The sequence below is a fragment of the Arctopsyche grandis genome, chromosome 1 (assembly GCF_051622035.1).
Source record: "Arctopsyche grandis isolate Sample6627 chromosome 1, ASM5162203v2, whole genome shotgun sequence".
NCBI classification, from domain to species: Eukaryota; Metazoa; Arthropoda; class Insecta; order Trichoptera; family Hydropsychidae; genus Arctopsyche; species Arctopsyche grandis.
The window spans coordinates 9,761,620-9,833,708 of NC_135355.1; the positions used below are offsets into that span (position 1 = coordinate 9,761,620).

The window sequence follows — 72,089 nt, forward strand, 5'->3', positions numbered from 1 at the left end:
GAATGTATGTATGTATGTATATCCTACAGTGAAACTATTATGAAGCAAGTATATCCTTCTTGTATTGACGATTCCAAAATGGAAGAAACTCTTTTAGATTCGGATGAAGATGAAACTATTGTGTTGCGACGATGAATGCTATATAAAAAATATATTAAATTGAAAAAAAAATGTTTTTTTAACATGTGTCCCGGGATCCGGGGAACGATCCCGGGCTCCATCCCGTGTCCCGGGAATTGAAAAAGTCCGGGAATACAGAAACCCTAATGTATATAGACGATTTTCAAATCTATAGTTTTCGATTTAGAGCCATCACTTTTATAGTATCATGATGCTATTTTTAAATTTTACAAAATTTTATGAAAAAGTTGAATTTTGTAAGTAATTTTTCTTTCACCCACCCAAGCAACGCTGGACAATTCGGCTAGTTTATATTAAAAATAAATTATATGTAGTTAAAAGGGTTTCAAGCCATTAACATCCAACTATAAATTATCCTATCGTATATAATAATTGTATAATGCGTACGTGCGTGCGTATATACGAAGTACTCGAACTACACCATGCTCCGTCTCTCTTTCTACCCATGGAATCGTATATCGTGCAAAGAGACGGACCATGGTGAGTGTTTACAAAGTACCCACTCACCATGCTCCGTCTCTCTTTCACCCCTTGGAATCGTATATTGTGGAAAAGGACCCGGAATATCACTTCGTTCACATAATCGGCCGACAAAAACAATATATATATATATATATATATATATATATATATATATATATATATATATATATATATATATATATATATATATATATATATATATATATATATATTTTTTTTTTACTATTCCGTTGATCCAAATTGCGACATTTTACCGAATGCACAATTATGTGCACACAGGCCACTAGTTTTAAATAATAGACTTACATGTGTATGTAAATATACAATACGTGCATTTTCAATGTTGCTTTTATATTAACCTTTATGTGCTTGATAATTAATATTAATATGGTAAATGAATAACTTGGTTCAACAACGATTTACACATTAGAAATACGTCAAACAGGATAGAACTAATGATCAATTATTATTCTAGTCAAATGAGCGGCTCTGTTTCACGATGGCTAGGAATAAATTAACCAGACAAATGGAAACGAAAATAATACGAAGCCATTGTGTTATAGTCACTTATTTTGCAAATTCAACGCAATCTTGCATTTAATTATTATTAGATGATTTTAATCGCGGTGTTACAGGGACCAATTGACTGTATATAATATGACGAGTGGCATAGAAAATGCGAATAATGTCACGATATTGGCGTCAGTCTATTCAGATATGCATAATGCGAATTGACGATTTGAATTTTCTGAATTGCAATATTTTAAATGTCAAAGTCTGTGTGGAATGCCGTTGAAATGCATTTTCTTAATAGTTTACTATTCAATATCACAAATTTTATATACATATGTATCTAATGATATAATAAAATATTATGAAATCACTACAATTGACCGCACGTCATATCATAAAACCTTATACGATCAAGTGAAGGGGAAAAACTTTTTAGATCATTAACTAACTCACCTGTTTTTCATATAAAATTACATTATCTTAAGCTTTTACAAAATTGTATTCGATCTCGATAGAAAATCTTTTATCTTAAATAGATGTGTATATTTCACTTGCTTCAACTGTTGAGATTAGTATAATATATACATATATATGTAAACTTGACAATAAGTACATAAGTGTACGAAGTATAATACCTATACATTTTGAGGACAATTAATTTAAGCCTAGGTTTATCCTACTTAAGTGAGCATACAGTTATTCAAAGAAAACAATTGATACTTACATACTTAACAATGGAGTATTAGTATCCCGAAATATAATGTTTGTTTGTTATTTTTTTTATTAACAACAAAAATAACTCACCGGTGGTCCCGAGATTGCAAGACAACTATATTTGTCTTAAAGAAAGGAGCTCAAATGTCTCTTTTGACAGTTACAGGTAGTGTGTGGGTATATCGCAAAAAATATATACATATCTTCACTAACATCGTCGGCTGATTTCGATTTTGATATTTAGGTATGTCTATAAATTGGATCCGTTCGAAATTATAACTGTTATATTTATCTAGATGGTGTGATCAATTCTGAACAATTAAATTCCTCGTTCAATGTAGCGAGCGCGAAGGCTACTGAATTCAAAAACGACCGACATTTTTTCCACGTAAAAAATAAATAGGTACCATAGCAGCCACGGTGAATCTGATATACTCACACATGCTTATATGTGTAAGTAAGTATATATTTTATAGGCAAAACATGTCACTTATCAAACATTCGTCACTATGAGACACCGCTCCTTTTGTATGACTGACAGTCCCTGCCTGCCTTACCCATGAATAAATTTACTTCCCACAATGGAAACATAGTATATATGATATGTATAGTATGCACATATGTATAAGTATTTATATAATATGTATAAGAGAAGAAAAAGTTTTACACACCAAATACATTCTCAGCAGGTTGAATATGGAATTTGTAATCGAGACGTGCTTATAGCAGCTTCTCAAATTTTTTTATTATTTTTTCTACTGTATATTTATAGAACGAAGGCGTTTACATAAATACAGTAAACTATCGATTATCTAGTTATCCACGGTTTAATAAATTAAAATATTAATAAATTTAATTTTTTTCTTATATGATTATGAGACGCACCGATTGATTGCGACTGCAAAAACGCGTGTTATTTGAAACAAATTATGTTTTTCGTTCCCTTTTCAAATGTGTTTTACTATTGCGTTAATTCTTTCAGTCGCTTTTGATCAGCGAATAAGTAATAAGTGCGTGTATTCAGAGCAGATCTTTTCGTAACATACGTATGTTTTATTATTTTCAATTTATGATAAATTCTGCATCGAATTTCGAGAATATTTGCAAAGAGAAAATTTGCAACCCGATCAAACCTATAATTTAGATGTAACAGGTCTGTACTGGAAGTGCTTGCCGACAAAAACGCTGGCTTCAATGAGAGAAAAGTCCGTTCCTGGACATAAATCGTCCAAATAAAGGATAACTGTCATGTGTTGCGGAAACGTATCAGGAACCCATGGAAGGTGACAACCTGATCAATTTCTGGAAAAAATGACGATACTGGATGCTATACACGAAATAACACAATCTTGGTCAAAAGTAAAGCCAGTAACACTTGTTCGATCATGGAGAAAGATTCTTCCTAGATTTAGTGGATTCTGAAGAGAATGAAGCAAATGATATATCTGAAATATGTGGATTATTGGAAAATTTTATATGTTTTGAAAACGTGGATGAGGAAAACATCGAGAAGTGGCTCAATCATGGATAATGCAGATATCGTTTCATTTGTTTCTCAAGAGGAAGAAAATGTCATTAAACGGTACAACACTAGTACTAACTACTAACGGCCACTTATCTGCTTAGCTGTGAGCGTTTTTCTTAGCTTTTTCTTATCTGCTTAACTGTGCTTAATTGTGAGCATACATAATGAGTATTAAAATTATGAAACAAAATTTTGTATTGTAAATATGCTATTATATTCGACCCATTCAAATTTGATGATTCGGATTATCCGTGCTTTTCAATTATCCGTGCCCTTCCTCCCCAGCATTAGCCCGGATAATCGAGAGTGTACTGTATATAATTTAACTTGAGAACTTTTAAATACGTAATTCAAATTACGTAAAAAAAATATGAATTTGAGAGAGAAATTTTTTACAAGCTTTTGTTTAGCTTCACGTATGTAAAAAACAATTCTTCCTATATTTTTACTTTATCTATGTACGTAGTAACAATAGATGAAGTTTTGTGATCATGCGAAAATTCGAACTCGAGATTTTGACTGATTCGAACTCAGAATCGATCACTGATCACGTTTTCACGTTCTAGAAAAAAATGTGTGTGTGTGTGTGTATTTTGGGGATATTTTTAATACCGTTAGTCCTATCGAACTGAAACTAGTATCGGTTAATGAAATTCTTATCGACACGTTGTAATTTTTTTTCAAATTTTTAAGTTGACCGCAAATGGTACCTCCCCTTATAGGTGTCCTCTTTTTTTTAAGTTTTTGAATTCAATTATCTCCCAAACCACTAACTGAATCAGACTGAAATTTTTTTAAATATGATAGAAATAATAATTTTTATAACCTTATATTTTTTAAATATTTCTATCTGAACCGGAAGTAGTACTTTTACTCTAGAGAATCGAGGTTTTTTATGTTTTTCTCAGAAACCTTTTGTTTTATTGAACTGAAATTTCATATCTAAAAGTTTAAGCTTAATACCAAGTTATAAATAAAATTTAGTTAAGTATCTGTCAACCGGAAGTAGCAGTTTACTCTTGTTCGATTTTTCTTCCACTATTTTTTTCGACCCCTTAAACATGTGTGTTCGTCACAAAAAAATTCAAGTATAATTCTTGTAGCAATGTGATTAAAATAAAAAAAACTATTTAATTTTATAAACCGGAAGTGGGATTTTTTTCACTTAGAAAGGTTGAAAATGTTGTGCCCACTACTCTGTCCACACCCCTGAACGGATTAAGCTGAAAATTTATATTTCTATTTTTTATGTACTAACTTAGAGCTGGTAGGGTTTTGGTCAGAATTCGTAAACCGGAAGTAGTATTTTTTTTAAAAACAATATTTCATTATTTTATTTTGACCTTTTAAATTGTTTTAAGCTTCTTGATATTTATTGTGTATCGTAAAAAAAGTGATTTTAAGTAAAAATAACAAAAAAAATTACTTAATTTAATGAACCGGAAGTGGGATTTTTTTCCTCGTAGAAAGGTCAAAAATGTTGTGCCCACTACTCTGTCCACACCCCTGAACGTATTAAGCTGAAAATTTATATTTCTATCCTTTATGTACTAACTTAGAGCTGGTAGGGTTTTGGTCAGAATTTGTAAACCGGAAGTAGTATTTTTTTTTAAAACAATATTTCATTATTTTATTTTGACCTTTAAAATTATTTTTATTTTCTTGATATTTAATGAGTATAATACTGATAGTGATTTTTAGTAATAAAAAAAATTTTAACAAAATCTGACAACCGGAAGTAGAACTTTTGTTTTGTGCAAGTTTCCATACATTTGCGCTCAATTTGTATCGCTATCATAGTCATCAGTTCAATATCGAATTTTGTTTTGTAACCTTCTTATATTCCTCAAATACATAGATAAAGTCATGGGTTGGTCACACCCGAATTTTTTTTATTAGCCATAGTAATAACTAGTCACCGGAGCCTGAGGGGGCCGTGTATTGTTCAAAGGTTGTAAATGCATTGTTAAAGGTTTGCCGAACAATGGTTAGCACTGTGACTATCCTACCTCTAGTAATAACTTGGAGCAATTCTGTAATGTAATTATGGCAAAATTGTAAATAAATAGATGTTTCGGAATAAATTTACCGTGTTGAATGCATTTTTTAGAAATGGCGACTTATTGAATTTTGGCTAAAGACGGTACAAAGTCTAGACAAGTCACTGGGCAAAACACTAGAATACGATTGAAAAACAATAAACTGGAGTGCAATCACGAAGAACTGTCACTTTTATATTCAATCTCACTAATTTATTGCATTGACACATGTCCTAATTAATCGACACATTGCCATTGCATTGTTTAAAGACTTCGAAGTATAGAGTAATCCACTGAACAAAATATCCATCATGGCTAAGCCAAACAAGCAGATACAACCAACCAAAACAAATTGTTGTACGTATTTGGCCAGACGAAACACCAATGTATCGAGTAGGGTAAAAAGTACGAGTAGGGTCGAAGGTGAAAATTCGCATCGGGATTTTTTTCCTATTCTAGGGTTTGATTTGTCGTTGACCCCTTGCACCCCGCCGTGCATTTTGATGGACTATCACCACAGTCTGAGATAATACCGTTTAGAAGCACCGACAATCGCATGCATCTTACTCAAGTGGTAGTCTTCGACTCCCCGCTGGCGAGCCGAATCAAACACAGCACCCATCAAGTGCTCGCCGCGTCACCATGACAGCTCGGCTACCTGTCAACCTGTAACCGGCCACATCCCAAAATATACCACACACGCACATAACTATGTGTGTAAGTACGTATACAGTGTATTAATTAAATTTGTGATTATATTTTAATCACGAGAGTGGACGTAATGCTTATTGCGCTGCAATACGACGGTGATTTTCAACCTCAAGTATTTCCGTGCCGTGGCTATACTCGACTTTTAACTGATGAAATACTCCGACATATACTGCCTGGTTCGCGTATAATTTCGAACGGTTGGACAGCTTACGGAAATATTCCGAATTCCAAAAAAAGTGGTTATAATTTCGTGGATCCAAATGATAGTGAAATACGCAAAATGTGGATGCGTGTGAAAAGAAAGATGAGGCGTCAATTTGGCACAACGCGTGCCCGTTTTGATTCATATTTAGATGAATTTGTATTGAACAACAAACGAATGCGTGTATATTCCATTTGCAATATGTGGAATATTTATTGTTATGTGTTATATTATATAATAGGTATTTTAAATAAAATGATATTATAATAATAATATTATAGTTTTCAACATTTATTTAATGCTAATTTTATATTTCTTAGTTTAAAATAAAACGTTCAATGTATTTTAAGTAGATTATTTTGTACTTTATACATATAAGTATATACCCAAATCTCTTAATAGATTTTTAACTATTAATTTTATTGATAAAAATATATAAATAAAAAAATGATTAAAAGAAATTCATATACACTATAATACACCCCCCCCCCCCTAGAAACTAATTTCTTGAAATGACGCCCCTGCTAACTAGTAAGTGTGTACATTAGCATTAGTTTATAACTCAAGGTTACGACGCTAGATTCTGCAGATACTCTTACTAGACAAAGTATAAACTAACGCACAAATTCATGCACTAGTGAATAGAATGTAATTTGAGTGGTTTGACAACTGACTTAAGTTTAACGTTGCTCTTCCAATGGTTTTTATGCTCGAGAATACAACTGGCTGTGTATCGTTGAATTGATACGAAGTTTAATCCACTGTAGAAGTTTTACAATTACATCAGTGGCGTAACTACCGCGCCCGCAGACCCCGCAATGCGGGGGGGCGCCGAGGCTCGGGGGGCGCCGCAAAGCGGCGTGCCTTTTTTGCAAATTTTTTAATTTGTTCTGTAATTTCTTTGCAATAATTTTTTTAAAAAACCTCTATTATTTTTTAACCTATTTGCATCTCGTTGTATTGTATTTACATATAGCTGACAATTCTCTCTTATTCTTGTATAAATTTTTTTCAAAACAACGTGTTAAAACAATAAAATAAAATTATATGAGGCGTAAAAACGTAAAAATGTATAAATTTTTAGCTGTCAACATTAACAGGTGGGAAGTTTTTAAAGAAAATTCATCATCAGTTACTTTAAACAGATTATACACTGCTTGTTGGTCGTCCAGATTAGACTATATTAATGCACTTCGATATATATGTAGGTACATATATGTACAGATGTTTTATAATTTCTTACAGAAATAATTTTAAAAAGTAAAAGAAATGATGAACAATCAAAAGAAAAGTGACTAAAAAAGAAAATGGAAAGTTTCGAATTTATTCTCCTACTCGTGCTTGAAAAATTCTTCGGTTTCTCAACTTTGTTTCAAAGTTCCTTCGATCAAAAAACGCTGATGATATCAGTGCTCAGTCTATGATTAGACTGAGCACTGATGCATATTGCGAGATCAGTAATTTTAGAAATAAATTTGATGGATTCGTAACAATTTCAACAATATTAGGGTTGAAGCCAAAATTGAATCTAAAAGCATTTTGATGAACTTGGTCATGATATACGATTCCAGGATCCATTAAAAGAAATTTTGAATAATTTTTAATGCGACACTAAACGTAACCTAAGTGCAAATGAAGGTTCGTATCACGTTATTTAAACATTGTTTCAAAGTTCGCTTTCCTGCAAAACAATTATCAGATGACGATTTACATATATGTATGTACATATGTATATCATGAAGCTATGTCTCTAGCCAACTAATATGTCAATGATTTTGACAAATCATTGCCTGATCAGATACTTGATTTCCGTTCGTGCTTAAAAGAAAATAAACCTTGTAAAAATAAAGAAGATCAACGTGTTCATAATTTGGCAAAGCTCTTCATTTGTAATTTTTATAATTTAAATTCGTCATTTAAATCATCTTGTTCCTCACGCTTCCGGTAACTGTAGCCACTACAGAGCGCTCGTTCACAAGTTGAAACTTATTAAAAATTACTTAAGATCAACTATGTTACAACATCGTCTTAAAGTATTAGCAATGATTAGTATTAAATTTTAACAAAATAGTCGTGTTTGCCAAAGAGTCCTGAAAAAAATTTTTCTACGTAAAAGAGGTATGAATTATTAATTTGGAAAGTTATTTTGCTGTAAGGAAATAATATGAATATATGGGAGGGGGGGGGGCGCCTTAAAATATTTTGCGGGGGGGGGGAGGCCTGGAATTCACGCTACGCCACTGAATTACATACATCCGTATTACTAACGATTTTAGGTTAGGTTAGGTTAAATTAGGTTTCATTTTTTTTTGTTCATTAATAATATGTTCTTCGATATAATGTCGCATGCTTTCAGTTTTTAGTTTAATCCGTCATAGGCCGACTATGTACATACATATATGTAAATATGTATGTACTTGTTAAGAATGTCAACTTGTTATTTCTTTCGTGAATATTTACTACGTACGGATAGCTGGTGTATGAATTTACTAGTATACGTGTTCATTCATTCTCCCGTGTATACTGTTACCGGACGGTTTTGATGATGCATACACTTACTAGTCATTGCATACTGATTCTAGCTTTACGCTCTTACTGTAACATTTACATCAAATTCGTGGAATTGCACATTTCATGAAAATGTCAAAATAAAAATTCAGTTAATGAACATTACAAGTCAGTTGCTTTGTTCATGAATATGTTAATGTATATTACTCTTATAAAAAAACCATTAGTTGTCGTTACAAGGTTTTTATTTTAATATTTGAATGTCAAATTAAGCTTGGATCGTACAGTAAATTATTCAATTTTTTGTTCATAGTGAACGTCGTCGTAACAACGCACGTTGAAATTAGCATCACTATGGTTTAAAGACAGATTGTTTTATATAGTAAAAAAGTGTCACGACGAATCGTCCTCGAACATAACGGCGAACGACACAACGTCCCCAACAAAATGAATATGTGACATAATGTCTACGGGCAAAATTATATTTGGTTTAGTTTAAAAAAAATCACAAGCTTTTCTCAATTCAAGCACTATGCAATGAATTCCTGTGTAATTTATGAAATCGACAGATACTTTCGTGAAAAAAGCAGCAGATTTGCAATATTCGTGAACTGAGCATGATTGGATGCACAATGTCACGAATTAATTGTAACATAATATATTTATATACAAGATGTTTGATTTTTATTTTTCCATTGCACGTTAGTACAATTCCTTTGAAGTTAGACATTTTTTACTTTATTTTAAAGAGTTGTCTATGCGACATTATGGATATTAAAAAAAAATAAGTAATACGATATAAATTATTTGCAATCGATCAAACGGGACCTTTCAAAATGGGGACACAGACAGGAAGCGTGCACTGACAAATATGGAATTTTAAAGGAAATTCGGCATAAACAGACTGTCGAAAATTTTGTGTCGTCGGATGAGCCTTGTATCCAGACATTCAGATTTGCGAAGACAAAAAGAACTCAAAACTAATATGCAGTGAACAGAATTTGATGCAGTATCACCTGCATCAAATTCTACAGGTGATAGGGCGCGTGTTCGTCATAGCAAATTTGAGCTGAAAATATAATGTCACAAAAGCTATTACAAAACTGATCAGCTATTCTAACATTTAAGAAATGTACCTATTTTTATCAAATATAAACTTGGGTACATTATAATAAAAGTCAAAGAGAGGTCATGTATCATAATATGTAGGTACACATGTTTTTCTAGTCAACATATGCTAATTACATACTTTGGTATATTAAACTGTTTAAATTTCATCTAGCACGCCCATGAATTTTATATTCTACGTAATATGGTTTCGAAAGTACATATGTATATGTATGTAGTAACTACAATATGTATGCATAAAATTTCTTCGTTCTTTAAGAGATGTACATACATATATAACAAACATAAATAAATCAAAGTACATATGTATTTATTTATTTCAATTGTTCCACAAATACCATCAATTTAGGATCTAAATATATTTTTTAAACTTTCACTTTTTTTTTTTGCAAACTAAGTACATGCGCCCCCCTCACTCTTCTTCAAAACACAAGAACTACGATAAAAGTCATTCGAGAGCTTTGTAGTAATTATACTTTATTCTTCAAACGTTGTTTATGATCACTAAAATAATTGCCAATAAAAAAATATCCATTCAACCTAGGCCTCCCAAAATTAAATCCTGAATACGTCAATCTGTATGTAAATACATATGTACATATGTGCATAAACTGTTAATTTAATTGGATTGAACTTTTATTTAATTGTTTAATAGTTAATAATTCGAATGCGACTTGAATTTAAAAAGTATTTTTTATTGCAAATACATATATTTGGATTAAAATGTTTTCAAATATAATAAATGAAAAAGTTATTGCACGTCCGCGATTTGTTGGTTTATCTTCACTTCGTTGTAATCTACGCTGGGTCATAAAGTAAATTGGCGTGTAAGTATGCCGGGCATGGTTATAATTAATTATGTATATATTTATTTTTATACATATGAAGTTTTTTATACATTGATAAGAATATATGTAGTTGTGATTCTAAATAGCCAGTAACTCGTTCTCAACATATGCACATACAGAAGTAAACGTAACTATGAAAATGGTTGGTAATTGTGTCCCGATTTAACCGAAATTGGTTATTAAATTTTAAATTTACTTCCATGGAGGAAAAGTGTTTTTTCAATAACTATAATAATACAGTTTTATTATTTTATCGAATGTTTACAGATAATAATAGTGTTGACATTGGTCTCTTTATTGAGGTAAATATGAATTTTTTTTTGAGATCGATATATTTTTAGTTCAATTGTTTTTATTCAATTCTTTGATCATATATCGTTGAAGTTCCGTCAATTCAGATGGAGATGTCAACTCGGAAAGAAAAAAACAACAAAATGCTCCAGAAATGACGGGATTAAAAGTTGACAACAGTGGTAAAGAAAAGTTCAAACAAGAACAATCGGAGATTAATAAACGATCAGCGGATGAACCTAAGCAATCGGGTCTATCCAAAATTTTGAACGTTATTACAGAGCCAATCAAAGGTACGGTGCGATTTTTTAAAAATCTTTTACCTTCAGGTAGCGGTTCTGACACTCGAATTGTTGGTGGAACATCGGCAATGAATTATAAACCAGTCTATAGTAAATTCCGAATGTGGGGACCGGGCTAAGATGTACGTATTGATCTAGTTTTAAATGCATACAAACGCAATGTAATTTTGTTCCTTATTTAATAGACATTTTTCATTCAGTTATTGAGCCACAATAAATGTTATATAAATGATATAAATAATTTTATTTTCAAAATAACAAAGGTAGTGTAATACATACATATATTTACAAGTAAACGGACTACTTGTCATACATATGTGAACCAGTCACAGGACAACCGGTCGCTCTAGATCGGTCACACGTGATCACTCGTCACACTAAAACTGGTCACACCCTAAAACTGGTCACGATAAAACTGGTCACACCCTAAAATCGGTCACGAGAAAACTGATTGACCGATTTTAGGGTGTGACCAGTTTTAGTGTGACGGGTGATCACGTGTGACCGATCTAGAGCGACCAGTTGTCCTGTGACTGGTTCACATTTGACTAGTAATCACCGAACCATATTTACGTATATAGTGATGCACTCAAAAATAAAAACAAAAAAAACACTACAGAAAACAAATGATGACATAAACAACACTAGAAATAAAATTAAACAAAAAATAAAAACGGTAAAATTCAACAGATTTATAAAAACTAAAAGTAAATTTTCATTACCAATTTTATTAAATTTGCAATAAAAAAGTTAATCCATCCCCCCCCCCTGCATCTACTGAGTGCGCCACTGGGGTTTCTTGGGCCCACCTTACAGCATAAACTGAGTTGATGAGAAGCATGGCAAGGATATAGTAGAGAGGATGAATATATTGAAATGGCAATGGGTGATCGCGAAGCTAGAAGAATGGAAAAAAGTTGCACAACAGAAGTGCTAGAATGATACCAGAGACATAGTAAATAATGTGAAAGAAAGGCCACAGGGAAGATGGATAGACGAAATTAGAAAAAAAAAAGTGTGCGGATTGATGACAGTTGCTTAAATCTAATACGAATGGATGCATATTGGAGAGACCTGCACCCAGTAGTGGATGGTGAATGGCTGTAAATGATGATGACGATGATGAGTTGCATTATAACTGATAGCCCTTACGACATAAACTCCATCGAGAGTTAACCACGTGAACTATCATACTAACGAGAACTTGAGTGCCAGATATTCAGTATTCGCGATTTTTGTGACAACGATTGTCGTGTGCGCCATCGCAAAGTGCAAAATAATCCGTTTAGCCTAGAACAAAGCATCGCAACGTGAGTGCCCCGGCCCATTTTATACCGTGGGCACCACTTTAATCTAACGCATGCGAGTGAGATCGCGTACGTTAGATGTGTGTGAGAGAGAAAACCTATGCTAGTTAACATTTTGTCACCTATGTATGTAGGGACTAGCTAGCGACTGCCGATGAAGTACATATGTATGTACGTAGCTCTACGAGTCGTAAACAATGTGTGCCGCGAATATCAACACACATTGATCAAAAATCTTTTTTCTGGCAAAGTAGCGTTTTTGATTAAAAAAACCGCGTTCAATCGCCCAAATATACTTCTTATTTCATCTTAATTTCCAAATATACATCTTAATTTCATACGATTCTTTATTTACTACCAGACATATCTATTATTAGGGTCTACCTCACGGACCGGAATGTGAAAATACCGAAAACGCAAATATCGGAAGGCAAAGATCGAAAATCGAAAGATCTTAAGTCGAAAGATAAAAGAAAGGGTGCATGGTAAACGGTACATACTCACCATAGGCGGATCCAAGGGGGGTGCCATGGGTGCCATAGCCCCCCCTTGGGATGAATTTAATTTCATATATATTGTAAATTTTTCATATTTAAATTTGTTAAATTTCATATTTAAATTTTGTGACGGATTTACATTTTTATAAATATTAAGTTCCATTCATTGTAAACCTACACAAGTTTTCTACCTACATGCAAGGGTCCGAAGATGAAAGTGACCGTCCGTGCTGTTATAGCAGAAAATCCCCAAATGGCCCCCTCCATGACCATTGTTTGGATCCGTCTATGATCCTCACGTACGTACTCACTTAATTTGCGTGAGTAGAATACAACAGGAACAAGAGGAACAGGCTTTTCCTCCCGTATTCTGCGCGCGCACATTAATACGGGAGAAAAAGCCTGTTCCTCTTGTTCCTGTTGTATCCTGCTCGCGCAAATTAAGTGAGTATGTACCGTTTACCATGCACCCTTTTTTTATCTTTCGACTTAAGATCTTTCGATTTTCAATCTTTGCCTTCCGATATTTGCGTTTTCGGTAATTTCACATTCCGGCCCGTCACGGAGAAAACCGGGCTCTACAAACGAGAAAACACCGAATACACCCATATACATATGTACATATATATGTACATACACCCAAAACATATACATATACATAACACATACCTGACACGAGTACCTTTAAAGTACATACAAATGAATACAAACACAAAAATGCAACGTTGTCATTGTGAAAAATGAACGAATTCATACAAACGCAAACAAATATCTATTTTCATATTACACACATATCTGAAAAATTGGCTGTAACTCTTCGGTTCGATTCGATTACCATTTCTATGCTTTTTATTCATCAAAAAGTAATATAATCAAAAGAATTAGCAGAAGAAAATTAAACGTGTAGCCCGAAGTTGAAAAGATTCTCCGGGGTGAGAAGGAAATAGGATAATATAGGCACATTTCAGTGATCTTCATGATGAAATATATTGAAAATTTATTTCTTGATGATCCTGTATGTGCACAAAATATAAATATATTTTATGCGTTTTCACATTTACGATTTATTTTTCAATGGCACAGTTTATTTTCGCAATACCAAAAATTTTATTTGTTACACCAAAGACAAATTGAATGTTTAACGATAACTATGAAGGTAGAATGATTAATTTGTCATCACAAACATCCACAATTTCACAGTTCACATCGTAAGATGGTCGTTGTTGAGACTGTTGAGAGCGTTAACTCGGCTTTTGGCAGTTGTGGTTGGCGAAACGAAAACGATCAGCTGTCAAGTGAAAAATATTCGTCAGCCAGCGGCTGGCAATTGTGACGTTCTTCTTCCTCATGGCTGATGGCTTACTGGCGTCTGATGCTGGAGGGTCTGGTGGTGATTGCTCTCCTATTCTTTGCAATTCCTGTAAAAGTACCACCACCACAAACAAAACAACAACCCACACAGCAATTCCATTCGTATATGAAACAATTCAACAAATCGTATCAAACAGACACGTCAGAGTATGACAAAAGATTCCAAGCATTCCAGGTTTGTGTATTATATACCCAAGTATTGATAATCTCGTGTGTGGCACACAAGATTATCCATATCAGTAATAATAATTGGTCCATACATTCCTTCTTCTCTATACTTCTATATTTACAAACACTGAATTACAAAATGTGTCTAAAGTATTATAGTTTCAACCAATGGAGCTATAGTGAGTTTTTTTGGTTTACATAAGAATCTTTTTTTAATTCTCTCTATAAGTATACTTAAAGTGACCATACGTCCCGTTTTGAACGGGACCGTCCCGTTTTTAGAACAGGACCGTCCCGTCAAAGAACTAATGCACCCGTAGAAAGAGTCTTTTCGCAGATGAACAAGTTGTGGACGACCGAAAAAACGCAATTCCAAGTCTCAGTTCTTAAAGCGATGTTGATAATTAAAATCAATTTTAAGAAATCCTGCCAAGAATTTCATTCTTATATAAAAGCTAACCCAGTAATACTTAAGAAAATTTGTTCATCAGAAAAATATAAAACAACATAAATTTTTTAAATTTATATTATTCATTCCTGTTCTTTTCTTTTCTTCTTCAACATTCCTGTTCTCTCCTCCGACTCCGACCCTTTCCAACAACTATGAGATAGTATTTAGTGGTTTTATATAGTAGACGTTTATATTTATATATAATATTGTATTTTTTTATAGGATGCTCTTTCGTCCATTGAACTGTATAACTCACTGAGAAAACACAATGACACGGCAATCTACGGTCTTACTCAGTTCTCAGATCTCACCAAAGATGAGTTCCTATCAAATCATTTAACGAAATCAAAGCAAATCCGTCACAAAATACCTAATCACAATGATAACTCTGAAGAAAATGATGATTTCAAGCGAAATCCCTCAAAAGAACAAAGAATCAAAAGACAAATATTAGGCAATGGCCTTCCCCCAAAGGTGGATTGGTAGGATTTAAATCATTCTTATTTATAGCGTGTTTCAAATGTGTTTTTAAATAAAATATTAAAATTTAGGCGACTGAAGGGTATTATAAGCGATGTCAAAAGTCAGGGCTTGTGTGGAGCTTGCTGGGCTTTTAGTACAGTTCAAACCATTGAAGCAATGTATGCCAAAACCCACAATTTGACGTTGTTGAGCGTACAGGTGGGTTATTTTGCTATAAATTTTTAGCATTTCATAAGTAAAATTTAATTTTTCTTTACATACGACATAACACATATTTTATTTATACAAAATTTTAATTTAAAGTATATTTATTTTGGGTTATAGCAAATGATTGATTGTGCTGAAAATGGAAATTTGGGTTGTATGGGTGGAGATATATGCGGATTGCTGAGTTGGCTATTTAAAAACAACATCACCATACAATCAGAAAAAGAATATCCTTTTACTTCCAAAACTGAGAAATGTCACATGAAAGCATCTTTGCCGAAAAAGAACATTCACATAAAAAAATATTCATGCTTCAGGTTTTTTTACATTTTATTTTCATAAGTATTTTAATAAAAATTCATTCTACATACATGTTTTTTTATTATTTTTTCAGTTTGGTAGGAACGGAAGACGAATTATTAAAATGGTTAGCAAACAATGGACCTGTAGCCGTAGCCATAAATGCCTTATCATGGCAAAACTATCTTGGCGGAGTCATCCAACATCACTGTAGTGGTTTGCCGGGATCGCTAAATCACGCTGTTCAAATTGTAGGATATGATTTGACTGCTGAAATACCTTATTACATAGTAAAAAATTCTTGGGGTACAACATTTGGCAATAAAGGCTATGTAAATCTTGCTATAGGTGAAAACATATGTGGTCTTGCTAATGAAGTATCCATGATTGATGTAGTCTAATTATTTTTAAATTGGAAAATTAAAAGATCAATTGATTTCATATGTAGCTAAAATATGTATTTTTTTTAATGTCTCAATTAAATGCAATTTGCTCTACTTATTGTTAAAAATTAAATTCAAACTGATAACAGATTGAAGTTTAATTTATAGGATATAATAAATGCATAATTACATGTTATATTGTAAAATTATTTTCCGATTCATTTATTAGAAATTTTGAGGTATTTTTAAATATATCGTACAAAAAAACCTTCTAAAATCTGATTAGTACTCTAATTTGTAACATATAAGACTGTATCGGTGATATTTTTGTGCCAGATTTAAATAACTTTAGTTTGAACAAATGTGATTACACTGTAAATTTTCAAAAATCTGCAAAATTAAATAATTTGACAGTCGTCAAATTTTATAAGTATTTAGAATGAGTATTCTAAAAATATATCCAATGCACTTTACTACTATCTATGTATGTACATATGTATATAAAACCTACTCAACTATATAGTAATATGAAACTTAATTTATATATATGTAGGTAAAGTTTTATCTTGAATAATATTATTCATTTGCTATTTTCTCTGCCGTTTTAATATCCATTTATTTATATTTCATTTTTATTTTACCATTTTGGCGCAATACAGTGTATTTCCACAATTTTCCAAAATAAATAAATAATTGAGTTTCTTACCAATATAATAATAAATGATGTACATACATATGTATGTACCTCATCACAATTTTATTTTGAATTGAATTTCAGAAACAATAAGACATTTTGAAATGTGATTATTTTTATAGAACAAATATGTATATATGTATGTATATACCTTATGTAATATAATGTATTATTTATATAAATTTAGTGTATATACATTCATAGATACTTAAAAATACTGTGTGATTCTATTATTCACTTTAATCAATACTTCGGTAGTAATAAAATTTAAATTTAACTTAAGAAAATATTTTTATACTGCTCAATTATTTTTTAATTTATTACAAAATAAATTGTTTTTACTTGAATCAATTAAACAAACCATTTTTTTTAAGATTTCATCACTGTTTTATATTAAATAATACAATGCATAATTCCACAACAAGAAAATTTCTTCAACCAAAAAAATTGTTACATACGATACGTTCATATAGGCATGAATAAAATGATTTGTTTTGATTGTCTCGATTCATACTGACTTATCACCATATTACTCACCACTTATAATTTTATACAAATGTACATACATATGTACATTTGTATAAGAAAAAAATCCTACTAGTTAATATTATATATTATATCAGAAAAATTCCAGTTTATGATTTAGTACTATAACTTTTCGACGAACAATGCAGTGATTGCTTACTTGATTCACTTGAAACATTGTGGAATATTGTATTAATGCTTGGATACTGATGAAGCTTAAGAAATTAATGAAGACTGAAATATGTTTTAATCATTGACCTAGAACCTTTTTTTATATGAATTCTTGCACCTTAACCCTTTGCCCGCAGCAACTTCCGCGGCACTTTTTGTAGTGAATTTGTTAATCGAGTTTTCGACCTCAAATATATATATATTATAAGATTTATTCAAGTGACCAAATACATACATATGTCAATTGTCACCTGAAATATTTTTTAAAATAGTGAATCACGCCCCAAGTATTTTGTTTACACAGTGAGTCCTGGCATTTTATACGTGACGTCTATGGCAGTCATCCGCGGGCAAAGGGTTGAGATAATGACTGTGTACAAGATGTATGTATATGTGCATTTATAAAAACATATTGTGGATTCTTTTTTTATTTATTTGTATGTACATATTTTAATATGGGGATGATTGTTCTTATCTGATCAGAATTATAAAACAAAATATTTCGTTTTAGTTTTTCATTTTCGTAAGTCGATTCATTATATTTATGTTAATAATTAGTAAAAATATTAAGCCCGATACGACATATAAAATCTTCAAATTGAAGAAATAGTAAAAGTTTTATTTCGTTTTCATTCTACCAAAAATATTGGTTTATTTCATGTTATTGTCCGTTTTTATCATGCATGATAAAATCGAATATCAAAATCTTTTACCCTTTATTATTTACCTTTTTATTTATATATAAAATTCATCAAATAAATATTTTTTCATACTTGTTTTATAAGTAATATTTAATATCATGTATTAGAACCTACCTGAAATCGTAAATTTTAATTGAACACAATTTTTCTTTAAATTTAAGATTGCGTGTTTAACTTTTATTGAGATTAAAAAGTTCAAAAATACTTCTATAGATGATCACTAGGATTTTTCTGCCTTCTCATCGTGACCGTTCAATCCATTATTACCATTTCGGGCACGAGACATATCTCCCCATGACAAATTTAGACAACTTCTCATACAGCTATCAAGAGGCGGAATCATGTTCCTGGGTATTAAAAATGTTGATAAATTAAACAGATCGATGAAAACCTTATAGCGATCACTGAAATAAGACAACGATTATCAAAAATTATTACTTCATAACCACATATGTACCTTATAAAACTTATTGGGATACCTTAATGTGGATCTCAAATATTGATATCCAGACGATCCGCCTGTACCTAATTGCTGTGACCCAATCATCCGTTGCACCATTATGACATGATTATCTAGAATTTTAAATTATATATTAATATTACTACAATATTTTTGTTGTTAACTACTATTTTTTACAGTAATTTACATCTCCATTTTGTAATCAATGAGTCAATGTCCATCAAAAGTGTAAGCACTTGATGCGGCTGCGAAAAACGAGGTTCATCTCTATAAAATGTGATCATTATAGCACCTTGTAAAGCTCGGTGTGTAAATCTGCAAAAAAAATAAACTTATGAACTTTTGAATTCGGAATTACGTGCAATATACATATTTCAATCATAAATTCTTTTTGTATTGATACTTGAAGTAATTGAATTTATTAAATATAATTTAGTATTGATTGAAACGACAGATTTCACCTTCTTTCTCCTCGTGAAACTAATGCTTCATGAACCGTGGGATCAAATATGGATCGATATACTTCTTTTCTCTTTTCTATATCCATAATTCGAAAGGATCGAACATCTTCATTTGTCTCAGTCTGTAAATGACAATCATAAAATCATTACCTATTTTATTTAATATTACGGTATATTTTGATTTTGTATTAAAATGACAAAAACCGATCGGAAGAATGTAAGAAATATTGTCAGACCGATAGGCGGAGTGAAGCTAAGAAGAGCCTTGTAAAAATTCAATTGCTTTTAAAATAATAGAGTGCTTATACACCTCAGTTGCCTTAATTTGTTCATCCAACATCTTTTCAACGGCATCCTTGAACTTTCCCCAAAAATTAAAACCTTCATCTTCAAGCCCGGGTGTTCTTTCAAGCCAACCTTGAAGTAGATCCAACAGAGCTGGCTCACTCTCAGACTTCTCTACAGCACTCATTGCTTCGGGATCCCGCCCAAAGACTGTTGAATACTTCTGATTATACTTCACCCTATTCTCATGTTTAACTCCGAGCTGAAATGTTATAATTTTGAAATACATATATTTTTGTAAAATTTCTGAACTACATAATGAATACATAATCTCATTTACTTTGTTTTCCATTAAACGAAATTGCAAACTTTGAAATCCTGACGCTGGACACAAATACTCTCTGAAGTCCATAAAATCTAATGGAGTCATTGTTTCTAATATCATAACTTGATCCACCAACAACTGTAAAGAATATACACAGTTCAGCTGCAATTAATAACAGTAAGCAACAAAAAAAATATACTGGAGCAGAGACTAATCAATCTTTACCAAGTTTGACCCACTGAATTCGAATATGATTTTTGTTTTTTGCTCTCAATTAACCCTTTGAATGCTGACCAACGTCGATCGGCGTCCATGGGCCTGAAAACGCCGATAGGCGTTGAATTTGGAGCATGTATCAAGTAAACAAGAATACTACCCGCCAAGCCTTTCTAGGTAGCATTGAAAAAAAATCCATTGAACATGGGTCGTGTAATCTGTGTCATTCATTTGTCAACGCTTATAAAGACTGGTTTACACCGGAATTCCTGAATTTATAACCATAGCAGAATTTTCTGATGAAAATCCCTAACTGCTGAGTATTTTAGATTGTGTCTTGTCATTTAGATTGTGAACATTACATTTTAACAAAAATGAAGAAGATGGAACTAGTTTTGGAAAAACTCATTCATTAATTGAATTTTTTTGTTTATTTTATATTGTTGCAAGATACATACATATATTAGAGAGTCTAAACGCACCCAAAGGGTTGAGAGATATGAGCGTTTAAAAAATTTGGCAACTTTTACATATTTTTGACTTGAATTAAAAATCTAGTGTTGCTGTGTCAAGACTAAGTATTGGAATCAATAGTCAGATGCTTTTTATGTTGATTGTCATTTTTTATTGCTTTAAATTAATAAATTATCTAGCGAATTTTAAAAGTCAAAAATATAGTTGTAAGCTAATTTCGCTAGTTTTTCACTTTACCACGTTTATTTACGTTATGTGATGATTGATCTGCTTATTAAGCTCCATTGAACTAAAATTATTGACTTTCAATATACAAATAATAGTTGTTGGTTTAACTTCTCATTCATTTCACTACCGACACAGTTATAAGACTTCACCATACGCAACTTTTCTTTAATCCACGCTCTACATATAAATGTATTATAGTGTAAAATCTGACACTAAATAAGGAAATTTTTCACCAATTACCCGAAAATATCCGGTCAACCTTCGATAGCGGTAAGTTAGCCATTGAACCCAATTTCATCAAAATTGGATTATTGTCATGGCAACCTTGGAATTTAATTTTAATTGTAGCATTTGTGTACATATGTATGTACATATAATATACCCGAGTATCGAAACTTAATTTTATGAAATCTACCTTACTTCCCTCCTAGATTTATTCTATAAAATTAATATAAAATACTTGGTTTGATATAAGAAATGCATATATATTTTACATGAAACTAGTGGTTTTACCCGGCTTCACTTGGTATAATTTGTAATATAAACAGTTTAAACATGACAAAACAATCCAATAGTAAACATTGATTTTTTTTTTATTAAATTTATTTGAATCGAAAAAAAATAATATTCAACGATATTGATATCGTCGTCATAGAAACTTGATTTTTTTTCGATGTTCCCAACAAACCTTACATACAAAATCTCTTTCGAAATTACATATACATATATAAGATAGTACAATACGTGATCATTTTTACAGTGTACAATATGGATATTATACTTTGAATCAGGGACCCGAACTGTTATTTTTTTCGTTCCGGTTCGGTAAAAAAAATATATCGGTTCAGTTCCGGTTTTCGGTTCTCTTATATTTTAATGCTAGCTAGCAAGTTGATTTAAATAAAACCACACCGTCTATAACTCTCTTTATACGGCTTTTCGCTATAACTTATTGTGATCATATACATTGTTAAAATGTCAAAGGAGAATATTTCCTAGCGTTAAAACATACATAACATAAAATAATACAATGAAATCAATAATTATTAATTATGTTAAACTAAATCGTGAAATATCCTCCAGATATGAATTTTAGGCCTGAAAATGAACCGAACCAAAACGAAAAAAATACCGGCTCAGTTTCGGTTTTCGTTCCGGAAAAATAACGGTTTTTTCGATTCGGTTCCGGTTCAGATCCCTGCTTTAAATTCTTTAATAAGAAACATGATATTTCTCAGATATCTTACATACATATATTTCTGTATTGAAATGTTGTTATTATATTTTTCGTATCATATTTATAATAACAATGATTAATCTTAAATAGGTCAAGCGAGGTCATTATCGAGGTGTGTACATACATATGTGGATAAGCTACATGTATATGCCAAACAACATTAGATATATTATCTATATTAATAATATTATTAGTTTTATATGACGTAACTTATTACTGTGTGAAATTAAAAAGTATATTAAATATAGGTAATTTTCATCTCCTTTGTACATATGTACATACATATGAATGTGTGCATATTATGCATAAACCGATAAATTCAGTAATTTGATCAGCAACTTTTTCTTTTGCACTAACGACCGCATACTCTGCCATTCCAACGAAGTATTGAATATCTCAGGTTTGATTGACTTTATAGTTCAGACGTAAACCATAATAATTTTTTTCTCAACATACTTCAATACACAATAATAAAGTAAATTTACGTGAATGAAAGTGGTGAATTTATACTAGTTTTACTATACTATACTATATTTTATTACTATAATTTGTTATACATATTTGAAAATTTTGGAAATTAGTACTTGAAAAATGTTTCAATAAATAGTAAAACTATATACATAAATCATATTTAAAATTTTTATGGCATATCTACTAGCCGGCGTTACTCGGTCAAGTCCAGCATTTCCAAGCTTCGTTTGGATAAAATAATTTTCATAGGGCTCCAATCCGTTCTAAAACATGTACATCCACAGTCTAAATTAGCACGAGTAATAGTATTCCGTGAGGTAGTCAAATAACTATAAAATTGTACGGTCAACGCATTTGGTCAGACATCTTTATATGGGAGACTTTTAATACCAGGATCCACACCTTTCCAAAACCCGTCTAAGGCTTAAGTTAGGTACCATGAAGTAGTATGTATACCTTTTATTAATGTATGTATAGGTTTTTGTACTCATATTGGGTTCTTGTGGACTATGTATTATATATAGCTGATGTTGCCCAACTGGTAAAAGTTTTTTCAAAAAATTTTGTATAATGGCCCCTTAATTCCAGACTCCGACCCCTACCGAAGCAGTTTTAATTACGAGTCATATAAGATGAAAACTGTGAAATAATGAAATTGCATGCCGAAAAATCACCCTTGCCCGGAAATTTTCGTATGGGAACCCTTCAATCCCCGGCAAGCCCATTTGTTGGTCCCGAATTTAAAGCTTCATATAGTTTTGCATAGCTGACAGATATATGTGTGTACATTTGAATATGGGTAAATAAATAGATTAGAAATTGGTTTGACCAACTTTCTTTTTTTTTCTTTCACAATAAGAGACCAAGATGAAATACAGAATATTAAATTTCGAATTGTATACACATAGTCTGACTTGGTGGATTTAGCCTGAAGGTCAATCCACCTTAATGTGACCATACTTTCTCGCCATCCGCAGACCTCAACATTTAGTATTGAACGTTTGGTGTCTGATATCTAACGGTATCTAATGTCGGAAGCCCCGCACGTTGAGAGCCTCGCCTTAGTAATGTGATACCTTCGGTTTTCAAATGAAGAAATTGACAACTTACTAGTTACTACACCCTCAGTTCAAATTAATTTTACTTTTAAACTAAGATCGGACAACTTGACGTATACTGAACTTTTATTGATTTTTATTGCTAACTTAAATTATCCTGCTCCCTCTCCTTTTCTAAGTATTAAAATATAAAGAAAAAAATTAACACACACACACACCGAATGGTTTTTTTATATACCTATACATATAAGGGAACCGGAACTGAAAAAATAATCCTGATCCCGAACTGCGTGGAATCAGGATACGGAACTGAAAAAAAAATCGGGATCCGGAACTGAAAAAGAAATCCAGAACCGGAACTGACAAGGAATTCCGGAACCGGAAATGGAAAAGGTATCGGGATCCGGAACTGAAACATGAATCGGAATCTAAATCTGAACAGAAAATAATTGAAATCGATATCGATATCGTCGTCATAGAAAATTATTTTATTTTTTCGATCACGTCACAAATTCTACCAACCAAATCTTACATACATACGTAATTACATACATTAAACCTTACAAAATCTCTTTCAAAATTACATATATATTAGATTTATGTACATACAATTGTTAGTCACTTTTACAGTTCTAATGCACACTTTTTTGTTCACTATACATTTAAAATCTGTCCAATAGAATTTTTAAAATATGCCTTTGTGAAATGAAAATATGGTGCTTATTAGTACAGTATAAAATAAAAAAAATATTGACTGACTGATTAGAGAAGTAAATCGTATAAAAAGCCTTTAAATACTGTCAAGTCAACAGTGTTGCCTATCGCTTTCCCAGCCAAAATTACAATTCGAATTTCACACCAAGAAAGGGCTTAAGCGAATTATCGTCAACAATGAAATATATAGAAATATATACCTTCAAGATGAGAGCTATCCTATTAAGCCTTTTGAGGATTTCCATCGTGTGACTTTCGTCTAGGGCCGCCACATCGAACAGACATCGTATAGAATCCAACTCGAAAATTATCTGCTTGAACCAAAGCTCGTACGCTGCATATTTGATCAACATTGTATTATAATTGTACATGTGTACAGAGAAATGTAATAATAATAGAAGGGCCTTTACGAATAAATAATTGCTGTCAATATTGCGCGGTACGTCTCTATAAATACGCTAAAACGCACGGAATACAATCGGATCAATTTATGTTCTTATAAAAATGTATCCCATGTTGTTTATTGTGTGTTTTTGAATGCATTGTGCAATTTTTACCGATGCTTGCCCATCTTGCGAGTAATATAAACAAACAGAGAAACAGTTTTTATCGCACATACGTCGAGCACCAAGCATCAAATACCACTGATACAAAAATAATTTAGGATTGTCTGTGGACAATCGTCACTTGACAACAATAAAGCCACTTCTATTAATATAACATTTCTCTGTATGTGTATGTCAACGATATTTTCGAAATTGAATTATTCGTACCTTGATGGGTAATGATGAAAAGGTGTTCATCGTGAACAGGTCTCTGCGAGCGCTCTGACAGCATTCTTTGTGCGCTGAGGATTCTGTCCAGCTGAAGATATTCGCCGTACAGCATCCCTCCTCTACAAGCTTCGTCAGCTTGCTCCGCTTCTGATTTACCACTTCAAATAATAACATAATAATTACATTTATTTTTTCAAATATCGTTAGATATATAGAATGTTTCAATAAGACGCTTAGGATTTATTTTTTGATTAAAATTAAACAATCAAGATAATTAAGACGAGAGAAATTAGCGTAAAAAAAGAAGAGACAAAGAGATTGTGTGGAATATGTGGAATGTGTGGAATCATCCGATATAATATCGCTATTGTGTGTGACTGTCTGTTTGTGTATCTGAGATAACGCTTGCCGTACTATAATAGTCGTTTCGATTCGATATATGTATATATTTACTTCACAGATAAACCACTGCTAACAAAACTTACGAATATAATCAAAAAAGAAAAAAACTTAAATAATACTGAAAAAAAAACTTATACATATATACTGTTTGCTACCAATTTTTCCTCTAGGCAAATAGACGGCGCTCTGAGAATTTACCGCCATCTTTTGAAAATTCATTTAATTAATTAATTTTTCTATTGGTGTTTTATATTGTTTACATGTAGGTAGGTTGGTAGTTTATACCATTTTTTTTCATACATAACAATTAAATATAAATATTAAATTAAATATATTTAAAAGGTATTTGAAAAAAAATTCGACCGCATGCGGATCGAACACAGAACCGACAAATTTATTTTGTTTAATAACTTAAGATGCCAACACCCATGCGATGATATTTCATCGGGTACAACACTAGTTCTTATAGAACAGTCATCAGTCACCTTTTCTCGAGATATTGACCACGTTTTCGCAAATGCTCGGCTTTACGATGTTGGCTTTGATAGCCTAAAACTGGTTTATTGACATGGACTTTTCTTTTAACGTGACTCCAAATATAATATTCTTATCACGTCAGATTACATCCATTTTCTATTGCCTATCAAAAATAGCGAGTTTTGGAATTTGGAAACACCGCAGTCAACATAATTCGAAAATAACAGTCCACAAAAAATAAATATATACACTGACGTGAAAAACGTTATTTCTACCGATTTCCGTTTTATTTATTTTATTTTTTTACTTTATCATATTAAATGGGGTAATTTTACATTGAAATAACTCACATGGCATTTCTTCACATTGTTAAAGTATGAAAAAAAAACTGAAACTTTGTCGCGCGTACTTTAAACACGAGTAAACAGTGAATAAAATAAATAAATAAAACTCTTTTTTTGTATTAAAAAATACCTTCAAAAATACCTCTTAAAACTATCACGATTGTAATAGGCTGTAGTATTATTTTTCATGAATTCTCGATGGATGGAATTTTCGGGTGACAGATGTTCTGTGATCGTGATTTTAGTGACGTATGCGAGATCGCTTTGTGCGGAATAATGACAGAACCGTACGCACATTGTATATACATATGCAGTGGCGGACTGGCCATACAAGCGAACATGCCCGATGGCATGTGGGCCCCACTATCTGTTAGAAAATATGGGCCCTCAGTAAAATTAAATAACTTTTTAACTATTTCACGTGTGTAAAAATTTATAGGATATTGCACTTTGGGACCTAAAGTTTGGGTATTTCAACAAAACAAATTTCTTACGATATACACAAACAACTAATACCTGCTTTAACAGCCCAAGGATTGGTTAACTTTTTTTATTAGGCTCGAAATGTAAGTTTCAACATTTGCGTGGGCCCTTTTGCTGGGCCCATTTCTAACCTCAATATTATGTATATACCAATACCTATGTAACAACTACCTACTGAAATAAAAATGGGAATAAACAAATTTCCGTGAATAATATAAACTGAATTGCTTAAAACAATTTTGATAGGATGATTCATCATCAACCAGCGATTTAAATTTACTTCATACTTTCAAAATAACATTTCATTATACTTCGACGATATAGTAAGATTTAAATACACAATTTTAAACAGTTTCCGAATTTAAAATCTATTCGTAATCTAGAAACATCCATGTATATAGAAATATAGGATAGGGGCCCCCTCCCCAAAATCCTGATTTTCGCATGTTCACAAAACTTTATCTATAGTTATTACGTACATATGTATGTATGTATGTACATAGATAAAGTGAAAAGACAGTCGGTAGAAATTAAGTTAATTGATAGTGTTTTAGTGACTCAGTTTGATGGTCGATTTTTGTTGAGCATGTGAAGATTTTTAGAAAAAAATGATAATTATTCTATCAAAAATAAGATTATTTTTTTCATATTTTATAACTCAATACGGTGTATGCAAAGAATATTTTCCATTTTAATTCCGATATAAAAAAGATTTTTTGAAAAAAAATTCAATTTGAGCAATCTTTGCCTGCGCCCCCCAAGAAAAAGCTGAAATGACGTCCCTGATTGTTTTCTATCGAAAGTAAAAGCCGCTTTTATGCCGCATTCTTTTATGATGCATTCTATTTACCTAGGACAAGGGTTAAAAAGAAATATACAATGTAATTTATGGATCTATTTTGCTTTTGCCATTTTTCTTGTACTTAAATTTGTTTATTCCCATTTTTGAAAAATTTTTTTTTACCCTTGATTTTTAGCGTGATGGAAAGAAGAAAGTTTTGTTATATGGGGGGGGGGGACGACAAATTTTTTAAACCCTGGGTGGGCCCCCTTTGACTCCTGGCATGCACTAATTTCAGTCCCAGTCCGCCACTGTACATATGTATATATGTTTGAATATACGACATATGCATGTATGTATTTGTGTATCTGGATATTTTCTTACGTATTGTATAGGGAAAAACACATTTGACATTTTAAATTGGAGTCGGGGTTGTAATCGTTCTATGGGAAAATGTCTGATTCAGAGGCACATTTTTAAGCGACTCCGCATCCCTGGTAAATAGTAGGGCTTCCAAGCCGGCTTAAACCGAAACCAAAAAACCGGCTTTTTGACCTGTTAGCTGGTTTTTTTGGTTCAAATCAACCGGATTTTTAAGGTTTTCTTTAATTAATGTTTTTTTTTTCCTCACAACTAACAATTATGAATTTTAAAATCCTATGAAAGATGTGTATATCTAAACTCTCTTTGGTAATAAGCGTATATTTCTTTGAAAAACAAAAACAAGATACAGCACTTAGTAAAATACATGGGAATTTCCAATAAAATAAAAGGAATTGAAAGTCCTTTTTTTTTGAGAAGTTTTAAAATGTTTGTGATATGCCGTTTCTAATGAATTCGTTTCCGAAGTTGCCAACGGATTTGGATTTTTAATGTAAAGCTTTTGGATTTTTAAGCTAAAACAGATGTGTAAAAATAACTTTGAAAAATGGAAATATTTCATAGTTCATTACGTTTTCGGACACAACGTTAATCCCACCAAATTCATCTCAGCATTGTTCTTAATTATAGTTTTTTTACGAGGTAATACATATTTTTTTTAATAATATATTTTTGATAGTAGCTTATTTAAATCATTTAATTATTTGTGCTTATTTAGTATCTGCCATTTTATGATATATAATAAAAATTGTTGTATTTGTAATATTTGTAATAATAATATATAATAATGATCTTATGAAAGTTCATAATGTTTATAACTGCATTTAATTTATAAAAAACTATTTTTTTTCAACCGGCTTTTTATTTGTAAAAAAACCGTAAACCGGCTTTTTCTTTCGGGCGGTTTTTTGGAACCCCAAAGTAGACACACTAACAGAAATAAATTATCGTCAAATATTCTCGCACGATCTTCATATAATGAAATAAAATGGTAATTGGATTACTCTGCACATCGCGATCGCCCAAAAGACAATTTTTGCCATGAAAATCGTGAATACGGAATATTTGGCACTCGAATTCTCGTTAGTACGATGGACTTTTCGGCTGCCAGATGTTCCGTTATAGAGAATTTAGTGACTTTTAGGCAAGCGCTTTGTGACCAATAATCATCGAACCAAATAAAATATATGTAGCCCATCAATTGAAATATTTTTAAGCGGCGAAAAATATTCAAATAGGTTTATTATATAAACCAACCTATGTATACTCGTAAATACACATACTTATACATATTGAACTGAAGAATTCCGGTTATTATTTTACAATTCAAGATAAATTTACGATAAAAATTATTGAAGGATTCAAATTTACATTTTTTGCCAAGTAAATATGCAAATCAGAAAGTATTATATATAATATACATACGTATATACACAATTTAATGTTTTTGTTGTATAATTTTATGATTCTTTCATGCATGTTTCTATATACCTACATATATTTTTGTATATAATGCTAGCAGTGTTACGTAAAAAGCGAACTAAGAAGAGGCTAGTAAAAAAGCGGTTTACAACCAACATTGTAATGCTAATTTCACTGACGCCTTAATTATATAATACAAATAACCACTTACGAATTTAATTTGCAAGCTATGGAAATTCACACAAGTAGAAAAAACCTACCATTTAATTAAAGCATTCTAGACAAAATTAATTTAATTAGTATATATTTCATGCATCTATTGTGACATACATACTTATTTATTTATTTATTTTTATTTTACATATATACCAGGAAGGCCTTACAGGTAAATCCCAATGCGCCTTCCTGGCCAATTACAAATACAAATGCAGCATTTTTTTATTATAAGTCGTTGAATTGCGAGACACTGAAAAAACTCGCAAATTAACGAGACATCTATGAATTGTACATAAATTTTTATTGTACATCCATCAAATTTCAAATAGTGGTGACATAGTAGGTAGGAAGGATTTTTAGCCAATTTTTTTTTCCAGGAACCGTTTCAACAATGAAATCAGAGAAAATTGGCAAACTCTGATAGGAAACGATCAACCTGGAGTCACAAATCCAGGTCTGACCAACAGCATACTCTGAAAAATTCATTTTCATTCAGGGATAGAACCCGGCACCTTCTTGACGGTAAGCAGAAGCTTAACGTCCGAGCTATGCTGCTGGCTATATGTATGTGTAGGAAAAAAAACATAGTCAAACATACATACTAACACATAATTTTTTTTCTAAGCCATGAAAACGTGATCACTGATCGATTCTAAGTTCAAAACAATCAAAATCTCGAGATTGAATTTTCGCATAATCAACAATTTTTCATCTATTGTACTATGTATGTACTACGTACATACCTACACATAGCCATAGCTAGGGGTGACTATGGAGGCATTCATTCGGAAGCGAACCCGCATACACTCACGCGAACACAAACATCCTCTTATAGGTATCAGAACTCAGGTGAGTTCAGAGAGTTAGCGACAAAGCCAACGTCGAATTTTCTACTGGCCACTTTTTTTTAAACATTAATTGAAATTTTTTCCTTCTCGCCATATAAAAATACGTAATAATAATTTTATTTGGCGAGGTTTTAAACCATTTTTTTTGTTTTCATATTAAACAATTAAGAGGGCTGGATACCCGAAACCTTAATTTTGTTATATATATATACATATATTGAGTGAATGCCACAGTTGCGCCTCGACCAGATAATACCTATTTTAAATCGACAAAATCGAATTTCCCCAGTTTTCTCCTCCGAAAATGAACCAATTTAAAAAATAAGTTCATCATGGGTATGAGATAGATATTTTCTGTTTCTAGTTGTATTTTTTTTTAATAAATCGTTTAACTAGCACGCTGGACTCTTTTCGTGGGTGTAAAAATGAGGCGATTTTATAGATGTTTGGTGGGTCCTAGCTCCTATAAAAAATAACTAATCAAAAAAATAAAATAAAAAATAGAAACATGCCTATGGTGGATATCCATAGCAAATTATAAAAATTATTTTCTAGTGCCATAATTGAGGAAGGGAGAAGTCTAATGCGTTTGTATGGATAAGGCGCTGGTGTCCAGCTCTCTTAAATATATATATTTTTAATTAAGATTAAATATATTTTAACGATATTTTAAAAATAAAATTAATTCGAAGTTGCGGGGTCTGAACCTAATCCGCACTACTTGCCAGTGTGGTACGCAGGCCAATAGACTACTGTCCCCAATGGAGGAATCACTCTAAATAACACATAATTTAATTGCGATCTACATATATATGTAATTTATAATATTCAAGGTTACGAGTTCAATGACCGGGGTTTGTTTTTACATAAATATGGGTATTAAGTTTTGTAAATTAAACATACTCTATATTTTTGCTTACGTCACGCGATGTAAAAATACGTACTTTACATATTATCCGAATCCCGATTCCGATTTCGACTTCAATGTTGACTTCATGTTTTATAATTTTATTATTATTTTTATTGCATAATTTAATTGGCATAGCCGATTTCCGATTTCTGTTTCAGTTCCGATTCCGATTAATTATTACTATTCATATTGTAACTTTATTTTAAATCATGTATCAATTCGAAAGCACCCGTTGAAATTTCAACATATGTATGTACATACATAGCACTAGTATATTATAATTATGAAAATTACATCACGATTAAGGCTTCCAATCCCCGGGATCCCGGTGTTTTCTGGCACCGTGAATCTCGGTGCTGAAACTAGTTTGAAAACCGGGATTACGGTGCTGGCAGAAATTTCTTTAAAAATATTATTTTTACAAAAATAATATGGAAAAAACATAAAACAACATTATATAATGAACCATAGATACACATTTATTCGGATGGTGAAATCCGAATTTTTTACATAAAGTAAATGTAATTGGAGATTTTTTTTTATATTGGGTGGATTATTTCAACTATTTGTAAAAAACAAATCAATGAATCAAAGCGATGTTTTTTTCTTTATTTAATTACATTTTCGGATGTGTTTTATTTAATCTTAGAAATTTATGGATGCGAACTGAAAATTTAAAGAATGTAGCAAAACTCTCAAAATTAGTACGCCAATATGGGAGTATTTTTTGCGTGAAACATCGGGAGAGTTTGCAAAATGCAATTGAACTTTTTTTTCTTATACATTTGAAATCCCGGTGCTAGCACCGGGATCCCGGGATCGGAAATTCCCAGCACCGCAATCCCGGTGCTGAAGTAACCTTCCGGGATTGGAAGTACTAATCACGATATATCACACGATCTTGAACGAATTCTTTGCGCCTTGAATTTCACACATATTTTATTTAATAAACAAGAGAGCTGAAGACTTTTTCGTAAATAGATTTGATAATTTAGTCCGAAAAAGTCATAAAAATAACGAAAAATGGATTATTCAATTGAATTCAATATTCTATGTACATAGTCGTATATATTTCTTGGATATACATATATTACTTTTAAATGTGAAAATAAATATACACTATCCCTAAATAAAAAAGGTGATATAAATTTTCGATTAAAAATAACGCCTTAAAGTGGAGGGGGAAGGAGGTGCACCTGTGCAACCCCCCCCCTTCCCTAAAAAAAATCCTGGCTGTGCCCGAGTATATACGTAAATATATTAATAAATAAAATTTACGGAATAGGCACATATTAGATATATATTAATTTTAGTCACATAATGAACGATGATAAAAAATATACCATCCTATTCTCATTCAAATTTTACAAGTAAATAATATAATTACTAAATTGCCATCTATCCTAAAATTTTATAAAAACTTAAAAATTTCGACTTACCCTATAGGACATGCCATTGCTTCTACTACTTAAATAGTCAACCGTTTGAAATCAATATAATATATTTGATTTATTGACTTTAAATAATATTTCTAGATGTGCAAGTCTTTGATTAGGAATATATTTATGTATATATTTATTCCTTCCAAATAATTTCAAGTCAGTTTTGCAGACAACCTTCGTTGACGAGAGTGTGAACTCAACTGATCCAGAACTTGAAACGTACATTTGCATATACATATGTATATGTAAATATATATGTATGTATGTACATCTAACATTATACTACAGCACCCAAACACACACAAATACCATTTTTCTCGTATTTTACTATGAATAATAATATGAAATTAAATAGAAATAAAATATTTTTCTTTAGTTTCCTAGCTTCACTACCCGTTGAAATGAGCAAGTCCACCTTTTTCATTGTTAATTAATACGTGAAAAGCACAGATGATACGCGCAGTTAATAAAGTACATGTACATAATCGAGAATATGTACATGTACTGTATTAACCCAATTTCAGAATTATATTTAAATGTGTAAACAAGTGAGGCGTATTTATGATACATCAGATTATAGTAATTACATAATTATTACTTATTACAAGCCTTTTATTATTTTATTTCTAAAAGTACATCGCATCTGAAAACTGTATAACTGTTTGTACAAATGTTCAATTCAAACCAACTGCTAGTATAACGGAAGTAATATTTTCAAACCTTTAAGATGACGCAACTTAAAATCATACATAATTATTTGCGTAAATCCAGTTTATACCGGTCTAGCGTGGATCAAATTCAATGGCGTGTTATTTTTTAAATAATTGTGTTTTTAAAATTCATAATTATCTCATTATTAACCCCTAAATCTGACCCAACAAACGCATTATAATGACATGACGTATTGTTTTGCAATACTTGATATATGGATAATAGTAAATGTTATCAATTAAGTACTATAACATTTTTCCGGTCTATCGAATTTTACGCTCTGCTTTTATCACTTTTTTGAATAAAAAAACCAACCGAATTGTCTGGCATTACATTAATGCGGGTGAAAAGTAAGAAATTGAATTTTTAATAAGATTGAATATTATGAGATATTTTAGGGTAATTCTTAATTAATAGGTCTGGAAGCATTTTTAAGTGATCGCGAAATATGTATTTTCATCAAAAACCAACATGTTTGAGATAAGATAAAACGCGTTCTAATTCACATAGAACTAAAAAGCGTTCGAATCACATAGATCTATACCAGGCCTGGGCAAACTTATTGGATGAAGGGCTACATTAGAAATTAAAAATGAGCGGCGGGCCGCAAGTAAAATACTATTTTAGATATACATTATTTATGATCGTGAAGGGAATTAAAATATTTTTTCTTAAAATTTCATACAAAAAAATAATTTAATTTGACGAATGAAACTGTTTTGCATCTTTACCAGCTTTTTAATTTCAGGAGAAAATTTTGTAGTTGAAATTCTTAAAAATGCTTGTAAATTTTCATCTTTGATGCTTGATTGTAAAGAATTTTTATTGATATTCATGATTGAAAATGCTTGTTTACATATGTATGTAGGTTGATCAAAAAGCCACCATCATTTTTTAAGCAAAATCTAAGTTTGTCGCATTTCTCCGTATTAAGGGCGTTGTAAAATTTTTCAAATTTCTTCATAACGGTGTATTTCCCTTAAATCAGCATCCCACTGTAAATATATAATCGCTATACGCTATCAATATATGTATATTGCAATTGATCTCGTATAATTGCCTAGCTTATCTCAAAAGTCGCCAAATCTTTATGGAAACTCACCACTTAAATTGTTGATAATTTCACCATATTCTACAAATTTATTTTCTGTTATCTTCAGCAATTTCATGGTTGAAAAGTGGTCTACCCGTTTAATAAATAAATGGTGATGAAACAGTCGATAGTTTTAATTTAAATCCATTCAAACTTTTCACCATATCATGGACATATAAATTTTCCCCTTGGAACACTGTGTTGAAAGTATTTAAATGTGTCCCGATGTCCAAAGTAAATTCAAAATCACACAGCCAGTCATTATCAGTTAATTCGGAAAAGTCGATAATTTTTTTTTCATTTTTAAAAATAGAACGATTTCTTCTTTTGTATCCCATACTCGCCGAAGTATCTTTCCTAGTCTAAGCCATCGAATATGATTATGATAAATAATATCTGTGAACTCAGATTTAATATCTTGAAGAAAAGCAATGAATTGTCTGTGTTTCAAGCCACTCGATCGTATTAAATTTACACGTTTAATAATATAAGATGTCACATGTTCAACTTTTAACACATTTTTGTACAATACTTGTTGATGTATAATACAATGAATTATAATTAAAATGTAATCAAGACAATTTTCGCAAATTTTATCCTGGATTTTCTTTAATGGTCAAACCTTGTGCTCCGTCAGTTGTTATGCTTACCAATTTGTTCCATTGTAAATTATATTTTTTTAAGCAATTAACAATTTTTTTCAAAAATATCAGCTCCTGTTGTTTGATCTTTAAGTGATTCCAATGACAAAAGCTCTTCAATAATTTCAAATTTAGAGTTACATCCGCGTATGAAAATTAATAAGTGTGCGGTATCTTTTCGATCATTACTTTCGTCGAGAGCTATCAAGTACCATGTGATCGATTCTAATATTGATGATAATTGCTCATTACAGTTCTATGTAGTTTGGCCCAAATTCGAATTGTATCTTATGTCAGAAATAATAAAACATTTAACAAATCGACAAATTTTCAGATCAGAAAAAAGTAAACAATTTTTGAATTTCGCTCGCGGGCCGCAGTTTGCCCAGGCCTGATCTATACAATAATTATACGTCTCACGATCGTAGCCAGGATTTCTTTTTGAGGAGGGTTCAAACACGGGCACACCCCAACCCTCCCCTCCTGAAAGTATTTTATTTTAAAAGAAAAATTTTAGAAGCTTTTTTCATTCATATTAGCAATATAAATATTAGGTACATATCCTTTGACACATTTAAAAGAAATATTTATCCAGATAATCCACCAGAACTGCGACTGGAATATCAAGTTGAATAGAATTATCGATTTTTCGTTATTTTTATGAGTTTTTCGGACCAAATTATGAAATAAATTTTGTTATTTTTTCGAAGAAAAATTTATTCTGTGGCAATTTACGCACAAATGCGATTTTCTTGTTTATTCAATGAAGTAAATAAAATATGTGTGTAGCAAATAATTCATTCATGATCGCGTGATATATCTTGATATAATTCCTATAATTATTTATATTTTTTTAATTTACGTAATATTACAAATAACATTAATATACATAATCATAATAGAATTGAGCTTAAACCTTGAATATTTATTATACAATTGGCCAGCTTTTTATTTACGTCTTCATTTTTATTGAGATATACATACGTATTATAATAATATACGTTATATAAACACATAATAGATAATATGTATGCTAAATTTTAAGGATAAGTCTAAAATGAAATAAATGTCCATATGTAAAACACAAACAGCCGATAAATAAATTAAAACAAACCATTGCGCTTTTCAAGAAGCATTTTTTATTTAATAATAAATAAATATTATAATTATTTTTAATAACAGATATTCTTTGCTATCCATATTCATAGTTTTTGTGTAACATTCTTTAAATTAAATTGTTAAATCTACAAATACAAAAAAAAAATCACAATACATGGCACGGTGTACTTATGATTTCACAAAATACATTCAAATAAATCGCTCAAAATACATTCAAAAAATATTATCGCCTTTTACAACTGCAACTTTGGTCATCAAAATATGTGCCAGTACTGCACTCGGAAAGTTCAATACATTCGCAAGAGCAGGTGGAAGAGTTCCAATAGCGATCATTCTGATTCGAACACCGTAACTCAGCTTGAATATCTCGGCAAACGCATCTGCATTCATTGGCATTATAAACTTGATGACCTTTACAATCCTGCAACCGCAAATAAAATTGAAACATACACAAATCAAACATTTATTTCATATGCAATATCTAGAGATTTTCTTTTGAAACTATTTTCCACCGAATATCTGAACCAACGTGGTTTGAAAATTTGCTAAAATACAGTTCATGTGCATATGTATTTATATAATAGAAGCATTAGCAACTATTAAAGCAGCAGTGAAAAATAATATTTATACATATATCTTTTATCCCACAAAGACGTATGTATTCTACAAATATATAATAAAACGGTTAAACGAAAAACTGGTCACACCCAAAAATTAAGAATTGCTCGAATTTTTGGGTGTGACCAGTTTTTTCATGACCAATTTTCGGGTGTGACCAGTTTTAGGGTGTGACCAGTTTTCTCGTGACCAGTTTTGGCGTGACGGATGATCACGAGTGACCGATCTAGAGCGACCAGTTGTCCAGTGACCGGTTCACATTTGACTAGTAATCACCGAACCATATTATACATACATATGTACATAGCCAGGCGTCCCGATTAATCGGGATTGTCACCGGTTTTAAGCCTCGTGTCCCAGTGTCACGAACGAACCTTTCGGGACGCACAAAAGTCCCAGTTTTCAAATTTTTCTACTATGCATACTTTTTAAACAATTTTAAAGGAACAAATTGATGGATTAAATAAAGAAGCAGCAAAGTTTTATAAAACATTGACAGATTATTTGAAACAATAGACAATACCATGTCTTTTCCTGGATGAGCTTGGAAAAAATACCAGAATGGCTAGATATTCCAAAAACGGTTGAATATTTCAATACGAAAAATATTATAACAAATGACACATATTTATTTGTTCAATTTGTTTCATTAAAAATATATTAATAAAAATAATTACAATCTTCAAATTGGAATGGAAAAATAGCTGTAAAAAAATGGGTAGTTATATTTTCGCAAATAAAAATGGAATTTCCCGAACAATATAAAGAATTATATCGCATGTGCGAGTATATTTTCTCCATACCAGGGCATAACGGTAACGTGGAGGGAATATTCTCGTTAGTGGAGATTCAATGGACTGACGACAGAAATAGACTTTCTATAGATATGTACATATGTAGTTAAAAGTATTCTACAGTGCATTCAAAACTGTGATTTCTATTATTGCCAAATGTATGATTATGTATTTAAAAATAAAGTAGTCTTGCAGAAGGCCAAATCTAATGAAAAATATACAAATTGATATTTAAAATTGTTTATTTTTGACTGTTCTTGTTCCAATCAATGTTAAAATTTGCTGATTTTATTTTCTTATTTAGTATAAATTAAAAATAATTAAGTAGAAGCTACGTGCCAGCCCAAGAAAAATAGAAGTGGTCTAAGAATATTGTTTATTTTTTTCGTGTGGGGGGTTCCGGTTTGATTTGGAAGAAATCTGGCAACCCTATATATACGAGTACATAAAAATATATAAATATAAGTACTAGGTATATTGATGGAGATTTTTGACGAGGGAATGCGCCATCATAAGATAAAAACACTGCACATACAGTATAGTATAACAAAATAAATAGAATATATAATATTTAATGTAAGCATTTGTATATTAATTACACACCTTTTCCTTGATGGTACAATCACATTTGCATTTCAAATGTTCCTCCAGGGTAACATTGATGAACTTTTTGTAATGTGGCGAATTGCCATTCTGAGTTAACTCATAAATCTGTAAAACAAATACCAAACCAATAAAATAAACTATTTGGGATTGTAAAACGTTTTTCTTTTTCGGAAAATAATTTTACTCTAAATTGTTTTCGTCCTATGTCTGTGGGTTCGCAAGAAAGCAATGCGTTATTGCAGCACCCTCCACATCGTAAAACTCTTGTACAAGATGGTAAATGAAAAACGCCACTATTCTCGGTACCTTCAGGAAAAAGAGGCACCACTGTCAATTCTGGCATACAATTTGCTGATTTTGCAAAGGGAAGAACACCTGGAAATTAATAATTAACTGCTGGTTTTTCACACATTTTGCAACATATTAAATTTTTGTTTTTTCAATATTTACCTGAACGTCCCTTTGTTTCAAAACCAAAACGAGCTTAAACAAAAAAAATATATAAAATTACTTTTTATTGATTAAAATAATTGTATTATGTACGTATAAAACTCTTATAAACTCATATTTATACTGAAAGTTTTTGTCAACAAAACATACTATTATGAATATTATTTATAAAAAAAGTTAAGCTAAATTTGTTTATATGAAAATTTACAATCAAAGCCTTATTTTAAAAAATATTGATTGAACACATTTTTAAGTAAATTATTTAAGTACATAAATATGTACATATATAGACGATTCATAAGAAAATACTTGTAAACAAACATTTTGACCAGTGCTGTGTCCTTTGTGGGCAGGACATATTGATAATGGGCCATATTGATAGCATATTATATGTATAAATTAAATAATGTCCACAGGCTACCGGAAATATAACAAACAACATTTTCTTGTTCCACTATCAACCTAAAGAGGTACCTGGTAAATTCTTTTTTTTTTTAAATAGTCAGAAGGAGAATTTTGGTTCTAACGGTTATTTGATACTAATAATTAAAATCAATACATCACTCCTTCTTGTTTAAAAGAATAATGTTATTTTTATTAATTATAATAATTCAATGAAAAATACAAAGCAGTTGCTTAGTTCGGCCCGCTAAATTCCCATTTTATTCATCCGACTCCCCCTTAGCTATTATAATAATAATAGATGACGTTTTGTGATAATGCGAAAATTCTAACTCGGGATTTTGACGGATTCGAACTCAGAATCGATCACTGATCACGTTTTCATGATCTAGAAAAAATTTCTGTGTCTGTATCAGTGTATTTTGGGGATTTTTTGAACACCGTTAGTCCTATCGAACTGAAACTTAATTCTTATCGATACGACGTAAATTTTTTTTTTAATTTTTAGTTGACTGGAAATGGTACCTCCCCTTATATGTATGTACATACATATGTAGGTGTCCTCTTTTTTTAAAGTTTTTGAATTCAATTATCTTCCAAACCGCTAACCGAATCAGTATATCAATTTTATACCGTAATATAATGTAATATAATGTAATATTACCTGAACCGGAAGTAGTACTTCTACTCTAGAGAATCGAGGTTTTTTATGTTTTTCTCAGAAACCTTTTGGTGTATTGAACTGAAATTTCATATCTAGAAGTTTAAGCTTAATACCAAGTTAAGTATAAAATTTTGTAAGCATCCGTCAACCGGAAGTGGCAGTTTACTCTTGTTCGATTTTTCTTCCACTATTTTTTTCAACCCCTTAAACATGTGTGCTCTTCACGAAATTCATGTACATATTATTCTTGTATCAATGTGATGAAAATAAAAAAAAAATCACTATCTAATATATGTATAATTTCGAAAAAGACTTAATAAACCGGAAGTGGGATTTTTTCTTAAAACAGTATTTCATTGTTTTATTTTGACCTTTTAAATTATTTTTATTTTCTTGATATTTAATGTGTATAATAATTATAGTGATTTTAAGTAAAAAAAATTTGAACAAAATACGAAAATTTTTCCTTGTGTAAGTTTCCCTACATTTGCGCTCAATTTGTATCGGAAACGCTCCCATAACCGGTATACGTGAACGTATACATATGTATGTTTAATTATCGAATTTTGTTTTGTGAACTTCTTATATTCCTCAAATACATAGATAAAGTCATGGGTTGGTCACATCCGAATTCTTTTATTTCTATTTATAAAATCTATTATTTATATTTGTAAAATCATAATACATATGTACATATGTATGTATATTTAGTACACTGTTTCCATGTCACGATGGCGTATTTTAATAATTCTATTCTGCGAATTCGCGTTCATTGGGAGCATAATTAGTCAATAGTAATTAATGATAATTCATTAATTAATTATTGTATGTATTGTAAATATCAAATTATCCTATATAATTATGTAGACTTTTTGAAGAAATATAATACTCCCTTTTTACTATGTAGAATAAATTGTGACACAAAATAGGCTTTCATGAGATAAAATAAGTTTAAGCAATAATTAATAAAATTTCCCAATGCGCATTTCATTGAAATAAGTTATCAGATTAAACCATAGTTTCCACTCATTAGATGTGTCCACCGAGACATCTATTATCCATTACCTTTTTTTAATACTTTAAATGGTTTTAAGCAATAGCAATATAAACATACCTCCAACTATGAAAGGATTGTCATTGATAGCATTATAGTAATCATTTTTATTATCCAAATGTCTATTTAAAAAATCATCTATGTTGTCAACGTCATTGAAACTTTTGGCCATTTCCAAAGACATCTGAAAAAATAAATAAATAAAATTAGAATTTTATATAAAATTATTACTACCTTAAACAAAACAAAATAGCATGCCCATTTAAAATTTGAAACTCATCATTCCTTTGAAAAGTATATTAAATACGTATTGGTAAATTCTATTGGGAACTTAACTCAAAAGAGTATTTATGCAATAGAAGGAAAAATATACATACATCAATACAACTTATTTTCTTAGAATATAAAATATCTCTTATTTAATGCAATGCATATTCACATGAGGAAAATATCAAAAGTATTTCGACCGGTTTTTCAACTGATTTGAATTAAGTTGGTCAAGTAGGGTTTAAAAATCTCCTCTGACATTGGAATTCTCGCCAAAAAAAAAAATACATATATATATATATATATATATATATATATATATATATATATATATATATATATATATATATATATATATATACGGCCGCAAGTTTTCATTGTATCCAAATCGAATCAAATATTGTGATCCCACAACTTTATCTATGTACATATATAAAGAATATAAGAGGTATAAAAACAAAATTCGAAAATGAAACAAACATACATACATACACGTTCAAACGTTCATTTTCAATAAAAATTACACAAGACAAAAGTTCTACTTCCGGCTATCGGATTTTGTTTAATTTTTTTAATACTTAACATCACTATAAATATTATAAACACAAAATATCAAGAAGAAAAAATTAAAAAGTCAAAATGATGAAATATTGTTGTAAAAAAATTACTACATCCGGTATACGAATTCTAACCAAAACTTTATCAACTCTAAGTTAGTACATAAAAAATACAAATATAAATTTTCAGCTTGATACGTTCAGTGAAAATAGAATATATGTAAGTGTTTAGTAAATATGTAGTCTTGTGCGATCTGAAATAAATTTTCACCTCTATACGTTCAGTACTGTGGAAAAAATCGTGGGGTCACAAACACGTTTGACATTTCTAATAGGAAAAAATCCACTTCACATACAAACAGTAAAAGATTTCTGAGAAAAACATAAAAAGCCTCGATTCTCTGGAATAAAACTACTACTTCCGGTTGAGGTAAAAATATTTGTGTATCCGTTGAGCGGTTTGGGAGATAATTGAATTCAAAAACTTTAAAAAAAGAGGACACCTATAAGGAGAGGTACCATTTCCAGTCAACTTAAAAATTTGAAAAAAATTGACGTCGTATCGATAAGCATTTCTGAAACTGATTTCAGAAATGCTTAAAAACCAAATTTCAGTTCAATAGGTGTTCAAAAAATCCCTAAAATTCACAGACACATACTAGCACAAATACATTTTTTCTAGATCGATCATGTCTGAGTTGGAGTCAGTCAGAGTTCGAATTTTCGCATGATCACAAAAATTTTTCAATTGTTACTACGTACATATGTATGTAAATAAAGTAAATAGTTTCGTTCAACTTCGATTAAACTTTCTGAAGAAAGACATCCTATTTAATACACATTTGCATTATTTAATATTTCAAGAAAGCTATCTATGTTATAAAATATTTTTCAAAAATCAAACTACTAACTTTACTGTACTAACTTTGCTTTACTGTACTAATTTTGCGGAAAAAGTTTTGAGGAAAGATTATTCCGCACATAATTTTTACCTATTCAATTATCAATATGTATGTATGTATGTATTATACATATATAATATGTACAGGATTTTCCTTTTAAATACTTCACGTTTTGATATCTAAACATTTTTGACAGCCAAAAGTTTCATTGTACTGTGACATATGTACATACATATTGTATGTATGCACATATTATATGTACATATATAAGAATAAACATACGGTGCATGTTTTTACAAGGTTTACATTAGATTTACTTCGCTAATTTGAAATTTTTATGTTTTTAAGATTCTTAAAAATGTTTTTCTGAAATCTTTCCAAGAGTTTAATTAAATACGATACCGTTAATTTTCTAATAAAAACATAAAAAAACTAAAAAACGATTCTCTAGAGTAAAAGTACTACTTCCGGTTCAGGTAAAAATATTCAATATAAAATTTATAATTTCTATTACATGGAAAAAATTTCAATCTGATTCGGTTAGCGGTTTGGTAACTATACTCATATGGTTAAATCAAATAATCGTAACAGCAGAAGGAATACCAATTAACGGTCAAATGTATAAGGAAACAGCCAAGTTTTCCCATGGGAAATTAGGATTAGTAGACAACTTTAATGCTTTGTCTGGCTGATTGACTAGACTTTCTTTATATTTTGGCAGCAGTAGTACTAACTATAGGTACTAACGGCCACATATCTGCTTAGCTATAAGCGCTTTTATTAATAAATAATGAGTAATAAAATTATGAAACAAAAATTTGTGTTGTAAATATGATATTATATTCGAAAGCAAGTCAAAATTTGATGATTCGGATTATCCATGTTTTTCAATTATCCGTGCCCTTCCTCCCCAGCATTAGCCCGGATAATCGAGAGTATACTATTAAGAAGAATATATTTATTAGATATGACGTGTAGTAAGCTAGTAAGACATTGAGGTTTTTAGTAGAGTCAATCTCTCAATAACATCTAACAACATGTAATAAAATTATAATATAATATTATTCATTTTAGTAGAAAGTCACTACATATATAAATATGTATACTACTATTTCAGACACTACTATTTATTGTATACTATTATTTTATACTACTATTTCAGACATTTGAAAAATAATCGAATGTGAAATATACGAAATGGGTAAAGAACCCATATTGCCGTTACTCATTATCCAGGATATTCCAATAATTTATTAACTTCCCGGTGGATATCCTTTTTGTACCGAATTTGACCGCAGTACGTACGTTAATATGTATGTACATACTACATACATATATGACCGCAAGCGCATATTTAGATATTTTACGTGTTGTAAAAACAATTTAGACTTTTATAAATAATTAAATTGTCACTTTGAACACGGACGATGAGCTGGATGTGTGCACAAATATGTACCATTATGATATGGCAATGTTTAACTTGAACAATCATTGCAAATCAGTATTTCTGGTTGTTAAACACGTTTTTCCTCCGACAAAAACCATCGTAATTGCGGTTTTATAGATAAAATTGTACATATGTACATATTATATATCCACGGCTGACACTTCTTATTTACTTTACTTTATTTTTTTACATTAATATTTTTATGTATTTATTTAAAAATTCTTGGGAGAGGCGGAATTACCGATGGGCCGAGGGTTTAGAAATTAATAACAACAAAAATAATATATAAAACAAAAATCAAAATTAAGATTTAAAAAATAATAATAATAAAAAAAGAAAATACAATAAGAATTGAGCAAAAAAAAACTACAAAAACCCACTGGGTTTTAAGAAATTACCAAGTTTATATGGTATATAAACAAATGCCCTGCACTCCGTTAAAGACGTTAGTGTTTTAAGTAAAGTAGATATATGTAAGTAGCGATCACAGATTAGTCCGTGCCAAGATGGCCATTAATATAAATTGCGAACGTAGGAAATTAATAAAAGGATGCAGTAACTCTCCAGATTTCGCTCAACTAAGGTCTAGGAAAAAGGAATTCGAACTCGAACTTGGAAATCGATACGGGAAATTAAACCCAGAAGCAGACATCGAGGAATTGAACAATGTAATTAGTTCGGTTCTAACCTCAACAGGTAAGAAATTAGTTGGACTCAGGAAACAGATTAAGCTTAGCAAAATTTCAGAGGAAACCAAAAATCTAATTAAGCATAAAAGGAAGTTAGATAGGGATAATAATAAGCAAGAATACAATCTAGTAAATAAGGAAATTAAGAAGAGAATAGTCAGGGATGTCAGGGATTTTAACAGCAAGCTAATAGAAAATACCATTAAGAATAACCGTAGCCTGAAAAAGTGCAAACAAGATCTTTTCTTAGGCATAGACCAAATGATCGCAATCAGATCAGAGAGCGGAGTAATAATTAGGAATAGAGAAGAGATCATAGACAGAGTTTATACGTTCTATGCAAAACTTTACGAGAACAACAACGGTCAATTTCCCGTTCCGGAATCGACACACGGCCAAAGGGTTCCTGCAGTATTGCCTAGCGAAGTAGAGGCCGCGCTAAAAACTGCAAAGAACGGTAAAACCCCAGGGGAAGATAATATTCCCATTGACTTACTAAAATGTGGCGGCCCCCCCCTAATTAATATCTTAGCTAGGCTTTTCAGCAAATGCATCCAGAACCAAGCTATACCAGAAGGATGGAATAACGCAACTATCATTTTAATACACAAAAAAGGCGACAAAAGCGATATCAAGAACTACCAACCCATTAGTTTACTTTCAGCGGTCTACAAGCTCTTCACGAAGGTTATTACAGAAAGGCTGAAGAATATCCTCGACGAGAACCAACCTATAGAGCAGGCAGGGTTTAGGGCAAATTTCAGCACAATGGACCACCTCCAAGTAGTTGGCGAACTAATCGAGCGCGCCAACGAATATCAACGGCCATTGTGCCTAGGTTTCGTCGATTATGAGAAAGCCTTCGATACAGTTAGTCATAATGCAGTACTTAACGCTCTACAAACACAGGGAGTGCCGGAACCCTATGTGGGACTGTTAGCTGCAATATATAAGAATGCCACAGCTTCGGTTAAAATTTTTTCAGGTATAGATAGATTTAACATAGGAAAATGAGTAAGACAAGGAGATACAATCTCGCCCAAGTTATTCAATGCGGTGCTTGCGGGAGTTTTCAGGAACTTGGATTGGGATACAGCCGGAGTAAGCATCAATGGTCGCTTCATTCACCTTCGGTTCGCAGACGATATAGTTTTAGTAGCTCGTGATTCAGCTGACCTACTTATCAGACTAACACAGCTGGACAGAGAAAGAAGAAAAGTAGGATTAAAAATTAACGTAGATAAGACCAAACTAATGTTCAATAGTTATTGCATGCCTGATAGCATCCCCTTAGATGATAAACCAGTAGAAGTAGTAAATAATTATTTATATTTAGGTCAAATAATTGACATGTCTGGTAGTAAAGATGAAGAGATAAAGAGACGTATGAAATTAGGATGGAGTGCATTTGGACGGATGAATGCTGATTTTAAATCAAAAATGCCACTCTGCCTGAAGAAATGGATCTTTGATCAATGCGTTTTGCCAGTGATGACGTATGGATGTAAAACTTGGACACTGAACGCCAAGATGCTAAATAAAATCCAATGCACTCAAAGAAGTATGGAACGCTGTATGCTTGGCATAACGAGGAAAGACAGAAAGCGGAACACGTGGGTGAGAAATATGACAAGGGTAGTGGACATAGTGGATAGAGTGAAGAGATTGAAATGGCAATGGGCGGGTCACGTAGCTAGGAGGATGGACGAAAGGTGGACAAAAGAAGTGCTTAAATGGTACCCGAGAGAAGGCAAAAGAGTAAAAGGAAGACCGCAAGGAAGATGGGTGAACGAAATTAGGAAAATGTGCGGAATGAGATGGATGAGTGTTGCGCAAAACAGAGACGAGTGGAAGCGTGTTGGAGAGGCCTTCATCCAGCAGTGGATGGCGAATGGCTGTAAATGATGATGATGATGATGATATTTTATTTAGAAAGTGAAAAAATCGCCACATAATTATTTGACCCGGAGATTTTTCTTTTATGTAAAACCGGAACCCGGATATTGCTAGTAATACCTAGAGTACGGACCCAAAGCGCGTCGCTCATTGTTCAATTGTTGTAAATGCTTTGTAAAAAAAGGTTCGGCAAACCTTTAACAATGCATTTACAACATTTGAACATTGAACGGCGCGCTCTGGGTCCGGGCTTTAGTAATAACCGTGCCTATACCGTGTAACCAGACAAAACGACTTTAATAGTAAGAAGTTCTTACTAAGAACACACTAAATGGCATAGACGTGCTCATGGTTTCTAACTGTGATGGGCGTATCTTCATGTCATTATTAATTTGTACGATGCTAATTTTTCGACCAGTTTCTCTTATATTTCTTCAAATATGGGAATCACTATCAAACCTAAGTCAATACAAGTCAATACATAAAATATCACTGCAAACACAGGGGGTGAGATTTGCCAGGGATAGTATAGTTTAGGCTCTTTTTACGTGTGCTAAACTATCAAAACTCTGTGTGACTGCATCTCTTGTATTAAGACCAATTGAACGGGAAAAACTTGAGGTCATTTGATGATGAACTCTTTAACAACGATGATTCCACGCCTCGAATTATTGTGCCAACCATTAATTTCTGAAATTATGAATGAAGGATAATGACAGTCATTTAACGGTAGTGGTTTTTTTATCGATGCTTAAATGCTACATTTGAGATTCGTTCAAAACAGGTTACAGAAAAATATATATCTAAACGATTCATCATAATAGGATTCATACTTAATTAAACAGATCCTTAATGAATTTAAATTTGATCAATGTTATTAATAAATAAATAAAAATGCATTGTTTTCCAACGTGGCTTCAGCATCGATGAGAAAAAAAGGTGAAAGTTCAGTGTAAAATAAATTTTGAACATGATTTCTTCAAAATTCATATATTCTGAGCAAATTTCTTGTTTATTATAATAAATAAATTGTCGTTTCCACTTACTTGAGATATTGTGCTGTTTCTTGTATTTTTCAATGTTCTTCGTTCATTAAAATTTCTCTGCATATCACCAAAAGTATCTGGAAATACTATTGCATCATAATTCAAATCTGTCACTCTACTATTGCTAGATCTTTTAGAATCTACGACGGCCATCACAGAAAAACATGCAATCACGACTAAAACTCCGAAAAATATAGCCATATTTGCCGAGTTGCGTGATATAAATTCGCTTATACACTACACTGAACACTTTCTAATTTTTTATGCTAATAACAGTTTGTTTGGGTTTGTCTGTGAGTCTGTCATTCAACTACGATTCAAAATTTTTTTTCACAATTTAACTAGCACAATATTTACAGTACTCTTTTGCAAATCTTATCAGTATGATTTTTTCGCGTAGTTGACGACAACTGCACAAATGAATGCTAATTTGTATTATATTTGCTTTTTCAGAATTGTTATACTAATGTATGTGTTTATAGTAAACAGTGTTCGCCCACGACGAACGCTTATATGAGACTGGTCGTTTTCTATTTGACAGTGACCTTATAGGACGTTTTGCAACATTTCAACTCTCCCTCTCCACACATTCTCAAATAGTGTGGATAAGTGCAATGTGCACACAACTTGTCCTTACATCCGTGAAAATTGCAGTAAATATACAAAAATAGCTTATTATTTTCGATAGTGCAGTATTTAAACAAAGAGGACCAGTTTGGCTTACGACTTTTAAGGCTAAAACTAATCAGAATGTATGAAAAATAGGCAGAAATGTATCGACTTTTATATGTAGGTATGATTGGGCGCACCAAAAAAAGTCCCCATGTCGTTCTACTTCCATTTACGTCCAAACCGCAATATTTGCCAGCTCATCATTTTATCCATTATTCTTCACCTCAAAAAATTTTATCATGAGAATATCAGGTATCAACATGTGTATAAGTTACTGGAATTTTATATTGCTGCACATTGCGCTCACAACGTCATAATCGTTGTTTTTATGTCGAAACTCAATATATTCATTTGCACAGCGTTTTTATCTCACAAATGAAAATTATGCAAATTTTATTGGGCAGATTTGAAATGTATAGAAAAAAAATTGTACATACATTCATTAGGCCGGAGAAAAAAACGCGAATTTTAGATTTTCACCGATCAACCTAATGGAAATTAACAATACATCTTATACCGGTCTCCGTGACGAGACAGAATGTTAAATTACAGAAAACGCAAATATCGGCAAAAATATGGCAAAGATCGAAAATCGAAAGATTAAAAAAAAAATGGTGCATGGTAAACGGTACATACTCACTTAATTTGCGCGAGCAGGATACAACAGGAACAAGAGGAACAGGCTTTTCCTCCCGTATTAATGTGCGCGCGCAGAATGTACGTGAGTATGTACCGTTTACCATGCACCGTTTTTTTTTTTATCTTTCGACTTAAGATCTTTCGATTTTCGATCTTTGCCTTGCGATATTTGTGTTTTCTGTAATTTAACATTCTGTCTCGTCACGTAGACCCATCTTATACGTACCCTGAATGTTTAAATACTAAACCAACAAACCAAATCTCTAAATAGATTTTTAAAATTATTTTAGTGATAAAAATATATAAATAAAAAAAAAAGATTAAAAGAAATAATTATAATTCATATACACTCATTTTTTGTATATAATACACCCCTCCCTAGAAAGTCATTCCTTATTGATTAAAAATTTTGCCCCCCTCTGGGAAAAGGTGAAATGACGCCCTTGAAAATATTACTTAATTTTAATTCATGTAGCCATTCCTTTCCAAACTACCTGTTGAAATATCAACGAGCACAACATTAGTGTATTATAAAAATATTATTTCTCGTTTTGCTCAATGCTTAACATCGTGGTCATTTCTTGTCATTTGGGGTACGTATAAGATTGCCCAATCGTCCGAAATTATATGCGAACCAGGCAGTATATGTATGTTGTAATATTTCATCAGGTAAAAGTCGAGTTTAGTCGAGCACGGCAATACCTGAGTACTCGCAAAAAGCAGCCAATCACAGGAAGAAGCGGGTCGACCGAGCCTAGTGGGTCCGCCTCGTCTAGAAACCCTCCTTTTACCGCATAGGTTAATGATGTTATTTTATTTTATTTTGAGTTGATAAAAAACTATGGCGATTAAATATTGGGTATATTGAGGATATACTACGTATTGCCATGCATTTTGCTTCTCTCTCTTTTTTTGTCGTTCAGCCTTACTTAATGTGCACGGGCAGGATACAAGAGGAAAAGCCTGTTCCTCTTGTATCCTGCTCGCGCAAATTAAATAAGACTGTACGACAAAACGAGAGAGAATTTTATACTACCCGCTCTTCATATGTATGCATGGAAAACGAACACCAGTCATAAAGATTTCGATTTTTCGACTTTCGATGCGGTGACTGCCACCGTCCGGTATTCCGGGTTTGGCTGTAACTTTCGGGACAGCCAAATGCCTCGGTTTTCGATAGCTGCTTATTAACCTTTCATTGTTCAGAAATACCGACCCCCCCGCAGTTATGAAACTGCAAATGCACGAATCTCAATCTCGCCGTAGATCCACATCCATGGTTAAAAAAGCAAGAAAAACGAGGTTGAGAAAATCTTTTTTTTTTCAGTCTTCTTTGGCAATAGGTCATTAATTAATTTAATAATAAAATAACTAAATAAACTGGAAAAAAATAAAGGAAATACTAGAAATACTTTTTACAAAGTTTTTATCATTTTTGTAATATCTGTACCTGGAGGGGGAATACAATTATAATGTTCCGGTTTGAATATCAATAAATCTGGCAGCCCTAAATTAGGTTGAAATTGAAATTTTTGAAACGGTCAAGGTCGTAAATGTATATATTATGTCTATTTAAAAGAAGCACGTTTCAGTTTCTGTCAAAACCGTTAACTGGCTTACTACCTGTTGCATCTTGACATCTGTCACGCTCTCACCTGGCATAAAATTTCAAATGTTTCACACATCATCACAAAAACGCAGTTTTTATTGCTATCATTCAAACATCCATATTTCGATCTAGATACATATGTATATTCTAAAATATTTTCATTGTATAGAATAACCATCAGCTTTGACTTCACCGTGACCCCACAGGTATGTGCAATCCACATATTGCTGAATTTATTTATGTATCCAATTACAATGAAGTAGATTTCTTTTTTTTTACTTTTGCGACATATGAACATTTATGCACTTAGATTTTGTCTTTAAATGTCAACACATTCATCGCTATTTCACAACTCTGTTTTAACCTTTCAGTTTTATCAAACATGCATACCCAGCTAGAGAAATGTTATAATAGAAACGCCTTTACGAATAAATAAATTGTTTCAATATTACGCGGCACGTCTCCATAACTACGCTAAAACAATCAGGGTCATCACATATTCACTACAGAAATTTAAGTTTTATTTTGATATAGATTTATTTACAATTCGAGTATATGGTGGTGTTGGGCGTTGGTGACCAATCCGTTTCTTTTTTCAATTGGCGGATTATTTTTATCCACTTTTTTGTATTCGTCTGTCCTTGGGAACTCATAAATTAACGTGTAATGTATAGTTTCAACAAAAATATGTATAATATAAAATGAACGGTGTTTATATTAATTATACTTAAATAATTGGTCATTAATATAATTGAGTATTCGGCGCCACCAAGAGAAATGTTTTTCCATTTATTTAAAAATAATTTTTACATTTCTCTGGTGCCACCCCTGAAATGTTATGTAGAATGCGGGCAATCGCCATGACTAGAGGTAGGATAGTCACAGTGCTATCCATTGTTCGGCAAACCTTTAACAATGCATTTACAACCTTTGAACAATACACGGCCCCCTCAGGCTCCGGTGACTAGCCATGACACTTTTAAAAACTGTCAAACATGATCAATTTACTTATAAAAATGTATCCTATATTGTTTATTGGGTGTGCCTTGCCCAGAGAAGTTTTTATCAGACATACATTGAACACCGAGCATCAAATACGAATGATCCTAAAATTATTTAGGAATGTCTGTGGACAATCGTCACTTGACAACAATACAACGCCTAAAGCCACTACTATTATTATAACATTTCTCTATACACAGCATAATAGTACGACTCTTTTGACTTTCACTTAAATTTTCTTAAAAACTATACTGAAAAATCCCATTTCAGTCCAATTTGTCCGCAATTATTTAAATGAAACAAAACTGAAAGATATCAAAAATATATTTTCACTTTTTTCACACTACATACTTTATAAAAATTCACAGTCGTAACACGTAAATTTCACATACAATATGTAATATATTTGATAGTTGTATATACTAATATAAAAAAAATAACTCGATACAATAGAAAACTAAAAAATTACAACGTAACCTTTCCAATACGAGACGAAGAATAATACGACAAAGCATCCCTAACAATACATACTCGTCACCGATTTAACTAGTGCAATTCTGGAACTGATGATTGTATAAAACATGTTCGGAGCGAATGATAAAACACGAGTCTGCAATGTATTCGTAGAAAATTTGTATAAACTAAATTAAAACTATAACAATGATTATAAACATATCACCAATTTCATTTTGACATATAAATCTCACTAAATCTTATGATAATTCAACAATTAATTACAAATTTTTATATATCATATATATATACCGGTTACAAAAGAAAACTACAAACTAGGAAACTTTTGCGACACATTTTCATTATAAACAACGATCATAAACTGCATTCATCAAATGAATTACTCGACTGTTGGCCGGCACCAACTTTGTTCTCATGGACACACAATCAGTTTTTCAAATTTTACCTAACGATTTTAGAGCGAGCTTTTAGCTGGCCTGCATTAAAGAAGGCACAATACTACAAAGATCAGTAGTTTTTAGTTTGTGTTGGTCGACAAAAAGGCATGCAGTCTACCCAAGCTTGAATGATACAAAAATTCCTTCCAGTAAATGGAAAGATTCTTTCCTTCGAAACTGAAGATGGGGTGCACCTTCTTTGATAGCCCATCAGCCAATACAATACAATTGTAAATTTCTTATAAAATGTCTTCACAACCACCTAATTTAATATTGCAATAAGATCTATTGCATGAGAATCGAAATTCAATAGTCGAAAATTGTGCCAATTTTAAAAAAAATTACATGAATAAAAATAATTAAAGACATTGCTTATTCTAACAAATGACGGGCTGAAAACCAGACTGGTACAAGTGACATTAAAAAAAAAAAAGCTGGTTTAAGTGCTACAATAATAGCATTTCATATATGCTATTATTTTAGCACTTAAACAAGATTTTTTTTAAAATGTCACTTGTACCAGTCTGGTTTTCAGCCCGTCATATCTACATACATATAAACTTAACAATACGTAAATATTTTATATATGTATAAAATTTGTACACCTACAATTGAATACTTTCACTAATTGTATATTCTTAAAAATACGTTTTTTTCTATTACGTACATATATTCAACTCATTCTTAATCGCTGGAGCAAGGTGTATTATAATACAATATATTTGTATAAACTAATACAAATTTGTTTACAAATTAATATTTTTAAATTGTTTTTTCAGATCTATGTAATTATAAAACCGCTGACAGATATTACTATAAAAAAATACAATATAATAACAAAATCGAAAACTAAGATTATCTAAATCTAATTGGTGAAATTACAAAAAAAAATTGAATCCTTAAACCAAAAAAAATAACGATTTTTCATAAATGCTTACAATTTACAATTTTGTACAATTTCCAATCATAATATTGTCATGAGGAAGTTAATAACATAATCAGTTTATTTTTATTATAAAATTATTTACGATCATTTAAAAAATGTATGCAAATATTCATGGGAAAGTATTTTAGGCGAAGACTGTTAATAATAAGATCTCAAAGATCGTACTCGCATATGCTTCACTTTGTCAGTTCAAGTTATGTAAAATAAATTACTAGCCATTTATATTTTTAATATATGAAATTCTGAACTTTAATTATTTATGTAAAGTGTAGATTAACTCAATCACAAAATATGTATTTGCATGTTTTATTACAATATAAAATAAAAATTAGGAACTTTCTAAATGAAAATTTAAAAAAAATGGTACCATTATAATAATCATTAAATGAACAAATACACAATGTTTTAATTGTATATACTTCCATAAACACCTCCAATAGATGCCAGATCTGTGTGTAAATCTAATAAAAACTAATTTATTTTTTACTTTCAAACTCATTGCTAACTGCCTCAAAGTCTGCCAACAAATTCCTTCTACATTTGTTCTCATCTGTATATAGTATCGTCCATATTATGTATTCACCTTTACAAACAGGATTCTCACTAAAAGCCACTTGCAATTTACATTGTCTCTCCCACTTAAATATATCAGCCCCTCTCCTACTTCTATTTTTTGAAAAATGTAAGATGCATGTTGCTTCCATGTAACTACGAGGCAGGTACGACAAATCTAAGTTCTTATTAAAAGTCTTCGACGTGGAACGTTTTTCACTAGCAGTGACACTGTCTCGTGACTTTCCCTGGCTTTTTATACAATCATCATTTAAAAAAGCATTTCTCTTTTTATATAGACTCCTCAATTCGTATTTTATATGAGTGTTTGCTGCGTATGACTTATCTGACTTGATGCTTTCTTTTTTATCAAATTCTATTTTTACACTAGTTTTATCATTGGATGTTTTAGGTTTTTTTGACCGTTCCACTTCTGGGCTAGAAGGAAGACTCCGAGTGCGTTTACCTGTTGGACTTTTCGATGAAATCTGTTTAATACTCTTAAGAATCTTCAAAGGAGTAACTCCACTAATTGGCATAGCTAAATCCTCCATTGGAGTTACGTTTTTATCCCTGTAAAATAAAAATATATAAAAATAAACACAATACAACCAGCTTTAAATTCAAAGATTTAACAATCTTACCTTTTTTCCAAGTTAACCGTTTCTCCCCTCAATTTGATGGGTTCACACGACTTAACCGATGTAAAAAGATGACTAGTGCAATTCATGTCGTACTTTAAAAATCCAGTAATATCCTTTTTTGTTTTCACAGTGCGACCGAACCACTGCAGAACAGCATCATCAGCTATATACAATCCTAAATTGTTGCGATCCACGTCTATCAAATTATTGAACCATTTCCCGAAGGTTTCCGCTTGTCTACGCACACAAACCGTTGGCATGTTATTATTGATGACATTCATGCACTCCTGCTTTCCGTAATCCAGCATTTTCGACGGTTTCTGTCGGAGAGATTGTTGGTATCTACGACTCGGAGAGTGAGTAGTCATGGTCGGTCGACAATTCTATAATTAATTAATTACATTCAATGTGAGTGTTCACCCGCTTTAAAAGTGATCGTGATAAAAGTATTCATGATAATAAAACGAAAACATTTTCTATCGAATCATTTTATTCAAAAATATATATTTGATTTATAAACGATTTCTTACTCACAGTGATTAATTTAAGAATTTGAGAGCCTCGTCAGGATTTTTCTTCGTAGTGGCAATGTGGAGCTTCAACTGGTCTGTGATTTTGCGAGTCTCGTTGAGGTATGCGACCACTGACATGTTCGCCTGCAACAGGCCACTGTGTTGGATCATCAACTTCTCGTTCGTCTTGGTGATTGTACCTGAATTGGTGACATGTTATGTTGTGTTGTGCATCGATAAAATGTAGGTTATGTTGATGTTGGGGAAAGTGATGCTGTCGGCAACTTACCGATGATTCCGGCGAGAGCGGAAGCTGCTGGAGCCCGGCTGGTCATGCTCTGATCGTTTCAGATCAATATCCACTTTCAATATCACTTTGCAATAGTCCGACTATTTGACGCAATTGCACAAACACCACAAACCGTAGCTCCATCAAGAAGCGTCGACGAGCAAATCAACGGCCAAACGGCATCCCATCAACACCACTTTCTGCCACCCATGGTTAGGCTAACTTTAAAACATTACATTTCCAAAATTAAACAGTAACATTACCGTGCCCTCGATAGCAATCTATTTACATATATTACTAATTCTGTTCGCTTTTAGACGAACCAATACAGTCTTTGTTCATTTGGAGAAAAGGGCGTGTAAACTTGTAACAGTTTTAAACACTTGTGGTTTTGCTTGTATGATTCATTTATTTCCAGAAATTGGTTCTCGTTTTGTCATAGCCACAGGACCGCCTAGGAATTAGGCCGCCTGTGTGTAAACTTAAATCGGCGGCTCTTTAATTTTATCAGCATTTGTATAAATTACATTAATAAAAAAATGAAGTGCATCGAGTAGTGCAAAAATCTTACCCTGTGATAAATATAGTGTTGAAAATTTTAATCACAACAAAAGTCAACCAAGAAAACGGATAGAAAACCAAAACGTTTAGTTCTGAACAGGACCAGACGACAAAAGTGATTGAGCGTTTTCAAGATCATTCATGAAAATATAGTGTTTTTACCTATAATCCCACGTTTAGGATACTGTTGTTTCGATGACTAACCAATACTCAACATCCTTAAATAAATACATCTGGCAGTCGCAGATAATAGAACATAAAACACCTAGCTCCATGCGGACCGAAGCTATACCTGCTATCCCGTTATTTCGCCGAATTATAGTTCGGGTGTGTCACAAGTTGAAACTTGCAACAGTTATCCACAAGTATACAATTATTTCGACTCTCATTTCTTTAGGCCGCCTGTGTGCGTTGCACACATTTGTACAGGTAAACGGAAAAAGCGATCTCGCGCAAGTCACTAAAATCTCGATCACGGAACATCTGACCCTCGAGTTCTTATTAGTACAATATTTCACGTGGGTAGCTTTCGATTGTTGGAGTTTTTGATAGTTTTGAGTTTTTGAGATCGAGATTTTAGTGGTGTGCGCGAGATTGGTTTTTGCGGAATAATCACCGAAACATCATGGACGACACTAAAGTCCTTGTGACTGCTGCATATGTGATTTTACAAAATGACAAAAAGAAGAGTAGAATTTAACTACCGCTTTTGTTCACTCTTGGCATATGTTCGTTAATTTTTTTTATATGTATGCAGGAAATTTCACATTTTTCCAAAATATATGTCCAACTATTTTATATCTTATATCTTTCTTCATAATCAATGACTTCTACATTCGTAAGTATATTTTATTAATGAAACCAGAGGCGTAACTAAAAAAAATCGGGCGCTTGCAGAAGTTACTAAAGGGTCCCCTATTTTTTATTTTATAAAATTAATGACATTCGTTTATTATTATTTGAAATATTCGGGTAACCTATTGTTACACTATGACATCAATTTAAAAAAGATTAGAGTAATTATCTTATATTATTGAGCATTTGAACACCACTGCCAATATTATTATCAGTAAGCAATGAGCAAAATCACTGCAATTTTTTTAAGGTTTTATATTTGTATCAAATGATTCTTATTTTTCAAATAAAATTCAAATGGTCAATTATTGCATAGTTCAAACTGACCAATGGCTGCGTTTTCTCTATCCGTCTAAATTAATTTATTAAAGAGATCAAGGGTGAAATCAAGCACGTTTCGACTGAATTCAGTGGCGTGGTATTTGTTGACAGATGATGGCTGTCGCTGTTACGATGTTCTTCTTATTGTGACATATTGTTTTGGCACATATACTGTTTGAAAAACCCAACCGAAATACTGGAAACTTTCTGCGGTAAATGATAAATTTCAAATAACCGCACTAAAAACGTGATCAAATAACACATCGTCTTTGACATGACACCTTTGTGACCGAACCCCACAATATTTGCATATCCAATAAAATGTTATCATCTTCCATTTGGTAATAGTAATCAGTCATGCAATTTCAGCTAAACGTAATTATCACACGCTATTGCAATGGAGCACCCGTCGCCTGAGGGTCAGCAGGTAGTGATTAATGGACAACAGCTGCAAGTATTGCAGATGAACCAAGCTACCCATATGATACAGGGTTCAAATGGACAACAAATAATGGTGCACGCCGTTCCCTCTGGAACGCCAATTCAGGTTCACTTTAGTATAATTTTTGCTATTCATACGTATATTTGCGTTGCGATTCAAACTTTTTTATGTTTTAATTTGCTCACGCTTGCCCGTATAAATGTTTTATTTTAATGCTGCTTATTCAGATCGGAGCACCCACCTTGCAGGTAGTTTATAATTAGTTTTTTTTTTTTATATATGTACATACATATGTATATAAACGTTCCATTGATGGATTTTGTAGAAAACATATGTTTTCGTCTTTGTCAGACATGATATTAAAACATAAAAACATTGATGATAAGATGAAATGAGAATATTTTAACAGTACTTATTGGTTATGTGGGCGCAACCGAGCATCAAGTATACATACACACTTATATACACTAACCACTATACTACCACACAAATATTTACTCTGATTCTTGACGGGCCTTCCAAATTCATGTAACTGCCTTGTATTTGTTTGTGATAGTGCAAGTGTGTATACTTGATGCTCGGTTGCGCCGATATAACCAATAAGTACCTTTTTAACTTAACATTTACCAGAATCGGCTTGCAAGAGAAAAGTTAAACAATAACCCTATACATATATGCCACCTGTATATTCATTAGTAAAACAATAAATGTATATAAATAGTATGTTCTATCTGTGAATCAAAATATATACTTAAACTTTTATATCAATTGTCCTGATATTATAAAGAAATAATATTAAAATTAATTATAATATTATGTGTCGAGAAGATTAGTAAAATGTTGATTAATTGTCTATTGATTGGACATTCTAATAAATTTAAAGTATTCGCATCTGTTATGTATATTATACAAGCCCAAACTTTATTGAAATCTGTAACCAAATTAATTTATGAATACATTAATTACATTATAAAAAGAAACCTATCACAATTTACCGTAATTTGTTTGTGTATTACATTTCATTAATAAAAATTATTTGAATTTTAGATGGCTTCGCCTTCTGGACAAAGTTTACAAATAGTCCCTGTATCGAGTTTACAAGGAGTTCCTGGTGAGTTTAGTAATTAGAAAATATGAAATTGTTTCAACTTAATACATTTAAAAATATGTCGATGCTGCTTCAGGTACAAATAACGCTAACGGTCAAGCTATGGTCATCGGCGGTCAACAAGCACAACTTATTCAAAGCGCTGATGGCCAAACATATATTTACCAGCCAACCATTGTAGATAATTCAGCAACATTGTTGCACCACCCAACCGGTAATATCGGTTTGAAAATTTTATTATTTATCTTGTTAATACAGAAATCCAATTTCAAAAATGTTATTATTCGTACACTTGCAATAGATGAGAATTAATTAATATTATTTTTCAGTCATTAATGTGAATGGATCTTTAGTACAAATAGCCGGAACTCAAGCAGCTTCAATGCCGCAGGCAAATCAACAACAACTCTTGAATACGGGGAACATATTAATGGTATTATAATACACAATTCAGTCTCACTATAAATTGAAATAACTTCTTCTTGTAATAGTTTCATGATATTTTAGATGGTTGGTGGAAATACTGGAGCGGGCACTGCCACTGGAACTGTCACCACACCCACACCTGCTGCTACAGTGACAGCATGTGAACAACAAGATGAAGAACCTCTTCTGTATGTTAATGCCCGACAGTATCGACGTATATTGAGACGGCGACAAGCCCGGGCTAAACTTGTAGATCTTGGCAAAATTCCTAAAGAACGACCGGTACGTTTTAAATTAATTTTCAAAATGCTCTAATTTTAGCGATTATTCCAAAATATCCTTTATTCTGTTTCTTTTCAGAAATATTTACATGAATCTCGTCATAGACATGCAATGAATAGAGTGAGGGGTGAAGGTGGTCGTTTCCACTCAAACATTGAAGATAAATCGACGTAATTTTTTTTTTTACTAATATATATTTGGAATTTTGAAAATTATAGTCAAATTGATTTTTGTTCAATGCGTTGAATTGTTTTATTTTTAGCAGACCAGGAAATGGAGAAATTTCTCCTCAACCAAAATACCACATAACTATAACAGAGGTAATATAAAAGATATATAAAAGAGGTAACTTTTGTAAATATCTTTTGAAATGGTAACTTATAAAAAATTTATATACATATTGATACGTAATCTTGTGATTTTCCATTTTTTTTTTTTAGAATTTAACAGTAGATCAAGATTTACCTGATTTAATTCATCTTCCATCATTAGAAGGCGATTGATTTGTGATCAAATAATAGATGACAATAAAGTTAATTACAAATAGTGCCACAATTAAGTGTAAAAAGGACAAAAATTTTATTTTAAAACAAATTAAGAAAATAAAACTTAGAATAATTTTTTTACCAAACTCTTATAATGATTACAAATTTTATTAAATGTTCACAGGCTTTGTACAATCTTATTTTCTCTTTTGATTTTGCATAATTTCGCATCTGAATCATATCTTATTTTGAGAGTTTTTTTTTCATACGGCTAAAGTTGTATTGTGCCCAATCAAATGTAAATTGTTTATTACATTGATTGATTTTCTAAAATGTTTCTTAGGTTTATATAGTTTTTATGTTATTTATTGAATGCTTGCAAAACGCTTAGATCACAATTAATATTAGTCATGATTTTCTTATGAATTTTAATTGATACAAGCATAACTTTGTTTTATGCCTCATTAACCAACTCACCAATTTGTCTTTTATTGTAATTACATTGATAAACACAGATTATGAATGTGTTACAGATATATATTTTTTGAATGTATTTAGATATGATTTTATTTGAAATTTGCGATATATTTTAAATATAATGTAATGGCGAAATTCTAAATATTTACATATGTCCTAGTTTCGATGCATTTAAATTATTTTGTGCATTCTTACTTATGAACATGTAACATAACTCTGCTTACTGACTTTTTTTAACTGGAACATATGAATTTGTATTGATAAAATACATCTCTGGTGGATAGATAAAACAGTATAAAGTTCATTGTAAATTAAATATCAAACCAGTTTTATTAAAAAAAACACTGTACTTAATGTTATGATTTCTAAAGAATGCATTATTTTATGCTGTTTTACCCACCAATGGATGATACGTATATTTTCGATTACTTTGTAATCTTTACAAAAAGATTGCTTTAAAAGTAAACAATAAAAAGTCTGAATTTCAATTTCTTTTTTTTTTTACTTTTATATTTAATTTAATATATTAATGGTAAACCTCGAGTACTTCACTGAAATACTGAGGTCCTAGTTTTCATTACATAAGAGTTTCATAAATACCGGTGCGCTCCTTTCCACCAATTTGACATGGGTGATGGGTGATTTGACATTTCACGTAGGTGAATTTTGATTGATGGAGTTTTTGGGTGCTAGATGTTCCGTGATCGAGATTTTAGTGATGTGCGTGAGATCGCCTTTTGCGGAATAATTACCGAACCTATAGAGCTATATATAGTTCTTGACAAACACATTTTCGGAGCATTTATTTTAATATATAAATTGTCAGATTTCGAGATGCTGAAAAACTCGAAATTTGCAGCATTTTTATACGAATCAGCGAAATTCGAAAATTGCGAGAAATGGGTAAAGGTTGCCAATTTGTTGGAACCGTTTCAATAAAAATCAGATAAATTGGCAAACTCTGATAGGAGCCTTCGGTGCTCCCCGGCCGCGAGGGGCGCCGGGGGCGCAGGCGCTGGATTCTGGCATACGTATAATTTCGAAAGAGACTTAGTATATATGTTTGTTTGTTCGTGGCAGTCAATTCAATAAATAAAAACAAATAAATTTATATAAAATAAAGATATTCAAATAAATTTAATAAAAGGTTTACTATAAGATTAGTCATGTTTAAGCGGTTTATATTACAAATACCGAGCGAAGCCGGGTTAAACCGAACACAGGATCGACACATTTCTTTTAACTAATTTTTATTTAATAACTTAATTTGCCATAACTCATGGGATAATATTTCATCGGGCACAATACTAGTTGGTTTTTTTTTTTTAATCCAAATAGCTCGAAAACCGATTTGTGTGCAACCAAAGCCAATACGATTAATGTAACAATATTACAACATATGGTTGCCCATCCGGTTTTATAAAGTGCTTTCCTGCAACACTTTACAGCTTCCGCATTCAGAAGCTTTAAAATCCAAACAATTGATCTATGTAATGTGTGTAATGCGGGTGCATTCAGTATAATGCGTTAACACAGCAAAAAATTGCATTGATGTGCACTTGGGTACAATAAGCCACCATATTCTACAAAACACGAATTGTCGGTTATTATCCTAGTCTAAACCATACTTTTTTTTGTTTCAGATACTTTCGGTAAATGGTACATGTCTATGTACATACATATCATTCCCATCACCTGTCATTATAATAATGTAGTCGATATCTATACATTTTTTTCATTTTCGTAGTACAAATTCACAAATCGCAACAATGCTTTTAACCGAATTAAACGAAATATATGTAAGTTATAATACAATATATGTATTATAGCGTGCACTCTTTTATTTGATGTTTTATACAAATATAATTTTTATATATTTATATAAAATAACGTGACGCCTTTGGAATAAACCGTCAGTAGCTCGAAAGCTTGAACCAAAAGCAATTGCACTCAGCCATAATGCACTTCCTGTCTAGGACGAATATACCACTTTGTCGTATTCCTATCCTCAAAATTGTGACCATCGGTTCTAAAACAAAAACATGCATTGCAAAATTTTAATATTTAAATGCACATATATGCATAAAATCAGACCGAAAACGCAATTTAATGTCAAAGAAATATTTCTAAGAACCGACCAACTGTGATCTTACTTCTAATTTGGATTCCTATACCGATACATTGCTTTGATTTAATTAATCGTTTGTGCAAAAATATAGTCCAATTGTGCTACCTGCGGTGCCAGGCGTTGCTCAGGTGGATGAAAGTTGAGAAAATAGCATTTAAACATTCCAAATTATAAAGTATCATGAGCAGTGCCGGTTTTAGGGGGGGGGGGCTGGGCCGGGCAGCCCCCGAGGGCGCCATTTAAGTTAGGGCGCCACACGATACGCCAAAGGCGCTTTAAAATTTAAAATAAGAGCACCAAAAGTCATTCAAAATTTTAGATTAGAGTGCCAAAAGCGAAAGTTTTTTCTAAGGGTGTTTAGAAAAAATTGCCCGGGTGCGCCATCGGGTGTAAGGCCGGCACTGATCATGAGATAGTATACCGATTTTGATGATTCCAAATCGTGAATTTGCAAAGCGGATAGTCCTACATACGAAAGAGTACAGTGCCGGATTAACCTACATATCTACTAAATAGGCTGCAGCCTATGGTCTCAGGATCTAGGGGGGGGCATCCAACTAGGGATTGCAATTTACCGCCAAATTTAATAAACTGGTAAACTAAACTAAAGCTACTACTATTAAAAAATCGTAGATTTAGATTTATTTGTATGTGGTTACTTTTCCATAAAAATGGTAACCTAGATTGAATCGTAAATAATTAAAAATATATCTGATGAATAATGTCATAAATAAATTAAAGTAAATTCGTAATAATAAATAAATTTTATTTTTTATTTTTAACCAATAATATTTATTTATTTAAAGTCTGGATAATAATTGAAATAACAGTCTGATCGCATTTATTACGATTTGGTTGGTTTTTGTTGCCAGTGAATTTATCAATTTGAAATAGCCATATTTAATACTGAAAATAAACAAATTCCAGTATACAAATACCTAATACACAATATGCCATTTGCAGTGATTTTTAATGTAATATTATACAATTATGTGGCTGTATGTACTTAATTCATGTAAATACTAGTAATTTTTTAATTTGCCGTTAAACCAGTATACCGGTATTGCAATCCCTCCAACCAAGGTGTATTAAATTAATAATCGAATTTTACGCTCAAAAATATGTACATATTGAAAATTTGAACGCTTTAACTGACTGAATACATTATTATTTTCGCACACAGTATACCTTTTTCGAAAAGAAGTAGGTATACAAACTCAATACCGACTGAGAACTGAGAATTTAAAATTTAAAATAAGTTATAATTTAAAACTGGGACCAGGCAAAGTCATAAACCGTTTGAAAATGAATTGTTTATCGTAGTATATTTGAAAAGAGATGTTTTTACTACATTTATTAAAAAGTTTTAATATACGTGTATTTTTTTTTGTAATACAAACAATTAACATTTTATGTGTAGGTATTTGTCGGCTTTTAAGATCTCCAATAGTTTTAAACACTGGTTTTTATAATAATTAATAATGGATGATACATTAATAAGTTCGATAATGAAATGATAAATAAAATACCGGTTATCACATCGAAACAATATTTATTTTATATTAAAATGCAGTTCTTTCGATATAGATATTAAATTTAAGAGCCTTGTAAAAATCACTTAGTCCAAATGTTAACTGCTATGTTTATAATAGTGATATTAAGCGATTATTCACTGTATGTGTTTTATTAATATATAAATATTAGTTTTACTAGTACACTGTGATTTTCAAAAACAAAAAAATGAATAGTCCGAAAGCATAACTAAATTATATAACAGTAATAATATAATTTAATTGACTGATTTAAATAATTGGGATTTACGTAGGAATTGTTTGAAAATATGTTCTTTAAAATAAATAATTTAAAATTTTACAAATCAAATTTAGCACCTTTCAATTGAAATTCAATAGTAGCTGCAATCAAATGCATTCTTTAAATTTTCATTTTTTACAATTTTATCTCGATGAAGACTACGATGATTCCGAATATTGTATGTGACCTTTAGTATCAAAACACGACAAATCCATTTTCATAATTTTGAAGTTATCACGAAAACCGTTTCACCAATAAGCTTAAGACTACTATAAAAACAAAAAAAATGCAGCCATACTAAAAGTTATCTTTTTTTTTGTTATCCTTTCAAAAAAAGTATGTGTGAACCAATTTTTCATTTATATTTGGACAAATCTCATTTTGAGTTTGGGGGGCCTCACATATAAATTAGCCTAGGGCCCCACTTCATCTAAATCCGGCCCTGCATATGTATACATACAGACATTAATTTTTGTATAAAAAACAACAAATCGTTGTTACCCTACGCGTCGAGCAGGTGTAACTACTGACAGTCTTGTATACAATATTGTGCTTACCTGTTATTGTTTATTTTATGGTATATGAATCCTCGCCGATATGGATCACTTGCAATATTTATTTTAAAGTAATATTTATTCAACAATGAATAAATATAACTTTTAACGATGGAAAATTAAAAATTTTATTGTAAATCTAATACACGCAATGATAATGACAATCGACATATGTAGATCATTAGGTAAAAAATCAGACGAAAAAATCGAAAGCGAGCTTAGAAGAGGCTAGTAAAAACCAGGACAGTGGAGTCGGAGCATTTCAAGCGGAGTCGGAGTCGGAGAAAAAATCAACTGACTCCGACTCCTTTTTTTATTATTTATTTTATTTACGGTATGTATCAACTAGAGTCTCCAATTTTATTGAAGTAAATCCACAAATTGAATAATCACGAATTACATTATATATAAAATCTTTGAATTGCTCATATTTTGATGTGTTGTGATGGCCAAAACTAATCGTTTCCGTCTCATATGTACTTTTTTTTTACTTTAATTTTTACTTTCATTCTTTTATTAAATTGATTTGTTTGTATATGAAATTCATACACATATGTACACTATAAATGTACTTATTTTTTTATTTATATCTATTTCATTACCAAAACTCAATAAATTGGGTTACATGTAAATTTTTAGTGATTTTTTAGTTCCTCTAACTTCCTTTTTACTTTTTGAATTTCGCTATTATTTTCATTACCAGTAATTTTATACGTCTTACTAAAATCGTTCAAATTGGAGTCAGAATTATAATTCGGAGTCGAATCGTAACAAAAAGTCGGAGTCGCTAATTTTTTAACTGATTTCCACAGCCCTGGTAAAAACTGATGTTTGAAGTAGGAAGTTATTAAAATCAATAATTTGTCAAACACCTGGCTCGTCATACTATTGAATTCTTTATTTTCATCAATTAACATACATGTGATATAACTTTAATCAATCGGTGGAATAAAAATCAAATTTGCGTGTTCCAGTAAGAGGACTTTTAAACTTAAGATTAGAACAGCTACAAATTATTAAAAAGCAACAATTATAAATTATTTCGTATATAAATATGTGTAAATTTTTGAAAAATATGTAAATATACATTTGTAAAATTATGATCAGAAAACTTACATTTTATTATTCGATTTCGATTTCGACTTTGACTGCAATTTCAATTAATTCCGACTTCTATTTCGATTAAGAATTGATTTTCAAATGTTTTTACGCGCACAAATATTACGTCTAAATCTAAAAGAAAAAAAATAACTTTTTGAGCATACTTATTTGACAAAAGAACCTTGTCAAAAAAGAGTACAAGTTCTCTTGAAAAGAAACCACGATGTAAATTTAATTTTTTTTTAATTTATAATTTATACCAGGAAGGTAACCATATATTTTTTTATGTAAAAAAAATAATTGCTTATAAATTAAAATGAGTTATAAACATTATGAACTTTCATAAGATCATTATTACATTATTATTATTATTATTATAAATATCACAACCGTAAAATGGCAGATCCTGAATACGCACAAATAATTAAATGATTTAAATAACCTACTATCAAGAAGAAGAACGCGCAAAAACTACAAAAAAATGGAAAACCCTATTGGTCGAAATTTTAAAAGGCCTTGTGTAGATTATTGAAACTACTTTCAATAATATTATATTATATTTTATTGGTTGATGATCTCAAAGCCACCGTTAAGTGCCGTTCCTTTTTTTGTTGTTCAAAGAAATATACGCCTATTCCCTAAAGACAATTTGGATCCAATACACATTATTTTTGATCTTTCATAGAAATTTGAAATTCATAATAGTTAGTTTTGAGGAAAAAAACATTAATAAAAGGAAACCTTAATAATTTGTATATAAAATTATTATTTTGAATAAAAATGTCAATAATTTTATTTTACTACCGCCATCTATGTATAAAATTGATGACTACGAGACGTCACCGAGATTAAAAATTTTCGGACTTGTTTCGCTTCTTAAACGATATTTTATCTCTATTGTAATGGCGGAGGATCCATTTACTTGTATTGATGACCAAAATGAGCAATATGGCAAAGTATGAAAACGATCGGATAAGAGGCAAACTTTTTCCTGAATTGTAATCGTAAGTGAAACGTAAAGGAGGTATGTAAAAATTCGGTTGATCGAGCCAAAAAAACCGGTTTTTGGTTTTTTGAAAGATGGTCAAAAAGCCGGTTTTTCAGTCGCTGTTTAAGCCGACTTGGAAGCCCTACTATAAGGGTGTTGATATTTAAAGAGCGGACCAACATTTGCGCAGTGCATTGTTCATTGTTCGCCGTGCTTTTTATGATGAACCTTTTTTTATGCTCTCTAGCTTTGTAGTTTGCCCTGTTTCCCGGAAAAAGCACGCTTCCGATCCTATCTCTATTGATTATTATATAAATATCAGATACTTTTGAGTAAATGCAGATCTCAATGTGTAAAGTAGCTGAAAATCATCTTTAAACAATATGTATTGTTTTTACTGCGCTTGAATACTACATAATATATTCAATTCCGGTCATTAATTGAATCGGCCACGCCAAATCACGGACAATTTCACTGGATAATGCCGGTCGTCTGCAGTGAAAAAAAAATGTAAATAATCATTATAAGGTACCGTGGGCGCACTCCCACTCATTGTTGTAACATGAGGCGTGCGCTCGTCCAGGACCAAACTGTGACCAAACCCTTTCCTATTTCCCTTCAATCATTTCCAATTACGAAATTGTGCCAGTTTGGTCCCTGTCGCCAGGTGCATTGACATAATGCAATAATGAAATAATGCACGGTTTCGATGCATAGATCACACGCGAGTCCAATTCAATAACAATATCGGTTCCACATTACTGATTTTCCCAATTAACTTTCATTAAATTGTTTACGAAACAAATCCATATTTCACCATCTGCCCTCTCGGTGACCAACCGCAAAATTAAATTATTATTTTACATTGTGGTCACCAACCGTAACAACGGAGCACATTTCAACTCGATCAAAATGGCAATGAGCAAACATTTCACAAAAAAGATTCATCAGCAAACTTTATATCGTAACTTAAAATGAAGATAATTTGAATTTAGTACTATCAAATGTGGTATAAATACTGTTTCATGATACTTGCCCCTTCTCAATAATAATAAACTTGCAGTGTTTATTATTATTGACTCATCTAAAGCCAGATGCATTGACCCATCGCAAGCCAAAAATTATTTTGAGTTATATGTATGTAGCCATATTTATGTATCTATTTATACGGTCACAAAAATTCAATACAATACAAATAAATTTAGTAATACAAATTTAGAAAAATATAAAGAAAGACAAGAAAAAAGAAACTACAGCGTGTGAAAAAAAAATGTTTGGATAAATTCTATCACTTAATTTTGAAAAATACATTTCTTTATAAATGATAATGCTTTATGTATGTAGGTACATATGCCATGTATTACTATGCCTGGTATACTGAGATTTGTGATACATATTGCTATGGTTATTTTTCCCTATACACATATGAGGGCTTCATTCAAGTCGTACTTTATAAATGGCGTCACTAATGGATTAATAATGAAACAATTTCTCGATAGGTGCGATGACTAAACAGGTGTGGCGTTGCTGCTTTCTTTGCTTGGTTGTTTTGCTTCATGAAAAACACCTTTTATTCACATTCAAGGTTATGGGATTATTTCTGGAGGGTAGTACTGTGAAAAAACCAAGGTTCTTGTATGTATGTATGTATGTACTATAGATATTTTATATTTTAAATTTCGCAATTGAGTCATGGAACGGGTGCAATGTCTTGCAATATCTTGTCCGTACCTGTGTGATTTTATATGATGATTCATCAACGGTGCAACTTGACCTTACCATTTTTTTATTTCGTTAATTTGGAAATAACTTAAAATTTCCAAAACTAAATTGTGACTTATCTTTGACGATAGTTCAATTTTATAATAACATAGAAGTGTGCCTACTTTGTTGTGTGTGCCTTGTTTTAAATTGCAAATTTTATGCGTATGGAGCAATACTCGTACATTTAATTTTCTTTGTTCTAATTCTGGTGGTATCTTGTGCAAAAATTCAAAAAGTATTTTCATATAAAACCAGTTCTTTTCTAGCATATACTAAGTATATTGACTTGTATTTTCTTCAACAACAACCCACCCCCACACATTGCCTTTTTCGATATCGAGTATCGAACTTGTATTTTTTAAGAACAAAAAACTTTGTAAAATATCCTATAACCAAAATTGGACATCGCCTTAAAATTATTTTATAGTTTTTTTTTTGTGTTCAATTCTATGAAGTCTGATGAATTTTATGGCTAATTCCATCTTTTAATTTATTATTTCTTAATTACAGTCATATTAAAATGAATGAAAACGCAAAGGACGAAAAGAATAACTAAATTGCGTCATGCACATAATTTGTATACATATAAATATATAATATATATGTATCTATGTATGACGTATCTAGCATCTGTAATACAGATCATGAACATCCTGAAGTGTGTTTTAAACATCCGTAATACGGAACACACTGATGATATATGTATGTATATTCTATTTACATACATACACTATTATTTTCATTCATTTGCGACCTTGATTGCAAACAATATTTGTAATATTCACATGGAATTTTATATTCAATCACCCACACAGTTTTCTAATTTCGTTAACCCAACAAACTAGCTCCTCTAAATATGTATAATTACTTTGGATACCGTTCAATATTCAAAATAACGTACATACCTACTATCAAACAATGCATATTCGGTTGTTTGCTTTATAATATTTTGGATTTTAAAATGACCAAGTTATTATGCACATATGTACACACATGCAATAACAGTCACGACGACACGTGCCGAACGAGTTTTAGCACTCAATGGGATACGAAATGGGAAAAAAATCAAGGGGTCTCCATATAAATGTACATAATGTCAATAGGGACAAGAAAGAGCTCGTATAAAGGTTTTGGCGCCAAAATTCGACCTTGGCTCAACACTGGTACGCAACAATATATAAATATATCTATATGTACATAGTATAACGCTAGTAAAATTGGCGAATGGTTAGCAAACCTTTTGAAGAGACGCCAGGTGCAAAGCTTTTGTTGAATCTTAATCTATAACGTCTCCCGAAACGCAGGTTCCATATTCGTACACTCGCTGCACCTTAGCTGAAGTAAAATGATACAAAATTTAATTATATTTCAGGTTATGATGTTCAAAAATCTATATGTGATAAATTGAATCATCATTTTATACTGAAAACGTTTCTATATTTTAAATAGCTTATTGGAATCATACAAAAAATAATGAATTTGATTATAAAAAAACACTTTATGTACAGCTGTATATAGACAATCACTTTTGTGCGTGTAAATAAACATGAGCAGGTGTGCGTCCAAAATGGTCGCCCGAAAATTTCATTCAATAATAGAATCCCGCCAAAAATTAACACGTTCACTCCTCGCCGTATTTATAGAATGCTCGGCAGGTATTGTATTATATATCTCAGTTTTGGAGGGAGAAGATCAAGTCTGCGTCGAATCGACGTTGCGTTTTCATCTATCTCAGTCTCGTGTGACTTATTCATAATTTTTCGCAATACAAGAGTGGTCTTTTTTGGTTCGTTTATGCGAGATCGTGACTATAACGTCGCTACATAATAACCGTGGAACCACGACTGTAATGTTCGTAATTGTATACCCATTCGGCAAATGTCACGAAAATATATTTTTCTTGTAGCCTTGATGACTTCCGTTGACGAATAATAAATATAATGTATCAATTTCAATTAAACATTTAAAATTCCGCGTCTCGTGGAAGCAGTTGTCTAATTTTTATAGACTCTTAGTTCACTGTGGTGATGAAAACAGTTGAAAATTAATTCGAATAATTTTAATTAGGGAATTGAAAACAAAAGCGTTAACGATACGATTGAAAAACTTACGGTATTTGAATTATTATATATCTCGCCAAATTATATATGGTGGTTTTAAGAAAACGATATAAAAAGAGTATGTATGTATTAGAAGTTTAATTTACAAGTCCATAAGTTATCTGATTTTTTGATTAAAATTGATTCCGATAATAACCTTCACGGTGTTGACTTTTATCATTTTTTGGTTCCTAGAACTGAAAGTATTTTAACTAATTAAAATAATTATAAAATGGATAAGTGACATAAAAAGCGGTATCTATACCTAAACGAAAAACAGCGATGATTGACACCTACATACATTGCTACAGTTCTTCCACGAATACTTAGAACTTCATTTGATTTTATCGATATTAAAAATAACGTAAAATAAGTTTTTAAATTAATACAATAACAAATCTTTTTTTACTTTATCTATGTACGTAGTAACAGTAGATGAAGTTTTGTGATCACGCAAAAATCTGAACTCGAGATTTAGACTTTTTCGAGTTTTTCGATCAGAATCGATCACTGATCACGTTTTCGTGATCTAGTTTTTTTGGTTTTGACAACATTTTTGCAATAAAAATGAAATCCTGCCCATCGTCATGGATATAATTTGAAAGTAAAAAAAAACGTATTTGAGCTAGAGATATTGGATGTTCATGTTTAGAAAAAGAATCATTGGTAGAAATTATAAATAGAGTTAAGAAATATGTGGTTTTTATTAATTTTTACAAACCTCCTTTAAGCTTCACTTATTCAAGAATTGGATTCAATTAAAAAAGAGTAATACAATTTTTCCGGTTCGAAATAGTTTATTGAAAACAAATTTAATCACGATTATTTGTACAACAATATTTCCACATGCGCGTTACCACGGAACTTCATATTCATTACA

At 31.4% G+C, this 72,089-nt stretch overlaps 6 protein-coding genes across 22 annotated transcripts; 3 read left to right on the plus strand and 3 right to left on the minus strand.

The window, feature by feature from the left end:
- The first annotated feature begins 10,905 nt into the window (after nucleotides 1–10,905).
- LOC143909271 (uncharacterized) lies at nucleotides 10,906–11,524 on the plus strand. The gene is made up of 3 exons (XM_077427182.1): nucleotides 10,906–10,954; nucleotides 11,080–11,114; nucleotides 11,197–11,524. Exons 1-3 carry the CDS (start codon nucleotides 10,946–10,948, stop codon nucleotides 11,522–11,524), a joined length of 372 nt encoding a protein of 123 aa, XP_077283308.1. The 5' UTR covers nucleotides 10,906–10,945.
- Nucleotides 11,525–14,412: 2,888 nt separating this feature from the next.
- On the plus strand, nucleotides 14,413–18,465 carry LOC143918168 (cathepsin O-like). The gene is made up of 5 exons (XM_077439918.1): nucleotides 14,413–14,755; nucleotides 15,422–15,681; nucleotides 15,751–15,880; nucleotides 16,007–16,206; nucleotides 16,284–18,465. The coding sequence occupies exons 1-5, from the start codon at nucleotides 14,564–14,566 to the stop codon at nucleotides 16,588–16,590; spliced, it is 1,089 nt and encodes a 362-aa protein (XP_077296044.1). The 5' UTR covers nucleotides 14,413–14,563; the 3' UTR covers nucleotides 16,591–18,465.
- On the minus strand, nucleotides 18,400–33,579 carry v (Tryptophan 2,3-dioxygenase vermilion). The gene is made up of 9 exons (XM_077439905.1): nucleotides 33,072–33,579; nucleotides 25,366–25,526; nucleotides 24,793–24,926; nucleotides 20,210–20,332; nucleotides 19,895–20,131; nucleotides 19,585–19,706; nucleotides 19,311–19,438; nucleotides 19,143–19,236; nucleotides 18,400–19,067 (listed from the first exon to the last, which is right to left on the minus strand). Exons 1-9 carry the CDS (start codon nucleotides 33,086–33,088, stop codon nucleotides 18,884–18,886), a joined length of 1,200 nt encoding a protein of 399 aa, XP_077296031.1. The 5' UTR covers nucleotides 33,089–33,579; the 3' UTR covers nucleotides 18,400–18,883.
- Nucleotides 33,580–36,637: 3,058 nt separating this feature from the next.
- On the minus strand, nucleotides 36,638–48,572 carry LOC143913966 (vascular endothelial growth factor A-like). Its single transcript, XM_077434021.1, has 6 exons — nucleotides 48,031–48,572; nucleotides 41,287–41,410; nucleotides 39,107–39,139; nucleotides 38,841–39,031; nucleotides 38,654–38,761; nucleotides 36,638–37,059 (listed from the first exon to the last, which is right to left on the minus strand). The coding sequence occupies exons 1-6, from the start codon at nucleotides 48,229–48,231 to the stop codon at nucleotides 36,862–36,864; spliced, it is 855 nt and encodes a 284-aa protein (XP_077290147.1). The 5' UTR covers nucleotides 48,232–48,572; the 3' UTR covers nucleotides 36,638–36,861.
- Nucleotides 48,573–52,259: 3,687 nt separating this feature from the next.
- Nucleotides 52,260–55,987, minus strand: LOC143923191 (uncharacterized). Of its 2 annotated transcripts, none has more exons than XM_077446753.1 (5): nucleotides 55,807–55,987; nucleotides 55,540–55,717; nucleotides 55,006–55,388; nucleotides 54,663–54,934; nucleotides 52,260–53,267 (listed from the first exon to the last, which is right to left on the minus strand). In XM_077446753.1, the coding sequence occupies exons 3-5, from the start codon at nucleotides 55,371–55,373 to the stop codon at nucleotides 53,236–53,238; spliced, it is 672 nt and encodes a 223-aa protein (XP_077302879.1). In that variant the 5' UTR covers nucleotides 55,374–55,388; nucleotides 55,540–55,717; nucleotides 55,807–55,987; the 3' UTR covers nucleotides 52,260–53,235. The 2 variants fall into 2 exon arrangements, with proteins under 2 accessions (XP_077302879.1, XP_077302873.1); XM_077446747.1 differs by having other exon boundaries at nucleotides 53,946–54,934.
- A 1,602-nt stretch (nucleotides 55,988–57,589) lies between these two features.
- Nucleotides 57,590–61,255, plus strand: Nf-YA (nuclear factor Y-box A). 16 transcript variants are annotated; one of them, XM_077440448.1, is made up of 9 exons: nucleotides 57,590–57,755; nucleotides 57,913–58,090; nucleotides 59,033–59,096; nucleotides 59,170–59,307; nucleotides 59,423–59,526; nucleotides 59,601–59,801; nucleotides 59,880–59,971; nucleotides 60,067–60,121; nucleotides 60,242–61,255. In XM_077440448.1, exons 2-9 carry the CDS (start codon nucleotides 57,941–57,943, stop codon nucleotides 60,302–60,304), a joined length of 867 nt encoding a protein of 288 aa, XP_077296574.1. In that variant the 5' UTR covers nucleotides 57,590–57,755; nucleotides 57,913–57,940; the 3' UTR covers nucleotides 60,305–61,255. The 16 variants fall into 16 exon arrangements, with proteins under 16 accessions (XP_077296574.1, XP_077296630.1, XP_077296565.1 ...); XM_077440504.1 differs by having other exon boundaries at nucleotides 57,592–57,755; nucleotides 57,913–58,057; nucleotides 60,067–60,146; XM_077440439.1 differs by having other exon boundaries at nucleotides 57,611–57,755; nucleotides 60,064–60,121; nucleotides 60,242–61,250.
- The last annotated feature ends 10,834 nt before the right edge of the window (nucleotides 61,256–72,089 follow it).

Excerpts from the sequence above, each read along its gene's own strand:
- LOC143909271 (XM_077427182.1), top strand. Across the intron at positions 11,115-11,196 it reads ACATTGGTCTCTTTATTGAG|TTCCGTCAATTCAGATGGAG; the intron begins GTAAATATGAAT and ends ATATCGTTGAAG.
- LOC143918168 (XM_077439918.1), top strand. The coding sequence starts at position 14,564 with ATGGCTTACTGGCGTCTGATGCTGGAGGGTCTGGTGGTGATTGCTCTC. Across the intron at positions 15,682-15,750 it reads CTTCCCCCAAAGGTGGATTG|GCGACTGAAGGGTATTATAA; the intron begins GTAGGATTTAAA and ends ATTAAAATTTAG. Across the intron at positions 16,207-16,283 it reads AAAAAATATTCATGCTTCAG|TTTGGTAGGAACGGAAGACG; the intron begins GTTTTTTTACAT and ends TTATTTTTTCAG.
- v (XM_077439905.1), bottom strand. Across the intron at positions 20,333-24,792 it reads GGATAGCTCTCATCTTGAAG|TTGTTGGTGGATCAAGTTAT; the intron begins GTATATATTTCT and ends TATTCTTTACAG. Across the intron at positions 19,707-19,894 it reads AACAAATTAAGGCAACTGAG|ACTGAGACAAATGAAGATGT; the intron begins GTGTATAAGCAC and ends TGTCATTTACAG.
- LOC143913966 (XM_077434021.1), bottom strand. The coding sequence starts at position 48,231 with ATGGCTATATTTTTCGGAGTTTTAGTCGTGATTGCATGTTTTTCTGTG. Across the intron at positions 39,140-41,286 it reads CAATCCTTTCATAGTTGGAG|CTCGTTTTGGTTTTGAAACA; the intron begins GTATGTTTATAT and ends TTTTTGTTTAAG. Across the intron at positions 38,762-38,840 it reads TAGGACGAAAACAATTTAGA|ATTTATGAGTTAACTCAGAA; the intron begins GTAAAATTATTT and ends TTTGTTTTACAG.
- LOC143923191 (XM_077446747.1), bottom strand. The coding sequence starts at position 55,373 with ATGACTACTCACTCTCCGAGTCGTAGATACCAACAATCTCTCCGACAG. Across the intron at positions 54,935-55,005 it reads ACGGTTAACTTGGAAAAAAG|GGATAAAAACGTAACTCCAA; the intron begins GTAAGATTGTTA and ends TTTATTTTACAG.
- Nf-YA (XM_077440422.1), top strand. The coding sequence starts at position 57,941 with ATGGAGCACCCGTCGCCTGAGGGTCAGCAGGTAGTGATTAATGGACAA. Across the intron at positions 59,097-59,169 it reads GAGTTTACAAGGAGTTCCTG|GTACAAATAACGCTAACGGT; the intron begins GTGAGTTTAGTA and ends ATGCTGCTTCAG. Across the intron at positions 60,122-60,241 it reads ACCACATAACTATAACAGAG|AATTTAACAGTAGATCAAGA; the intron begins GTAATATAAAAG and ends TTTTTTTTTTAG.